We start from the raw sequence: 72089 nt of genomic DNA, 5'->3' as shown, positions 1-72089 counted from the left end.
CGTGTAAGTTTCATGTAACATTTAGATTAAATATAATCAAGTATCCCTTAAAAGGGTCGCTAATATTTTTCTGTAACAACTCTCATATCCATGAAGTGAATGACTTGATTAATTTATGCAAACTCTATAGGGGAAATCTAAATGATAATGGCCTAGAATCATAATAAATATTTTAGTATTTGCTAATATTGACAAATAATTAAAATAAATGTAAATGTAGGAGATTTCTCTTGATTAACAGTTCTTCCTTTGAAGCAGTGCTAGTAGTCAGTTTTTCCAATATTGAATCAAATTTATGTAACAGGACTTAAGTAAATTTATTTGATCCCCACTTAACGGATATTGTGAGGATCTCCTCAGCATTGTAATTTCACAAAAGTAAAAAATTAATGACACAACTGTAGATAGGGACTATTGTGTGTCACTGGTGTCTTTTAATATAAAAACAGGGTGTCAGGTAAACTAAATGCGAGAAATACCATAGTTGAATCAATGATGTAAATCATTTTTCAGTTGTGAAGCAGGCAGAATAATACTAACTCCAAATACCAACAAAATACAATACATAAAAACAACCACCACACTGCCTATACGTGTGACATACCAGCATTGAGTAATGCTTTCCTTATAATGTTCGATGTTCATGGTTTACCACAGAATGTTTCTTTGTGTGCCTTATTTTCTTAATGTTTATAACGCTGTGATGATGTTGTGTGAGCTTAGTGGAATGATAAAGAAGTATGATTCTGCTGTAACCCAGATGATATTTGATATATTGATAAATGACAATTTTGAATGTTAAGTGACATGGTGAACATATATAGAAAGATGAATTGTACTTGATTATATGTTCTGAACTATGACAAGTGGTCATGAATGAATATTTTTCAATGCAATGAGATCGACTACTTGGTGTGAATATTGTGTAGTATGCACTGATATCATGTGAAGGTTCCTAATTTATTTATGTTGAGTATATAGTTATTCAGCTGTTTAGTTGAAGTGTCCTATACCTAAGTCCTACTATCATTGTACCCTTGTCTCAGAATTCTGAAAAGATTAAAATTATCTGAAAAAATGTGTGGATGTCAGTGGTCAGTAAGGTGGTTTAGTAATGAAGAATGTCGGGATTATTAGAATTAATGCCATATTTTTGGAACTACTTTGTGAAAGATGACTTGAAGTAATGAATTTGAAATTGTCCATAGTTAATGGAAGACAAGTGGTTGTTATTCAGGTTGTGAACAATTAAAAGTTTTCAGGGAGTGATGGTGCATAAGATCTTGACATAAGCTATGTTTCCAGAAAAAAATGAAGTATGTGATGAGACATGGGTTGACAATCACGTTTGAGGTGAATGAAGTGACTATTTTGTTGTGGCTCTAATGAATACTGTGACAATGAGGTTATTTGAAGATAATTATCATTTATTAACAAGCTACTTGCAAAGAGGAGGTGGAAATATCACTATGGTGTGATTTTTGCGTTGATTTCTAGATTGGTAAGGTGTATCTGAGGTTTCAAGGTTTCTTATTGAATGGTGGTTGTTATTTTGTGATGTGTCGTTTTGTAATTGTTGGTTGAAACTGGACAGTATTCAGGAAGACAGCAGAGTACTTGGCCCAGTTCTTGGTATTAGGAAGATCGGAATAATGAAGTACTTTCTGGCTTCAGGAACACAGTAGCCTAGTTAAACTGATGATGATTTGTTCTGTTAGTACCTGTATGGTTTAGGACTGAGCCAGTAGTTATTTAAACATTTTTGCTGGTGCCAGTTCCATGGCAGCTTGGTGGTTATTTAAGAGAAGAATTCATAGAGAGTATAGTTAATTACAATGAGGAAACCCTGTTTTGTCAGTTAAGTTGTGAGAGGGCTCAGATTTAGTGTGCAACAGTAATTCTGGAAGGAAATTAGTTTCAATTTCTTTTGCCGAAGTGAATGCCAGTTTATAGATTCAGAGGTACTGATGAGAGATGAAGTGTAGCCACGACAGGAATAGTCAAACAAGAATTTCAAGAGATGAATATTAGTGAGGAAATGAAACTTGGACAAGTCAGTAATAGTGCTGACATCTTTCCTTTGTTCATCCACAATGGTTGGTGAGTGACCATATTCATTTTGATACAAGATAAGGAGTTACGTATCAAAAGCTGAAGTACTGTATTTTAAATTGAAAGTTTTAATGTGTGTCAGGGTTGAAATATAATTTGTGATAAATGAATAATGCTGTTGCACTGTATGTCTCTAAATAATCGTCTTTCTCTCCAAACAGAGGTACATAATGTAATGAATAGAAGTTGGTGAACCAGCATGCCAGTCTTTATGCATGCAGTTGCATGTGTCTTATGTGGCATTTTTTTAATGATGAATAGCAGTGTATGTTCGATTAATGATATTAAGACAATACTGTTTTTTATTTGGAGTGCTATGTATTTTCATACTCACAAACAGGGATTACTCCATCTGACAGTTTTGTCAACAACAACAGTAATTCTTCATAAGATTGCATTTTTTGACAACTATGATCATTCCCTTTAGGTCTTACAAAATTCTTCTTTCATAATTATTGTTAATGTAAGAATACCCTTGTGTATGCTGTGTATAAATGTAATGATTTTGAATGCAAGGGAAAAAATTATGGAAATAGGAATTGAAGGGATATTCATCATGTAGTTCGAGCAACGAGAGTAAGATAAAGTATGTAGCTAGATGTGCTGAGATGGTGTAAATAATGTAATGCGGTTTAGCCTGGTTAAAAGTTTTTGAGAGCAGGATATGATAGTAGCAAATGTTATCAATATTCCAAAGATAGAGTTAAAATTCTTGCCAGTTTAATAATGACTAAGCAGTGCACTTGATTTATTAGGTATGTAGTGTGTACACAGATTTGTTTGAAATTGTGGTAAGCTATGCCGGTTCATGTAAGAATCTCGAAACACGTTGAACATATTATCAGTTTATGTAGTTTAAGATGTGTACTATCATTTTTAAGAATAGTGGTCACTGGGAGAAAAATGATTCTTTTATAAATGATTAAGTTATTTCACATATTCATTTAGCTATATCATTTGACATGTTGTGAGAGGTCTTTGCATACACATTCAAAATCTTAAAAAGTTTTTTGGCATATTATATGTGCTCATTACATGTCCCCACTTCTCATTTGTGGATTATTAAGTGGATAATCAAGTCCTTCCCATGTTTGACACAGCTTGCCTCCATCATTTTGTTCAAAAGCACTGTTTATTGCGAGCTTGAAGTTCTGGTCAGTTTGTTGGTAGTAGAGGCAAAAACTCATACTTTCAAACAATCCCACGCAAAAATATCGTTCTGAAGTGTCAATGCACTATTACAGCAGACTGATATGAAAGCATTTCAAGCTAAATATATACTTTCTCCGCGCTTATCGCCATTTGGCCTAATGGCTCCCTGCAGTACTCCCAAAGCAGAAATTTAAAGTGCAGCTGCAACAATACTAAACTTGTTGAGTTTTTCTATATGAGTGTTGAGTTTTGTGACATGTCAGATAACCCTAGCACCACTAAGCTCAGATCTGACACATGGATGTCGAAGGGAGGGGGAAGGGGGAGCCAAAATTGCCCTCACATTTTTTTCACTTTTTAACACTTTTTTGTTTGTTTGTTGTTTTGATTATTTAATGAACTAGGAATTTCTTTACTATGTTTCAACACAGTTTCCATAGCTATCAGGAACATTACAACATATACAAATACAATAAATAAAGTAATGAATATGAGAAATATTATTATTATCATATTTCTATCATGAAACTTACACTTTCATAGGCATCGGACTTATATTAAGAAATCATAAAGGAACTTACAATAGCAAACCACAAATAAGAAAATAGAAAATCAAAGTCAGAAATTGCAATTGAGTTTTTCCTTGGTACTCACTCTCACTTTCAATTTCAAAATCTCTGCATATGACTGTTTTTGCAGAATGAGTGGAACACACATACTTGGAACACCTGCAACAAAGTACGGACGCTTTCATCATCTAGTCTTTTTCCTTTTTAGAGTTTTTACTCTTCAAACGGATGTGACATCTTCTTCTTGAATGAAACTCAATAGTCTGAACAGTTGCATTAATACTGGTCAGCATTTTCCCTAGAATACTGTCCATTTCAGAGATGATAGGCTTTTGTAAGCTCATGATATTCTTTGCTCTCTCTTCCACAGCTCTCCTAATGAGCTGTTGACCTATTCTAGCAGATACAGCCATCTTACATTATGCTTCTTCTTATTCCCTTTTGTGTTGTTTATCATGAAAATTGTTTCAGCAGAGAGACAGCGAGTATCTATCAAGGCAAAAAAGTGAGATAATGGCCACCTTCTTGTCCCTCATTTTACTGAATGATGTCACATCATTTGACCAATTTTGTCTGTGCTCCCTTTAGTTTCATTGTAGTAGATATTGATGTTTGTCTGTTGTTTCTCTGTCGACTCATCTACCTTTTTATCGTTGTGTTGTGTGGAAAGAAGTAGGGATTCTTACGAGCCTTCAGTTTGGAGATGTATGAAACCAAGGTAACTTACCTCTTTTTGGATCTGTGAAACTTACAGGAATGTAGTTATCGAGCCTGCATCTTCTTCAGCTGTTCTGGCATGTGTTTTCTGTTACTCTTCAATGTTCCCAGCAAAGTTAACTTGTCATTATTGTAAAGCTCCTCAGCAAGGTCTATAGATGTATAATAACAATCTATTGTTATATTTCTTCCACTTTGTGCCAGCATATTCACTAGGTGTCTAACAACTGTCTTTGCACTCCATTCCTCGGCAGGTCGTTCATCCTTACATGAATAGACCTCAAGTTTTAGAACTTATCAGGTGTGTGGATCTCATAGCAGCCTAATCAATATGCCATACTTACCAGGCTTGTATTTCATAAAGACCTTAAAGGGACATCTTCCTCGAAATAGGGAGAGCAGTTCATAGATCGTTAGATTTGCATTGGGTATGTATTATCTCACAAACATTTCGTCAGTTTTGTCGAAAACTTCACGAAGGGGGCAAAAATTACCCTGCTTTTGTCTTTCGGTTCTTGTTTCTTTATCATCAAATTTAATCAGGGACACAAGTTCTCCACATCGAATACGACTCATTGTAGCTATGTAGATATTCTTTCCCAGTACTTTCCCCCATGAGTCTTCAAGAGGCACTCTAGTGTTATTATTTGTGCCCATAAGTATCAAAATACCAATGAAGGCTTACATTTCTTCTATGGTTGTAAGTTTTATGTGCTTATAATAGCTTCTTGGTCTATATTGTCCCTGATAATCTTCATTATTTCTGGAGTTATAAACTTTTTGAAAGATTAAGACACACTAGAGGTCATGCCTTCATGAGTCAAACTTTCACCAAAATTAACTATATTCTGTACTGACCTGCATACTTGCCTTGGAGCCGAAATAATACATTCCCTACTGCATTTTGCTGTAAGAATGGCACTGAAAGCAGCTGCATGCTGTTCATCAGGTAACGAACTCCGTGAACTTGACTGATTATCAATTTCTGTGTCACTATCGTATGTCACAAGAGTATCATCTTCTTCTGGATCTCTTACATCACTTTCGCTTGCTTCGTTTATTATAGCTGACATCACTTCATCTGTGAGAAACCTCTGACAATGAATAGACATTTTATTAGAACTGCAAGTAATGTACAACTGCTCAAACAAAAAAGGAAATTTATTTCAAAACAACAATGGCAACACAATAAAATGGTACCAACAGTCAGAAACTCCATTTAATTCTGTCATATTGAGATATATTTTAATGAGAAAAGTTGTCTCACTGATGTCTAAGGAAAGTCAAAAGCTGCCTGCACTTAAATTAAATATAATAGGCAGATTCAAATAATTCATAAATATTATAAAATCATGACAGCACATACTCTAGGTATTTTCCTACAACGACCCAAATTCTTGCTTCCTCACTCCAACAAATATATATATTACACAAATAAAACAAATACTGTGGGCAGTTTTTGCCTGTCCCCCCCTTAGTGGTGCTAGGGTTAATGTAGCTTTGGTGAATTTCTGAAATCATCTGCGTCATCTATAATAACTTTGTATAACCGTTGGTTAGTAACTAAGTAAACTATATTTCTCAATGTATGAGAGTTATTCACTATGGGAGACAGTAATGGTTTGCTTAGAAATGTTTTATAATCAATTTCTTTATCAGTGGTTAAATACGTTTTATGTAAAAATTGTGTGATGAACGACTTACAATACATCTGAGAGGATGAGAACAAACCTAATTTGAACTGAAATGTGATCCCATACAGATAAAGGAACGTTATGGCAGATGTTTACTTAAACCTGATGAGTCCTAACAAATTTCAAATGCCAGCCAAACCAATGTTCGTTTGTGGTCAGTTCTACTATGCTTATTCACGTCATTCTACATATTACCTTTGTGTCCTTCATTTTAACCTTGTTAAATAATTACTGTCATGTTCCTTTGACATATTACATCAATAAACAATACTATTAAATAAGAGCTCTGAAGTCCATCCATGTGTTACAGTACTGTAAAAACAATTGTAGATGTTGTATGAAAAGTGTAAGTTCACATTGTCCATTAGGAAACTGTATGGACAAATAATATTTTGACATTGTGAAAAAGTATTTATACTTGTTTTAAATTTCACTGTAATATCCTTGTCTGTCATGTTTTACTACAGAACACAAATTCATTCAGTTTGAACACCAAAGCTTATTTTTAACTGTAAAGCAAATTTCTGTTTGTATAATATTTTACTACTGAATACGTGAGACATTCAAGAGGCCAGTCGGATTACTGGAGAGTCATGTTTCTGATCTCATTCACACTATAATGTTGTTAGTGAGATTTTGTGACAGCCAAATGCCCACACTTTACTTCACTGTATCTAATCAGCAGTACTTTGCATTAAAATACAAGATCATTTCAGTTGTTTGTGTAAAACTATATTGTGACCACAAATTTAGCTTTGTGATATGAGTAAGTAACGTATCTTTGAAAGTCGTTAGTGTTTTATTCACTTGTAAAGAAGCTGGGTAAATACATACTTAAGTAAATAAATATTACAACAGTTAAGAATATTTTTTACATGCTGTGTAGCATATTAGGAGTAGTAAATACTTGCATGATCGTTCGAGTCTGAATAGGTCACTTAATAATAGTGTTTTACATGTATCAGCTTATGCAATTTTTTCATAAGCTTATAATTATGCAGACCACATCATGGTCATATCTTCATTGTTAATAATGTTTATTCATTTGAATAATCCACTAAGTCCACATTTTTGACAAATTCGGTTTATTGTGATTTTTTGAAGTAAGAAGAGAGATGGATGTTTTGGTATTGAAAGAAACCATGTCCTGGCAGCGCTAGTGCCATTATCACAGCCATCAGGTTAGTTAGACTACGTCAAAAGGACCTCAGTTTGCATTAGTGCCTTTCAGTATGGAGTGTTCATTAGCTCCAGCAGCCTATGCAAAGGGCGCTGCTATGTTTCAGAGTCACAGCTTCGACATATTCCAAGAAGAAGAGAGGCTAACGATATTTATTGCTTTTTACTATTATGAAACGAAAAATGAATGGGATGTCCTCCTACAGAGACTGACTGAATGGCATACCATTAAAGGGCGAACCCCTAGGGCAGTTAAACAAAATGGGGAACGATCAAAAGTTGGACATGAATATGCCTATACCTATTTCGTAATTAGACATCAGGAATGCCTCTGGATATGTAGAGGTGCATTCATCAGTTTACTCTCAGTAACGCAGAATCGTGCCTTCAGGATTGCTAATCTCCAGGCGAAAGGCGAAAGATCAGTTGAAAAGAGAGGATTCAATATGAAGACAGATGCCATATCACGTGAAACCTGCACTGAAATTCGGGACCACATTGTCAGATTTCCTGTCAAATAATCGCATTATGTGGGTAAAGAAGTAAATTACTTGGATGCAAGGCTGAACCTTAAAAAAGGATACATGATTTTTGAATAACATCCTAATCTTGAACAATAATATACCTTTTATATTGATCATTTCAATAAGAACTGTGGCTGCTCTAAATAGATGTGTGCAGTATCTGCAGACAACATCAAGTCAAAATGAAGGCTCTGCTCTTATCACAAAATGTTATATTGACTGCAGCAATCGAACTAAGTACTCACAAGCGCTGATATCCCAAATTTTATTAGTCTATGAAATCATGCTCAAAGTCCTGCCAGCATAATGATGCAGTCTGTGTTGCCTTTGACTACATGCAAAATTTAACTCTGCCTCCAATGCCAGTCCAGCAAATATTGTACCTAACATAGCTATGAGCACATTTAATTGCTATACACTATCTCCAAGTCTATAGTTCCAAAGTATAAATGTCTCATGAGGTGCAGGGCAAAAAAGTGAGGAATAAGGTCTGCACATTAATGCTGGACTATCTCACTATTGAGATTGAACCTGGTTCAAAGAAACTTCACTTGTACTCAGATGTGTGTCCAGGCTAAAATATTTATTTGTTTCATGATCGATTTGGTTCAAGATTAGCGAGTCGATGAAATTATTAACCGCTTCCCTATTACAGGTCATTCCTTCCTGCCTTGCAAAAGGGTATTTGGCGTTTTCAAGAAAAACATATAACTGCTGCTACAGAATCTACACTCCAAAAGATTATCGTACAGTCATTGTTAATGCAGAAAGGGATGTTACATCAAAAATAGTGGAGGGAACTGCCTTCGTTGCTGTGGATGCATAGTGGCCTAAGCATTACAGGGAAACATCTCTAAGTGATGGATCAACAGGAAAGGACGTTCCTAGAAGCACAAAGGTGATGTTTACTCCAGTGTTGTTCTCCCAGTCCCAGTACTCTGCAGATCATCCTGGCAGTGTGGTTGCTCGTATCTTTATTAGGAGCATAGTCATCACACACTCCATATGTCTCAGCCTGGACCAAGATCTGGCCCTCTTATGAACCAGTTGAGGAAGTCCTATGAGGAGTGACGAGTAGCAATCAAATCAAAGAAACAGGAAGCTCTCAAGTGGGTTCATCGTTATTTCACGACCTCTGAGGCGAGTAAAGCTATCTCTGATGATGTACCAAAATGGCCATGTCAGGTAAAACGTATTACCTTCCTTTGCTAACGGTATGAATCGTTTTAATAATTGTTTTGTTGATCAATATTTGAGACTATTTTATCAGTAGAGGACTTGTGTAAGAATACTGCATAAGAAAATAACAATCCCGTGCTTTTTATGAAGAAAATAACACGTATTTCATTTAAGTTACCTTTTGTTTTCATGCTTGCATATGCATATATTCATTCAGAAATAAAGGAAATAAACCAAGAAGGTGAATGGTATTGCTCGATTACAGGTTTTGTATGTTCCATGTTGAAAGGAGCTAAGTCTTCTTACGAAATTTGTCTGTAAAAGCGTTAGTAACCAAAGAAACAATGACATTTTGGCTTTGTTATAACGGTGTGCTTGTGCACTTTACATGTACAAACAATTATGTCTCATGTTACATTACAAGTGCAGAAAAACAGTTTTTTGTGTTTACCTCAAAACTTTAAAAATTTGAATTAGTGCCTTTCAACAACAAGGAATTACTTATTAGAACAATGAATCTGAGGCAAATATTAGTTCTTTCTAAATTAGTAAGTAGGGCATATTTATACTGTAGTACTAAGTTTACACCAATTGATATTCATGTCCTGATGAATATGGATTTTACTTTTTTATTTTTTATCAAGACCATGCATCCCTGAGCGTTTCAATCCCTTAACAGACAATCTGATGTTAACCTGTCTCATGTTTTGGTGAATATATGTGTGATGGTCGAAGTACGTCAGTCAGTCAGCTTGAAAGGTTCCTTCTGTTTGGTTATGCATCGTTACCTTTTTGTATCTCTCTGCCTCTGTTTCCTTCTATCCATGCTAGAGCATGCCAGGCGTGTGTGTGGCCAAGTCGCCTCATTGACACGTGCTTGCCAACTTGATACATTGCTTGGAAGGATTGAATTTAAGGGGCCAGCCCAACGTTTAGTTAAATGATCTGCTGATTATTATGTTAATATTGCGTAACACATGACATGGGGGAGGGCTCAAACAACTAAGTGGGCAAGTCAGTAAACGCCACGCTCTATCATGATCTATAAGGACACCACTTTGTTGGTAACATAGCTCTCTACACAGGACTGGGGTTTGTAATGGTCATTAAATTCATGACATTGCCCTCGACACAGGACTGGGATTTGTAATGACCACTAAATCCATGACATCAATTTTATAGGACATTTATTGTCTAGATTCTCAGAAACTTTACAAACTTAATATGACATTCATTATCTATATTCCCCAAAACTTTACAAATTTATTAATTGCAGCAAACAAAGTCAAGTCAAATAACTTCAAACTTTGTCTCGCACATAAGGTGCTTAAACTAACAGGCATCTCGTTTCTACTTAAGCACTGGGAAAGAGGATATGACTACATTGCTGTCCTTTTGGTCCATCTGCTGGGATAGTGATCGAAATTTGCACCCAAGATTACTACTGGGACTGAATAACAAAAATTCTCTTTGGCGGAAAAACAGGGAACAAAACAGACACAAGCGTCTCTCATATTCCCAAACGAAAGCCAGTTCTTAAAAAATAAAACATCCTGTGAAATATTGCACACGCAAATAATCAATTAACAGCATATGTAAATATCCTCAACTTAACTAATTTCCAAGAACGAACTGGTAGCTCGCTGGTAGTGCAATTCGGAACCATGTGGGTGACTGAGACCAACAGCTAATTTTTTTGCACTCACCCCTCTGTTCGTTCTTGCTTTCCATATTATATAATCATTCACACGCTCAACCTATTCTTTATCAAAGTAATTAGGACGTGCTGCTTGCAAAGGGGGGTTAAAAAGGAACCCCGAACCAAATTTATGATGCGGCCTAGAAAAATTTTGCGTCACACGCTTAGAACCTTAAGTGTGTCACACACGCATCTCCTACAAGGTTTCACATGGAATCGTCATCCAAATTACCCATCAGTCGTTATGACCTCGTGTTAACTTGGTGGGGTGAGGCCCCAGATTACTTTAAAATTGATAAAAACGCTGCTTCTAAAAGTGAAAATATACAATTCTTTTTATAGAGCTATTGCTGCTCTCGTGTGCTGAAGGCACCATGTGATTACAGCACTATAAATGGATAACGCAAGCCCCCATGCTCGCCTCTGAAAAAGAAACCTCAACTGAAAGCTTTAATTGTAAAGGCAAAATTTCTCAAAAAATGAATGACTGGCCATAACGACACGCCAACTATTTCAGTCCTGAAAAAGAGCGGATTAGTAACAGTGTAAAACATAATACCTCAATCGACGTGAAATTGGCTGCAAATACGGAGATCGCCCTCAATTCCGTCCGCTCAGTTCAGCCACTACCCCAAGAGTGACTATCATGGCGGCTCTCCACGACTGTTCCCTTACATGGAGGGGAGGGGGCCTATTACCAACCCCAGACTCCCCCCTGGCAAACATGTGCATCATCTCTGTCTTTACTCCAGGCCTAGGTTGGCACTAACCGACCTATAGTGTGACCACATCTCTGCCTTGGCACTACAAGCAGACGAACTCTTAATACAAACACCAAACTTAATCAAGCCAATGCAGCGCAGGGGGATTAGGGAAAGGAAGTGCATTTATGTAATTATAAATTGAATTAAATATACGGGTTGTTTACGTCTTCACTCGAGATATTACACTATTTAAATTAAAAAAAATGTTGAAAGTATATCCAAGATAATGCAACAAAAAACTAATTGTAATGAGATGGAACAAACTTTTCCCTCTCAAGCTAGGAATATGTTCTGCTGATCACTCCACAGAAAGTCTTCCAAGTCTGGCCTCCCATTCGTGGGGAGTCTGATGAATGTTGTCTGTTAAAATTGTCAACCACCGATTTCTCATGTTTTATGCATCTGCGATCTTGCAGGCTGTGTTTGCTGTTCTAATCTGTGCCCAATGGTCGATATCCGTGGAATAAGTAGTCCTGGTTAACTGCGATGGCTGTTTAACGACGCTCTTTGAGATGAGTGTAGGCTCCACCTATAAGAATTTGAAGTGGCCATTGGGAGATGCATGACCTGTGGTTTTGATTGAGGTACAAGACTTCTAGATCCCTGCAGTTTTTGTTTGTGCTGTGAGGTGCATGTAAGGAGGAAGTTTTGCTAAGCTGATTTATATGTATGTCAAGAGAAAAGGACAGGCGTTGATGAAGACGATCTGGGTTTATATGTGACAACTTACAATGATAATCGCGACTAACGTTTCTCTGTGCATGAGCATTGGAATGTAAGGTAACATTTGCTACAAATTGCGAAGCGTCATCTTTATGCAGTGTATTTGATTCGTAACCAAGCAGAGGAAAATCCTTCTTCATTTATCTAATGATTCGTTGCATTTTCGTGGATTTCATGAGTACTTTTGTGACTGAATTCTTTGTCTTGCCACAGTACAGTCATCACATGGTTCTTCTAACATAAATTGCGTTCCTTCATTTCAAATCAGAAATACGAGATGCTTCTATACTTATTCACACAGCTCCCTACACTAATTTCAGAGTATATGTTTATGTACAACAGTTCTTTTCGAGAAACCATGAATCCACGGTCTAATAATCAGTACCATCAAGTTCTTTTCGAAAAATACTTAGAATTACATTCATGAGAAAATGACGCCAATCACACATGTTTAACCTGTAAGTTGGGACAAATTAAACATTTCCAAAGTCAAATGATGACATATTCTTTTGACAGGAAACTTAATCACTAGTACGTGAAATTCATTGAAATTTGACATTTTCTGGTTTCTACTCCATAATGTACTTTGTGCTTTCCTGAAGATTTTGGTGTATAACACATTAGAATCAGACATTTGTAAGACCTTCAGATAATATTTTGAATGTTACGTATGAGTCAAATTTCGAGGTTATGTATATACTGCCACATTTGAGCAGTCATACCTTGGGAACTACACAATCTAGAAGGCTGTGAATGGCTTTGTTTTGTGCCTACGGCTACGTCTCAGAAGTTTGGGTTACGAATAAACAAAGCAGCCCTTTGTTTCTGATACTAGTTCTCGTTAAAAGTAGTGTGATTATTGGCTATTTTTGTAGTAAGCTAACTTCTATTGCTTTTTATACGTAAATAAAATGACTAAGCGTAAAAGTAACATCAAGAAATGCAAATTTGCGTGTAACAGATATGTGAGACCTGCATTTTCTTCTGAAGTACTTGAAAACACCTATGAAAAGACATGTTATGCTTTGTGTCCACCTCCACCAAACACTTGGTGTAAATATAGGCAAGCTGACATTTCTGGCGCCCTGCATGAATTTACACATAAACATTCTCTTCTTTTGGCAGTAATGGACGCAATCGAACCTATTTACAGAGACTTGGCAGATCCTGAGCTACTAAAGAAGGGTTTAAATGGGAAGGCCCAGAATGTGACTGAGTCCTTCAATAACGTTGTGTGGTGTGGTGTGCCTAAAAATGTATTTTTGGCCTTATGATTCTAAAGGTAGCAGTGTCAGATACTGTAATAACTTTTAGTGGTGGGAACTACAAAAGACTTAAGGTTCTGGAGAAATTAGGGGTAACATGGGGACAGAACACAGCTAAAAGACTGCAGGAACTGGATAAGCTTCGTGTATGTGAAGCAGAGTTAGCTGCTCAGCAAATGACAAAAGAAGCAAGAAAGAAAAGGAGGAGGCAAGCACTGGGCTGTTTTGACACTGAAGAAGACAGACTATGGGCCATGGCAATTCTAGTGCATAAAAGACGCAGAAATGTAGGTCTGTATAAGAATTTGTAATAAAAAGTGTTTTAAATCTCAAAATCTCTTAATTACATTTATTGCAATAAATGACCCGTTTTCAAAAAAGTACTGATGGTAGAGACAAGAAATTTTCACAATATGCAAAGTGTGAGATTCAACACATATGTAACCAGAATAACTAAAATATCCTGAGTGGTTTTGTTTTTATGTTCATTTAATTACAAAATTCAGTCGAAAAATCTAGTATTTGAAAAAAAGATAACATGCCGCACAATATGAAGCCTTCAAATTGGCGTTTCTAACGGAGGTGCTTTCCAAGCAGAGAGCTGTAATTCAGTTTCCATTGGTGGAAACCACAGCGTCGGAGTTATTCACAGGTGATTGCAGAAAATCTACGGCGCATGTCAGTGAACAAAAGCACGATGAATCGTTGGGCGCAGGTTCTGTCATCATCGCAACACGCTCGCGCAAAGCTGACCGATCTCCCACGTACTAACCGACCGCACACATCTGTGACTCTAGCGATGTTGGAACTGGCGGAGACTCGTACTCAAGGTGCAAACCTACTTCTCCATGACAACATAAGGCCTTAGACAAGTCTGCGCAAACGAAGTAGCTCACAAAACGTCATTGGACTGTTCTTCCTCATGCACCGTATAGCCCTGATCTCGCCCATTCCGACTTCAATCTATGAAGGACACTCCTTGGGGCTGGCCGGAGTGGCCTTGCGGTTCTAGGCGCTACAGTCTGGAACCGCGTGGCCACTACGGTTGCAGCTACGAATCCTGCCTCGAGCATGGATGTGTGTGATGTCCTTAGGTTAGTTAGGTTTTGGTAGTTCTAAGTTCTAGGGGACTGATGACATCAGAAGTTAAGTCCCATAGTGCTCAGAGTCATTTGAACTATTTGAACACTCCTTGGGAAGCAATACGTGAATCATCGGAAGGCTGGTGATGGAGCAAGACGTTGACTCCGACGTTGACCATTGGAGTGGTACCATGCGGTGGACCGCCTAGTAAGATGTCGTATGGCCGTCGAATTGAACGGAGATTATGTTGAAAAATCGGATTTTTGTAGTCAAAAGAGTGAATAATAATAAGGTGTATCGGAATCATTAATAAAACCAACCTGCTTTGACAAAAACATTCGTTCAGTTACTTAGTGAACACTTCTGGTAAGTTTAAAGCTGTTCTCTGTAGAACAGAATGATATTTTCACGCTGCAGCGGAGTGGGTGCTGATATCAGCGCACACTCCGCTGTAGAGTGGAAATCTCATTCCGGAAACATCCCCCAGGCTGTGACTAAGCCATGTCTCCGCAAAATCCTTTCTTTCAGGACTGCTAGTTCTGCAAAGTTCGGAGGAGAGCTTCTGTAAAGTCTGGAAGGCAGGAGACGAGGTACTGCCAGAAGTAAAGTTGTGAGGACGGGGCGTCAGTCGTGCTGGGGTAGCCCTGATGGTAGAACACTTTCCCGCGAAAGACAAAGGTCTCGAGTTCGAGTCTCGGTCTGGCACACAGATTTAATCTGCCAGCAAGTTTCTGTTCTCTGTAAATAAAAAAAAAATTACAGAATCCATATTAGTTGTAGTGCAGCAACATTGCCTTTCAGTTGAAAGATTCCTTTACTCATAAAACAAAGATCAAAGTGGCTTCACAGCAGCATAATTCAAAATTTACAATGAATGACGAGACAAACACTCCAGCTTTCTCGGCACAGCGTTAGTAACACGTTAAATTTTCTTTAATAATTAGACAGCAACGAAGCCTAGAATGCGTTCGTGCGACAGAATGGCACCAAGCCGTGCGGTCCAGTGGAGTAGAGGGGACTCCGGGTGTGCCATTAGAAGCCGCCTAACAATGTCGGTACTGGTGCTGACAGTCACAAGTAAGTCTGTGTCGGTAAGTGCACGTAGCACCACGTGTGGGCAGCGAAAATGTTTTCCTCGTCATGACGTTGTCAGCAGCTACCGTTCTTCCCACTTTGTGGCCACCTGAGCAACCCTGCGTTAACTGCAAAAGCAGTATTCCTAAACAAGAAAGAACTGTTTAACTGATGTTTCCATGGGTGTCTGTTTGAGTCTAGGAAATGTGCTTTGCGTTTTGGGCAAATTATGAGTACTTGTAGAGCAAAACACTAGAATAATCTTAACGTTAAACGAGTTCAATGCGACGGCCTAATGCCAAGTTATTAGAGGACGTGGGTATATACCCGCATGGTACCACTGCACTGATCGACGTCGGAGCCACCTCCTCATTGCCCATATACTGCTCCCGCAGAGTTTGTCCTTCATTGGGCCAAACAAACGGAAGTCGGAAGGCGCGAGATTTAGGGTGTAAAGTGGAAGAAGAAGAACAGCCCAATGAAGTTCCGAGAGCGCCTACTCTAATAATTTGGCATTAGGGCGTCGCATTGAACTCGTTTAACGTTAAAATTATGGTGTTTTGCTCTACAACTACTCATAATTTGCCCAAAGCGCAAGGCACGTTTCCTGGTCTCAAAGAGCCACCCAGGGAAACATCAGTCAAACAGTTCTTTCTTGTTTGGGAATACTGTTTTTGCAGTTAACACATGTCTGCTCAGGTGGCAGCAAAGTGGGAAGAGTGGGAGCTGCTAACAACGTCATGACGAGAAAAAATTTTCGCTGGCCACACGTGATGCTACGTGCATGTACCGTCACAGACTTACTCGTGGCTGTCGACAATACTGCCGACATTGTTACGCGGCTTTTAATGACACGCCCGGAGTCCCCTTTACTACACTGGACGGCACGGCTTGGTGCCATTCTGTCGCACTAGGCTGCGGCTGAAAACCTGATCGCAGATATTCACAACCACTTGCAGAATGTGTACGGGGGCGAGAATACATATCACGAGATATACTAAGAATAGAATAAGATACTGTAAACTCTGCCTTTTCAAAAAGTAAAACTTACAGTTTTTGGCAACCATTCCCTGCCTCCATTACATAATATAAATTAAAATGTAACGTTGTCCTAAATTACGTCTGTCTTTTTTGCATTTTGGCTTCCAATATTAGCGTATATTTCCTGTTTTTGGGAACTGTACGTACTGCCTGTGTTCTTGTTTCATGTAAGAAGTGGCCGAGCGGTTCTAGGCGTTACAGTCTGGAACCGCGCGATCGCTACAATCGCAGGTTCGAATCCTGCCTCGGGCAAGGATGTGTGTGATGTGCTTAGAGCCATTTGAACCATTTTGAACCACTACCATGTGATAGGTTACTGTCATATGACAAATAATGTCCTGCTTATAAGCGACGAGAAATAAGGAACGCAGATCTATAAAAGGACGCTGATGAGGTTCCAACTAAAGCTCCATGCTGTATGTGGGCTTTATCTCCCAGAAATATAGTCAGTGGGTTACGATGGAAGGTACGGTAGTTCGGAGTGGTACATGTGCGATGCACAACGTCACAGTGTTGCCAGTTTCTCTGTTTCGTACATATGTTTTCAAAATAACTCCGGTCTTATTAACTGCGTTAATGAAGTGCAAACCTGAAACTTCCCGGCAGACTGAAACTGTGTGCCGGACCGAGACTCGAACTCGGGACAGACGAGGTACTTGCGGAATTAAAGCTGTGAGGACGGGGCGTGAGTCGTGCTTGGGTAGCTCAGTCGGTAGAGCACTTTCCCGTGTTAAGGCAAAGGTCCCGAGTTCGAGTCTCGGTCCGGCACACAGATTTAATCTGCCAGGAAATATTAGCACACACTCCGCTGTAGAGTGAAAATTTCATTCTAGAAACAACCCCCAGGCTGTGGATAAGCCATGTCTCCGCAATATCCTTTCTTTCAGGAGTGCTAGTTCTGCAAGGTTCGCAGGAGAGCTTCTGTAAAGTTTGGAAGGTAGGGGACGAGGTACTGGCGGAATTAAAGCTGTGAGGACGCGGCGTGAGTCGTGCTTGGGTAGCTCTGTCAGTAGAGCACTTGGCCGCGAAAGGCAAAGGTCCCGAGTTCGAGTCTCGGTCCGGCACACAGTTTTAATCTGCCAGGTAGTTTCATATCAGTGCACACTCCGCTGTAGAGTGAAAATTTCATTCTAAGTGCAAACCTGTGCCTATCCCCTCCCATCTGTACAGACCCCACTGCTTATACTTTGACCTGTTTACAGTTTCACCTGCCTATCCATCTCCTGCAAGTATATGTGACATTTAGAGGGCGTTTGGGTTTCTTATAGTTTAAGAATGAATACAGCAGTGATATTTTTACATTAGTTAACTACATCCATATTAAATTTAGCTCAGTTTTTGGACAATGATCAACATATTTTAAGAAATTTCTGAAGTGTACAATTTAATCACATGACTGCACGTCAAGAAATTATTAGCGGCAGTCATTGCATCAGTTGTTATCAGATCACAAAGAAGTGTTAAGAAACTAAAATGTATGCATGGGTAATTGGTAACGTCATCGTGTATGTGAAGTAGAATTACATCAGCGGAGAAATAATGTATGTAGATTAACGTGAAACTAAAACTCATATTTTTCTTGATAACGTATGGATACACCAACTGACCTGTATATTTAACCGAATGTAGTTAAAACTAAAAGTCAGTGTTATTATATATAAAAATAAATCTTGACAGCGAACAGAGCAGTCCCACTCCTAAAGCAACCTGATGTGCAGCTCGTTATAGATCAGTTACAGAATAAGCAGGGATTTTTCTCAGCCCTGCTTTGAAACACTACATAGATTACAACACACAACGAAGAGGACTGGACTGCATCTAGTGGATTACGAAGAAGAATCGATTCCACACTTTTTCTGTCTTCCGAAGTACATCAAAACAAGTTGCATATGTGTGCATATTGAGGAGAACAGGTAATATTAATGTTCGTATGTTAATTTTCTTTCTTCTCACTTCCAGCACTGTGGATGGCAACAGGCAGGAACTTAATACGATTCTATGAAATTACAAAACCGTCAAAGCTGCACGGATGTTTGTTTTCGTTTAAATGACGGCCAGTTTCGGACCTTAGTCCATTATCAAGTCATCCTGTCCGCCCCCGGTAGCTGAGTGGTTAGCGAGACAGACTGCCAATCCTACGGGCCCGAGTTCGATTCCCGGCTGGGTCGGAGATTTTCTTCGCTCAGGGACTGGGTGTTGTGTTGTCCTAATCACCATCATTTCATCCCCATCGACGCGCAAGTCGCCGAAGTGGCGTCAAATCGAAAGACTTGCACCAGGCGAACGGTCTACCCGACGGGAGGCCCTCGTCACACGACATTCATTCATTCACCAAGTCATCCTGATGAAGAAAGTGTATCGTGTTACTATTAAAATATAAAATACACAAGGTCAATCAAAGTACAAGTATGTTTGACAAGATGACTACATATATCATAATAGTAACCATAGAAACCATAATGAGTGTATGCTGGTCACATTGTTTGGTCGACTGGCTAAGTGCAATACTACTTCCATACAATAGTCCAATATTGCGTGCAGAAAATCGATGTTTAAGTAAGCTCGATCATTGTTACACTTACTGAGGAGGGGAGATGATGGGAGGGGGGGGGGGGGCGGGGGAGGACGCTGAAGGAAGTGGGAGCGAGGAGTTCATTTGATTTATTTTACAAGGTTACAATATAACGGCAACATACGACAAATCGCAATATCAATTTTAGTTTGATGTTAAACTACAGCCACAATATAAAAGACGCTTCTCCCAAAGAAGTCTTGCAAACACCTAAGCATCACGTCTCACAGCCCCACCAGTGGCAAGTAAGTATAACAGTAAATGAATGTAGCGTGCCTGATGATACTCAGTCCACATTACTTAATCACATAAGCTAAAATGTCTAAGACCACTTAAGCAAGAGCATCACCAAATGCATTATGTTTTTCATTTACAATAAAACACATTCCAGTGCATGTACTACCATACAAACCTAATTAGTAAACACATATTAGAACACATTTATTTCATTATCTACTGCATTATGTCAATACAACGTATAACACTGCGCTTACAGAGTCCACTCATATCGACCAGAATCGTCCCGCAAGCAGTATCCTACTAGTAATCTTACAACCAATGTCAACAATAAAATAAAATAGGTTAGACCACGTATTGAAAACAAAAAAAGAATGCCTCAGAGTCCGTTCGCAGTGAACACAACCCTCCTACCTGTAACACAACCTGCTGTGCAATGTAAACAATGAATGGGGTCGAGGGAATTATTGCCTTGTAAATGTATTCTAAAACTTTCACGAGTTAAAAATTAAAAGACTATCCCGAGAAAGCGGCGAGGAGAATGAATAAGAGCTGGTAAAATAGTAGAAGGGGTGGATGGAACTGTGGAAAGAACAAAAATGTAGGGGAGGGCCATGAGCTTGGGAGGAGGGAGAAGTAATGACTATTAACTAAAGCAATTTTACACTCTCTCTTTATTTTCATCTCTTTCCTAGATTTCATCCCGTATCTTCACGATATCTCATGGTAGTTTATGGATTTGGCAGTCGCCACCAGTTTGAACTGCCGTACGGAAGTCCAGGGTCCTGTCTCTGTTCTGCCTTACGCGGTTTCCACATTGTTATCACTGTACACCGATCCAAGAATCAAGGACGTACATCCGACTAGTGTGTTTCAATAGCAGAATGTGTTCGAAGAACTCAAAATATAATCAATGGCAATTTCCTTAGACTAGCTTCTACCCTGAAATTTGTCCTGTGCCAAGTTACCAGATTTGCCCATACAGCAGCCTCAATGAGAAGTGCTGATCGTTCGATCTTTCCGCTCATTTCTTGGCCACGTTCGGCACATGCAAGAAACGCAGTTTGTGACGCCACTAGCCGACGTTAATAGCAACCGAATCGCGCCTCTATCCTTCCACCCCCCTCCGCCACTCCCCCACTCCCCCTCTACCGCCACTCACCTCACTGACACAGGCCTCCTTACATTTTCTCCTGTAGTCACTCAGCACTCCAGCTGCTTCGCATCGCCGCCGCCGCTGCATGAGTTAATACGACTCATCATCCGAGGAAGCCCAGCGCTGACATCACGCGATGCGAACATCACGAGACCCTAACGTGCCACTGCATTATGAGGCTCGGCGCAGAAGATACGGAAGCGATCTTTAAAGGGAACATTCTCGGCTCCCTCTTAGAGGCAAGTAATCACGTAATAAGGCAGATTATGTTACTTCCACTTTGTCATAGTCTTTCTAATGTCATAATGTACCGAATGTTAAAAAAGTAAACAGTGCTTAATATACCGTCTCTCATTAGCATGGTCCTATTTCTTTATCATTGCCTTTCACCGACCTTCAGACACTTATTGGAATACCTGAGTTTAACACGGAGTGCAAGCAATCACGCACTCTCTTTAACGTTATGTTATCAGACACATTATTAAAGAAACAATCAGTGACAGAAAAGTCTAAGAAGTATGCAGAGATTAAATATCAGACCTTTTAATTTGTATGTCGTACTTACCTGCTGACTTAGAGAAAGCTTTTGACAGTGTTGATTGGAATACTCTCTTTCAAATTCTCAAGGTTGCAGGGCTAAAATACAGGGAGCGAAAGGCTATTTACAATTTGTACAGAAACCAGATGGCAGTTATAAGAGTCGAGGGACATGAAACGGAAGCAGTGGTTGGGAAGGGAGTGAGACAGGGTTGTAGCCTATCCCCAATGTTATTCAATCTGTATATTGAGCAAGCTGTAAAGGAAACAAAAGAAAAATTCGGAGTAGGTATTAAAATCCATGGAGAAGAAATTAAATATTTCAGGTTCGCCGATGACATTGTAATTCAGTCAGAGACAGCAAAGGACTTGGAAGAGCAGTTGAACGGAATGGACAGTGTCTTGAAAGGAGGGTATAAGATGAACATCAACAAAAGCAAAACGAGGATAATGGAATGTAGTCGAATTAAGACGGGTAATGCTGAGGGAATTAGATTAGGAAATGAGACACTTACAGTAGTAAAGGAGTTTTGCTATTTGGGGAGCAAAATAACTAATGATGGTCGAAGTAGAGAGGATATAAAATGTAGGCTGGCAATGGCAAGGAAAGCGTTTCTGAAGAAGGAAAATTTGTTGACATCGAGTATAGATTTAAATGTCAGGAAGTCGTTTCTGAAAGTATTTGTATGGAGTGTAGTCATGTATGGAAGTGAAACACGGACGATAAATAGTTAAGAAGAGAATAGATGCTTTCGAAATGTGGTGCTACAGAAGAATGTTGAAGATTAGATGGGTAGATCGCACAACTAATGAGGAGGTATTGAATAGAATTGGGGAGAAGAGGAACTTGTAGCACCACTTGACTAGAAGAAGGGATCGGTTGGTAGGACATATTCTGAGACATCGAGGGATCACCAATTTAGTATTGGAGGGCAGCGTGGACGGTAAAAATCGTATAGGGAGACCAAGAGATAAATACACCAAGCAGATTCAGAAGGATGTAGGCTGCAGTAGGCACTGGGAGATAAAGAAGCTTGTACAGGATAGAGTAGCATGGAGAGCTGCATCAAATCAGTCTCAGGACTGAAGACCACAACAAAAACAACACTTACCGACTGACATATCGAACCACGACAATGGAAAAGTAATTGCTATTAAATTGTAAAAAGGGGCATACTAAGCAGAATTCTGTAAGCTGGTCATTAGTCCTGAAAAGCGACGGCAGTCCGCCACCATAGCAAACTCCACGAATTCCTGTAACACGGTTGTAAAAATTTCCATCACGATTATTCAGATGCCAAAGGTAGGGTATAGTTACTCACAATGGTACCACGTACCATCCTGCTAGGTTCTGAAAGTTGCCTGTTCATTTTTAGACGATACATTTTGCTTATATTAAATCGTGACAGTTCTCTTCAGAATATTTTGCGTGTCTATGCAATACTCAGCCTCGAGCGATCGAAATAACCTCTTAGATCTATCTCTTTTCATGCCAACTGGAGCACGTGCGCATCTTTGGCACATCGATATTTCTTTTTGCCAGTGGGTAACTCCTTACGGGCTCGAAGCAATTAGGCCTTCCTTCTTTGAACGTGTTTCCTCCAATCTGCGTGCCGTGTTTCAAGTTAAGTTTTACTCGTATATATCGGCTTTGGAGGGCGATTGCCTTTTGTGTTTGTAATACCGAAAACAGAGAAAAAATATTTTCTGCACCATCCAAAATTTTTCGCCGTTTAATATCCATTGATAGACTTGTACTGTACTTTTAATTATGAATCTTCCCCCCCCCCACCCCCACCCCCCCACCCCTCGTAGCTAAGTTGAAAGCGCGACGGAATGTCATACCTAACGGCCCGGGTTCGATTCCCGGCAGGGTCGTGGATTTCCTCCTCTCAGGGACTGGGTGTTATATTGTCCTTATCATCACTTCATCCCCATCGACACGCAAGTCGCCGAAGTGGCGTCAACTCGAAAGACTTGCTCCAGGAGAACGGTCTACCCGACGGGAGGCCATAGCCTCACGGCATTTCCATTCTGAATCTGAAGCCTTTGTTACGGAAACTATTTTTAATACATAGTGGATGTAGTGCCGTATTTATTTGTGAATGTATATATTTGATTGTAATGTAAATATTGTAAACTGCTGTATAATAGCCAAGAGAACTTCATTTTAATGCATCGCCAGCGAAAACGAAGTCGCAGTAGCTGTGCCGTTGTTTATCTTTGCGTATGGAGAGTCTCTGTCGTGCTGCGAACAGAGAGGGGGCAGAGCAGCTTGAATCATGAAAGAGTGCGGAAGTGTTTGTTGGCGCGATGTGCAGCTAGAGGGTGAAGTTATTGAACTATATGAATTAAAAAATAGAATCGTCATAACTTCTAAACAGTCTGCGTTAGGACTCTCAAACTGCATGGTTGGCCGCGGGGCATGATGGGAATTAGTATGCTCACGCATGGTTTGGTTTGACGACGAAGCCCACGTTCATTTCGATGGGTTCGTCAATAAGCAAAATTGGTTCATTTGGGTGACTGAGAATCCGCATTTCTCGATCGAGAAGTCTCATCGCCCTCAACGGGTGACTGTGTGGTGTGCAATGTCCAGGCACGGAATAATCGGTGCGATATTCTTTGACGGTACGGTGACTACCGAACGATCCGTGAAGGTTTTGGAAGATGATTTCATCCCCGTTATCCAAAGTGATCCTGATTTCGACAAGTTGTGGTTCATGCAACACGGAGCTCGATCCCGCCGAAGCAGGAGAGTGTTTGATGTCCTGCAGGAGCACTTTGGGGACCGCATTCTGGCTCTGGGGAACCGAAAGATCATTGGCATGGGCCTCGATTGGCTGCCGTGTTCTTCGTATCTGAACACATGCAACTCCTTTTGTGGGGCTATATTAAAGAAAAGGTGTACAGAAATTACCCCAAAACCATCTGAACTGAAAACAGCCATTCAGGAGGTCATCAACAGCATCGATGTTCCGACACTTCAGCGGGTCATGCTGAGTTTCGCCTTCGTCTGGCCACATGAAGGCCAATGATGGCAGGCATGTCAAACATGTCATAACAGAAATCTGTGGCGACAATCACATGTCGAATAAAGTATGTGCACGCCGTTGTATTAACTAATTTATGTTTTGTTTCATACAGTTCAATAACTGCCACGCTGTATGATCGTGCCAATGCAGTCCCATCTAATTCATCAACCTGCGAATACTGAGAGCACGGTAGGAGTGGGCAGGCGGAAAAAGTTGCAGTTCTGTTTCCTGTCCCATACTTACCGGTAGCCGGCCAGAGTGGCCGAACGGTTCTAGGCGCTACAGTCTGGAAGCGCGCGGCAGCTACGGTCGCAGGTTCGAATCCTGCCTCGGGCATGGATGTGTGTGATGTCCTTAGTTAGGTTTAAGTAGTTCTAACTTCTAGGGGACTGATGACCTCAGGCCGGCCGAAGTGGCCGTGCGGTTAAAGGCGCTGCAGTCTGGAACCGCAAAGCCGCTACGGTCGCAGGTTCGAATCCTGCCTCGGGCATGGATGTTTGTGATGTCCTTAGGTTAGTTAGGTTTAACTAGTTCTAAGTTCTAGGGGACTAATGACCTCAGCAGTTGAGTCCCATAGTGCTCAGAGCCATTTGAACCATTTTTTTGATGACCTCAGATGTAACGTCCCATAGTTTTCAGAGCCATTTGAACCATTTTTAAACCCAGCTGTCTGCGTGTAGTGTAAAACTTGAAATAGTGCGGAAGTGTTACAAGTGTCTGCGTGTCGTGTAACTGAGGCGGGGTGCGGGGACCAGCCCGGTATTCACCTAGCGGGATGTGGAAAACCGCCTGAAAACCACATCCAGGCTGGCCGACACACCGTCCCATTTCGTTAATCCGCCGGGCCATATGATCTAGTCTTTTTTTTCTGTCTCAGAAACTGTTCATTCTTGTACTGCCTAACAGAGACTTAACTAATATGCAATTTAGAATGTTAACTTCACTTACTTAAGCTAACGTAAAATTTCACTGGCAAAGCTAATAACTAAAGATACAGCGCAAATTAAGAGTGCGCAATTTCATTTACTCTGTATCAAGCTTAGGTAGTGATTTCTTCTGGCTTCATGCGTACCTTATTGCTATGTTAAAAGTAAATCAGTTGCTCATAGTAAATTCAGTTCAATCTTTCAATAATTACAAGTAAATTACTTGCCTTATTGCAAGGTTTGCATTACATTACGATGAGATTAATGAAAGTAATTTTTTACGAAACAGAGTTTCAGTTACAGTCAGTCATTTACTTAACCAGCAATTTCATTTTTGTTTACTTTCCAAATTTAATAATTCAGACTAACTGCAGACTCACTGTTTTCTGATTAATTTATTTTCTCGTGAACTGATGTGTTCTGGAAAAGTGATACCGTTCTGTTGCCAGTGGTTATTTGTTTAGTTTCCTTGGCCATTAACTTTCTTAGGATTGTGGATATTCATTGTCCTAGTAGGCTCGGACCGTTTAGTTATCCCTTTTTGCTAATCAGTATTCCCTTTGTATTAAGTGCTACGTGGCACCCTTCCTCCCCCCCTCCCCCGCGCATCGCTGCTTTTCGTGAGCGATTGCACTATATTTCGACCCACCCATTTAAAAATTATCATCAATATTTAAATTAGATTTAGAATAGGTTCTTCCTTCAGAAGAATCTGTTGCACAAATTCCTCCTGCGAACCAGTATTATTTTCCTTCGATAACGATAGTTCTACTCACTGTAAAATTTTATCGGGCATACGTGATCACGGTCAATTGTATCGCAATCCAGTAGACCGATTAGGAAAGAGGAGGTTTCATGGCGTCGGTCATAGCTGGTTTGGATATCCTGCAGTGATGAGGATACGGGGTGAGACCACTTCAGTTACTTGCCATAGTGAACATTACACAAGTGGTCCGGTTGGTCCGGAAGTACATCTAAAGTTCACTGTAGTTTGGTTGCAGTTACTCACCACTCAGGTTTGCGGAAATATTCTTACTGTGTAGATATAAGATTAACTGCTGTGGAGCGCCTACCATGGAGGTGACTGTACACAGGAATAGAACTTTTTTCGCTGCGCATGCTCGGCACGGACTTGACGTTTGTGGTGGGTGTGCCTCAAATGGTTTGTCGTAACTGTAACATTTGTTCTTCCAGTTTTATCGTCCAGCAAGGGACTCGATTATTTGTTTTCCAAATACTGATGTTTTGTAAGACTGCTTTGCTTACAGCAGCGTTCATGTTCAAGAATGACTCTTCTGAAGAGGTGTTTAATTTCTATGGCGCAATTGGTTAGTGTTGCAAAACACTTCAAGAAACCTTTTTCTGTTTTGTGAATAATTAGGTAAAGATTCAGAACTGTGCATATGTAACATAATGGTGTCAATGAACGTTTTTCCAGTTTTGATTCCGTGTGTCAGTTTTGTTGGACTTAATAATGACGACAAGCAAAAAACTGCGTTCTACACGTGCTGTGGCAATTCCATGGGAGACAGTGGATATCATGCACCCTGTACTCACACTTCTACAACAGTGGTTGGTGGCGAGGAAGGAGACTACATCCCAGGCCATGCTGCTGGTGTCGGAGCAGCTAACAAGACAGACTAATTTTTGCGGAATATTTTCCCCTGACGTTCCCACCTTTCGACTGGAAGATAGAATTGTGGACTGCCATGTCGCCCGACTGGAAAGACGGTTCTGCGTCTACGAGTTGACAGGTGACACGTAGCGTCACACTTTCCTCCTGCCTCATGCGAAAAATGGTTCAAATTGCTTTGAGCACAATGGGATTTAACATCTGAGGTCATCAGCCCCCTAGATCTTAGAACTACTTAAACCTAACTTACCTAAGGACATGACACACATCCGTGCCCTAGGCAGGATTCGAACCTGCGGCCGTAGCAGCAGCGCGGTTCCGGACTAAAGCGCCTAGACCCGCTCGGCCACAGCGGTTCCAGACTGAAGCCTCATGGGAGCCATTCAGTGTTCCAGTTAGTGAAACAACTACAGCCTGAAGCAGAGACCTAAGCCCTCCTCTACGATACCCTCAATGCTACCTTCTCAGACTGTTTTGATTCGCAGACGCACGTCGCAGCCGCAAGGCGTAAGTTATTTAGCTACCAAAAGGTAGAATCTAAGTCGTACCTTGAGTGTATCACCGTGTTAGAGGGACTGCAAATTCACTTGTATCAATGCACACCGTCATTAGTCTTATGCTTTCTCGTTAATTTGAGACATGGTTTTAGTGAAATGTCTGAACGGAACAGTTCGACACGATCTGTTTTAACTCAAGGACCCGTCACTTTATGTGCGTCCCACACGTATGCAAAATCGCTCCGCTCTTTGGAGGCCCCGCAGGATCCCACCTTGGTGTTAGCGTCCAAGCCGATCGAGCCCCCTCGAGGACTCGAACGGCCATTCCAAGAAGCAGGATGGGGTGGGGTCCGACAGCAGCCACTCCCATAATGCACTCAGTGTATCATACAACACCCACGCCACCAACCGTCGCTTTCCGCTCGGGATATGTATGTCTGGCGGTAAAAGAGGACATAAAGCGGAGGTCTGCGCTCTTCACAGAAGAATCTGGATTATACTCAAGCCGAACAATTTGCGCAGGCCCAGGAACAGTCAGAGTTCGAGGACCCTAACGCGGTATATATCCAATCCACCGTCACCACGTACGCGAAGCGCACGATATTGGGCGCTGAAGTTGACGGGGTGACACTGGTTCAGTCCACAAAATCATTGACTGCAACACATACTAGAAATTGGGAGCACCACCCTTACTTCATTTTTCCAATCTGTTCAAGAGTTTCAGTTGTATTAGAATCTCGGTGAATCATTTTCCTTTTTTCCAAGGGCACGGCACGTGTGTTGGAAATTTCCGATCTTACGTGGACCGATGAGTTGTGACCTCCCCTTCTCTCTTTGCTCCGTTTCTTTCGCTGATCTTTTCTCTTCTTTCCTCCTTCTTCGTACCGCGGCTATATCTCAGGGATTTCAATGCAGAAATGTAGTGAGAAGGGGGCACATGTGGGTGGTGGATCACGATCTCATAGTGCTGTGAGGGAGCGTCAGTCGTAACTCTGACTTCAAAATCTACATCTACATCTACATCCATACTCCGCAAGCCACCTGACGTTGTGTGGCGGAGGGTACTTTGAGTACCTCTATCGGTTCTCCCTTCTGTTCCAGTTTGGTATTGTTCGTGGAAAGAAAGATTGACGGTCTGCCTCTGTGTGGGCTCTAATCTCTCTGATTTTATCCTCATGGTTTCGTCGCGAGATATACGTAGGAGAGAGCAATATACTGCTTGACTCCTCGGTGAAGGTGTGATCTCGAAACTTCAATAAAAGCCCACACCCAGCTACTGAGCGTCTCTCTTCCAGAGTCTTCCACGGGAGTTTATCTATCATGTCCGTAACGCTTTTGCGATTAATAAACGATCCTGTAACGAAGCGCGGTGCTCTCCGTTGGATCCTCTATATCTCTTCTATCACATTTTAACTCACTCCTAATGCCTACTCCCAGATAATTTATGGAATTAACTGCTCCCGGTTGCTGACCTGCTATATTGTAGCTAAATGATAAAGGATCTTTCTTTCTTTGTATTCGCAGCACATTACACTTGTCTACATTGAGATTCAATTGCCATTCTCTGCACCATGCGTCAATTCGTTGCAGATCCTCCTGCATTTCAGTACAATTTTCCATTGTTACAACCTCTCGATATACCACCGCAAAAAGCCTCAGTGAACTTCCGATGTTATCCACAAGGTCATTTATATATACTGTGAATAGCAACGGTCCTACGACACTCCCCTGCGGTACACCTGAAATCACTCTTTCTTCGGAAGACTTCTCTCCATTGAGAATGACATGCTGCGTTCTGTTATCTAGGAACTCTTCAATACAATCACACAATTGGTCTGATAGTTCATACGCTCTTACTTTGTTCATTAAACGACTGTGGGGAACCGTATAAAACGCCTTGCGGAATTCAGGAAACACTGCATCTACCTTGGATCCCGTGTCTATGGCCCTCTGAGTCTCGTGGACGAATAGGGGCAGCTGGGCTTCCCACGATCGTCTTTTTCGAAACTCATGCTGATTCCTACAGAGTAGATTTCTAGTCTCCAGAAAAGTCATACATAATACGTGTCAAACATCATGATGTTCCAAAATTCTACAACTGATCGACGTTAGAGATGTAGGTCTACAGTTCTGCACATCTATTCGACGTCCCTTCTTGAAAACGGGGATGGCCTGTGCCCTTTTCCAATCTTTTGGAACGCTACGCTTTTCTAGAGACCTAAGGTACACCGCTGCAAGAAGGGGGGCATGTTCCTTCACGTACTCTGTGTAAAATCGATTTGGTATCCCATCAGGTCCGGCGGTCTTTCCTCTTTTGAGTGATTTTAATTGTCTTTCTATCTCTCCGTCATCTATTTCGATATCTACCATTTTGTCATCTGTGCGACAGTCTTGAGAAGGAACTACATTCCAGTCTTCCTCTGTGAAACAGCTTTGGAAAAAGACATTTAGTATTTCGGCCGTTAGTCTGTCATCCTCTGTTTCAGTACCATTTTGGTCACAGAGTGTCTGGCCATTTTGGTTTGATCCACCTACCGCTTTGACATAAGACCAACATTTCTTAGGATTTTCTGCCAAGTCAGTACACAGATCTTTACTTTCGAATTCATTGAACGTCTCTCGCATAGCCCTCCTCCCACTACATTCCGCTTCGTCTAATTTTTGTTTGTCTGCAAGGCTTTGGCTATGTTTATGTTTGCTGTGAAGTTCCCTTTGCTTCCGTAGCAGTTTTCTAACTCGGTTGTTGTACCACGGTGGCTCTTTTCCATCTCTTACGATCTTTCTGGGCACATACTCATCTAATGCATATTGTACGATGGTTTTGAACTTTGTCCACTGATCCTCAACACTAACTGTACTTGAGACAAAACTTTTGTGTTGAGCGGTTAAGTACTCTGAAATCTGCTTTTTGTCACTTTTGCTAAACAGAAAAATCTTCCTACCTTTTTTAACATTTCTATTTACGGCTGAAATCATCGATGCAGTAGCCGCTTTATGATCGCTGTGGTGCGTGGTGCGTTGGCCGCAGATGGGAGTCGGATAGGGCTCGTTGAGTGTCTCGTAGATGCATGGCAATGGCAGTTGGCATATCCCATCATTTATGTTCCGCGGCTTTGACGCGATGTTCTGGACCGTTTCGTCAATCACTTGCTGCGGTCGGTGTGTTGCAGAAACATCGTTGTCGCAGTGTCGGGAAGAAGGTGTCAGACGAGGAAACTGCTGTGTGCAGTCGAGTGCTGAAGTACCAAGCATTACACAGCAAGGATTGCTCCATTCAGTATGGAGAAGGAAAACAATAAGTCACAAAAAGATGATGAATATTCAGACAGAAGTAAGGATCAGAAACAAGGTTAGCAGACAAAGAAGACAAAATGTTGACGTCCCTCCGTCTTCTCTTGCTTTATCACTGTCTCACCAACTGTAAACTTGGCCTCCCCTGGCTCTCCTTATCACACAAATCACCCTAATTGTTGTGTCTTAAGTGCTGTCGCTGGCATACTGAATTTGCAGTACCGTCCAATGGATGATCACCGTGACCACACCTCTCAGTACAATACGGAAATTTCCGATCTTGTGTGGACCGATGTGTGATTTGGGAACTGGAGGTTTTCCCACATCTTCTATGTCATGGCCATTTCCAGACCTGGCCACAATCAATTCAGTATATTCTTCTGACGCTTTACAGCATTCTCAAGCTTTCATGGTAGCAGTACCACAACAGCCCCACCTGCTTGTAAGGCCTGTTTCTCCAGAAAGATGGTTCAAATGGCTCTGAGCACTATGGGACTTAACATCTGAGGTCATCAGTCACCTAGAACTTAGAACTACTTAAACCTAACTAACCTAAGGACATCACACACATCCATGCCCGAGGCAGGATTCGAACCTGCGGCTGTAGCTTTCGCGCGGTTCCAGACTGAAGCGCCTAGAACCGCTCGGCCACACCGTCTGGCTTGGATGTTGTCCAATCTATTTCCTGTACAGTTCTCACCCTCTACAACTCCCTCTAGTACCATGGATGTTATTCCCTGACGTCTTAATATATGTTCTATCACTCTGTCCCTTTTACTTTGCCACATACATTCCTTTCCTCGCCGATTCTGCGCAGAACCTTCTCATTCCTTACCTTACCGTCCAACTACTTTTCAAAATTCTTCTGGAGCACCATATCGCAAATACTTCGATTCTTTTCCGTTCCTGTTCTCCCACAGTTCATGTTCCACTGTCTTGATGCTGTGCTTCATACGTACATTATAGTGAGGCCTATGTTTGATACTACTATACACCTCTTGGAGGGGTATGCTCTTTTTTTCAGTGCTAGTCTGCTTTTGATGTCCTCCTGGATCCATCATCACGAGCTATTTTGCTGCCTCGGTAACAGAATTCCCCAACATCGTCTACTTCCTGATATCGAATTCTGATGTAAAATTCTCGTTGTCCTCATTTCTGCTGTTTCTCGTCACTTTCTTTTTTTCACCTGTTTATTCTCAACCCAAATTTTGTACTCATTTGACTGTTCATTACATTCAGCGGATCCTGTAACTGTTCTTCACTTTCACTGAGGACAGAGATGTCATCAGCGAATCTTATGCTTGATATAATTTCACCATGAATTTTAATCCCACTCGTGAACCTTTTTTCGTTTCAGGCATTGGTTCTTAGACTTTTCATTCTTGGTCTTCCAGTTTTGTTGTTCCCTCTTCGTTCTTCTATATATTGTGTATTATCCGTCTTTCCTTATAGCTTACCCCCATTTCTCTCTGAATTTCGAACACTTTGCACCATTTGACAATGTAGAACGCTTTTCCCACAATGGCATATCCTATGAAAGTGTCTTTAATTTTCTTCAGTTTTGCTTCTATTATCAACCGCAACGTCAGAACCGTCTCTCTGGTGCCTTTACCTTTCCTAAAGTCAAACTGATCGTCAGCTATTAGATCCACAATTTTCCTTTTCATTATTCTGTATATTATTCTAGACAGAAATTTGAATGCATGAGATCTTGAAGGCTTTTGCTGTCTTCGGAATTTTTGCATGATGTTTTTCCGAATTCTACACACCAATTTGAATAGATAATATCCACTTTAAACGAGCGTGGTGCTGATTCAAAGCTGTCGTCTTCTCCTGTATTTTGGAAGGGTTGTTGCTTTGCTTTCATTCGTGTTCTGAGAACATACTCTTACGATTACGCTTGCGGGGTTCACTTTCGTAAGTAATAATCTCTGGAAGCATCTGGGTCTGTAATTCTATTGCTTGGTTTTTGTAACAATAAAAACAAATTAATGGGATCAGTTTCTAAATTTTTCTATCACAACCAAATTATATCAATGTTATTTCCTATTTGATAGTGTGGCACGTTGGCTTGCCGTCATATTGCTATTAATTGACGATGCGAATATTGTGATGCATCTGAGGCAATGTACTGAATTATGTCTGCAGTTGCACATCACTAACAATAAACAGCTTCTCTGTACAGGGAAATGGAAAGATAGGCTATCTGTTGGTGGTAAGAACGAGCGCTACTATATAACTTTGCTGCGGAGTGATCCGACATGTTATTGAAGCGCATTGTGCCGTACACGACAGTGAGTGGTTTACTAATGATATCATTAGATGGAAAATTTGTTCTTAACTTGTATGCTGAACTCAGTAGTCCAATTATTTTTCCAAGCCTAGACCCGGTGACTAAAAATGTGTCGAAATATCCTAACGTACTGTACTGGACGCTATAAACAAGAATGAAACATTTGTTCGGTTTTTGATCAATTTCTTAATGGATCATTAATTATTGCTCATTGTTAAATGGTATCTATGTAAAATCCACTTTTGGTATCACTTAGTTTATGTAAGTGATTGTGTATACGTCTTTTGTGGCGGCGTTCGTAGCGACAAACAATTCGCTGTAGAAACGGCTTACGAAGTCACCGCCACACTTTTAATAGCGGGCCGACCGGTCCGCTGGAACAGTGAACAGAAAGATGAAAACCCAAACACTCTGATTAAATAAAAGTCGGTACTTATCTTTATTGACGAAGATACAGAAACACAGTAGTGAACTCCGTGTCTACAGAAATCTGTCTAGTTCGAGTCGGAGCGGCTAGGTCAGCGTCGGCTGACGACAAACAACAACTCTGCTGCGATGAACACACAACTGACTAGCAAGTACACAATTCGGTGGCGAGTATACAACTGAGCGGCGAATACAGAACTGTCCTAGCGCTCGCGACTCCAGCGCTTAAGAAACCAGAAGCCAGCGGTGGCGCGCGCAGACTTGCGGCGATTTCCTGTCTCGCTGGCGCTGCTTATGCGGACGGCGTCCGGACTTTGATGCTGCCAACCTTTTGGCAGCGGGCTCGGGTGGCATTACTGGCTAGGATATAACAGCGTCTATCCCGGTAAACATTACAAGTCAGATACCGCTTCCAGTTTCATTCTGGAGCTTCAAAGTTCATACTTACTTCATGGCTTAAAAGTCCAGAGTTTATCTGTTCACTGCTAATGGAGCAGTCAGTTCCTACCATTACACAGTGTCAGGCTTAAATCCTTCACAGATACCGACAGATGTCAACAACCTTTATTGTACTTCCAGATCGCTTAATTTTCTAGCGTTACAAATGCAGTAACATTTGTTGTATAACCATGCATTAAATATTATCACCGAAAGAGGTAATTTGCCATTTTTGGCACAGATGCCACTTGATACGTCAAGTATTGTCTCTTTAATCACCAATCGCCACCAACCACACAAATCACGACCATGTGAACGAAAGCGTAACTTCCGTTCAGTGTAACGTTTTGTTACCTCTAGGATATAATGTAAAAGGTACCCCAAATACGTGTTGCGATAGCAAATACTGCCGCAGCTGGACAAGTAAAGAAGCTCAAATACACCTAGTGAGATCCTTATTTCGTCCTGTAGCCTGAAAACAATTCAGACAGCCCACCACAAGCTGCGCCTGGCTCTTCTTAGTCTACCGCTTACTACCGCCGCGTCGTCGCCTCCGGGAACAAGGCCCCCCAGGAGAGCAAGATACAGTAGTCACGTCAAATAGGCCCTCATTAAGGAACAGGAGAAACTGCTCGGTTATTTTCGATACACTGCATTTTTCGTTGTGTGGGTGCAGTGTCCTCTGTGATCGTATCAGTTACACAAATTGTTAGTTCTGTCATGGAGAGCAGGAAATGCCGGCTAATTGTCACATACATAATGCAGATGACATCTCATTCACGTTCCGTCCGATCATCCGTCCGTCCGTCTGCCCTGCTTGCTTCCACAGTTGTAGGAGAAAGAAATTTACCTATGTCTATATTTATATTACGCAAGCCCTCCTACAGTGCATGGTGGAAGGTGCCTGACACGAATTTAAGCAATGCAAAAAAAGAAAAAAGAGGCCAAGGTGTATTAGATTTGTCGAAAGAAAATAACAGTAAAAAGTTGCCTAGAAGTAGTGAAATCAGTACTGTTGTCAAAGATTTGCTGATCGAAGTAGTATAGAATATCGTCACAACAAAGTACATGCAGGAATTTAGTTACGTAGGCCTTGATGAGAAAGAAAATAATCCAAAAATGTCATTCAAACATAATTTTTTTCTCCATTACAGCACTTTTTTTCTAATGAGAAGATGCACACGTTTTAGTGTGACAGGAAGAGATTTTCTTTCCGTATGCATTTTTTTGGTAACTTTCCGATTAGTTACTAAATATTAATATAGGTGCCTACTCCAGGAGCAAGGGTCCTAGTCGGTCCCTTACTCCACAGAAACATCGTAGAGAGTGTCAAATACCACGGGTTATAGGTTAACGAGGACAGCGAACATAGTCGTCTATCGTAGATTTTAACAGAGCATAAATACTCAACTCGACAATTGTTAAGAAACAACTGACGGGTACTACGGAACAATTGCCACGGAACAGCCAATAGTGGCTACAGAGCCCTCGACAAATGACAGTAAAATGAAATGTAGAGGGCGAGCCGTGTTAAGTGCAAAGAAGTCTGTGCACGAATGATCTGTATGTATCCGACAGTTCATGTACGGGATTTGACGATGCTCGTTGTGGAACCGATCAGTGTGACATGCCGTGTGGTACAGTTACATGTCTACAAGACCTCATTTGAATGCTTACCATCGTGGACGAGCCAGTCAAAATGTCAGTACTGTAGCCACAGCAATGGGTATGTCCAAAAGCGTTATCACGCTATCAGGAAAGACCGCTGAAGTTGGAAATGCTATGCGAATTGCGGTGGTCGTAGACGGACCGCTACACCGCAAGAGGATCGATAGTGACGAAAAGGAACAGACATCTCATTCCTAGGCAGATCGATGCTGACCTTGCTACCACTACGGTACACGCCTCTCTCTGAAAACCATTTCGTGGCGATTAAATCAGAGTGGTTTGTATGCTGGGTAGCTTATTACATGCATCCCGCTTGAACCCCGCCGTCGTCGAGAAAGAGTTCGATGGTCCAGGGAGCATGTTGGTTGCAGTCAGCAACAGGGATTCACAGTGTTATTCTTCGACGAGTCCTACTTCACTGTGGCAAGTGATTCTGGCCACAGTGTGCGGAGAGAGGAGAACACATCACCCACCACATAATGTTTATAAACATTATCGGATTGGCCTAGGTGTTATGGCATGGGAAAGCATTATGCATAATTGCCGAACACTGCTGCTGCTGCGTATCTTTGCGCTAGGTGCCGTTACGGAACAGCGGTACTACCAAGAGATTATTCTGGACCATGTCTGTCTATTTAGAGGCACGGCAGGCCCCGAGCTCCTGTTTATCGACTACGATTCCCACCCATACAGGACCACTGCGGTATAGGACGTACTAGAAAGAGAAGATATTGAACGTATGTGACGGCCTGCCGACTCCCCGGTCTTAAGCCATGCATAGCATATCTGGGATCCTCTTGGTAGACGTGTTCCTCAACGAACAACCCCTCCCCAGACTGTGCAATTTGGTAGCCAACATGAATGTGCATTAGTACTCGAGGAGAGCAGTGGGACAATATCTCGCAAAGATTCCTGAACGGGATTGTAGCCAGCATGAATAACAGGTGAAAAATGTCCGATAACAATCTTCATGTTGGGAGTCTAACCTATGTCAAACTTGAAAGTAATTTGTATCCGTTATACTGGTCCCCATGTGATGAAATATGTACCGGTACCATTTTTCGTTATAAATATACCACTCCACTTCTATTAAATATATACTGTGTTCCATGCCGTCCATCATTGCCTGTGATTATTGTTGTCCAACAATGTGTCTGTTCCTTAGCAACAGTCAAGCTGTGTAAGTGATGCGCCCTTTTCGGCTGGGACTAGCTACCACATTCCATATAGGCAAACAATTTGTCTGCTGCCGGAGACGTGACGCTGATACCACGGAACTCCATCTGTGGTCTTGATAATGGGTAAAATTACGCGAGAAAGTGAGTCCATAAGTTGCTTCACTTGTGCCGTATCCTCCTGAAGCTTCTCAGTGCCGATTATAATCCACGGACGTATAAGTTTAGCGAATTTTCATTGAGATACACTCCTGGAAATGGAAAAAAGAACACATTGACACCGGTGTGTCAGACCCACCATACTTGCTCCGGACACTGCGAGAGGGCTGTACAAGCAATGATCACACGCACGGCACAGCGGACACACCAGGAACCGCGGTGTTGGCCGTCGAATGGCGCTAGCTGCGCAGCATTTGTGCACCGCCGCCGTCAGTGTCAGCCAGTTTGCCGTGGCATACGGAGCTCCATCGCAGTCTTTAACACTGGTAGCATGCCGCGACAGCGTGTACGTGAACCGTATGTGCAGTTGACGGACTTTGAGCGAGGGCGTATAGTGGGCATGCGGGAGGCCGGGTGGACGTACCGCCGAATTGCTCAACACGTGGGGCGCGAGGTCTCCACAGTACATCGATGTTGTCGCCAGTGGTCGGCGGAAGGTGCACGTGCCCGTCGACCTGGGACCGGACCGCAGCGACGCACGGATGCACGCCAAGACCGTAGGATCCTACGCAGTGCCGTAGGGGACCGCACCGCCACTTCCCAGCAAATTAGGGACACTGTTGCTCCTGGGGTATCGGCGGGGACCATTCGCAACCGTCTCCATGAAGCTGGGCTACGGTCCCGCACACCGTTAGGCCGTCTTCCGCTCACGCCCCAACATCGTGCAGCCCGCCTCCAGTGGTGTCGCGACAGGCGTGAATGGAGGGACGAATGGAGACGTGTCGTCTTCAGCGATGAGAGTCGCTTCTGCCTTGGTGCCAATGATGGTCGTATGCGTGATTGGCGCCGTGCAGGTGAGCGCCACAATCAGGACTGCATACGACCGAGGCACACAGGGCCAACACCCGGCATCATGGTGTGGGGAGCGATCTCCTACACTGGCCGTACACCACTGGTGATCGTCGAGGGGACACTGAATAGTGCACGGTACATCCAAACCGTCATCGAACCCACCGTTCTACCAATCCTAGACCGGCAAGGGAACTTGCTGTTCCAACAGGACAATGCACGTCCGCATGCATCCCGTGCCACCCAACGTGCTCTAGAAGGTGTAAGTCAACTACACTGGCCAGCAAGATCTCCGGATCTGTCCCCCATTGAGCATGTTTGGGACTGGATGAAGCGTCGTCTCACGCGGTCTGCACGTCCAGCACGAACGCTGGTCCAACTGAGGCGCCAGGTGGAAATGGCATGGCAAGCCGTTCCACAGGAGTACATCCAGCATCTCTACGACCGTCTCCATGGGAGAATAGCAGCCTGCATTGCTGCGAAAGGTGGATATACACTGTACTAGTGCCGACATTGTGCATGCTCTGTTGCCTGTGTCTATGTGCCTGTGGTTCTGTCAGTGTGATCATGTGATGTATCTGACCCCAGGAATGTGTCAATAAAGTTTCCCCTTCCTGGAACAATGAATTCACGGTGTTCTTATTTCAATTTCCAGGAGTGTATTTCATCCGCGGTTCCAAATAGCTCCATAAGTTTTGTGTAGGATTAAGATAGGGTGATGTAGCTGGTCACTCGATGTGTGCCAGGGTGGCTGTTCGTCAGAAAGGGTCGATTGCCTGTCGCCCTGCGAGGTGACTTTGTCAACTTGGAAAAGCGATGTACTTGACGGCTTGCATCATCTGATAAGAGGTAAAATGATCGCCGTGCACACATCTAGTCAGCTGAAGTCCAGTTTCTGTATTACGTATCCCACTCACGACGTTATTGCACACATTTCCCTTCACAGTGATCAGTCTTAAATAGATTGATAATGAACTGAATTCACTAACAACAACTTCCTATCAGGTTTGAAAGAAATTGTTATTGATAAGACATGACACTCAATTACGGTCCCTGTCACTATGGATTTTCCCACGACCAGTCTTCTTAAGGCGTTTAATGCCGCTGGGAATGGCAGACCAATGAACTCTTCATACTTCGGTGTGGCAATGGGCGCGTTCAAACACGACTGCTCGTTTGTGCCATCTGTCTCATTTCATATCGATTCATCGCGATGCATTGATATCATACACCTAATGTGCAGCCCACAACTCTTTTCTGTCACAATTTACGCCAGCAATGAAGGGTCACATGCCGTCATGGTATCACGTCCGTATCATCTACAGCGCCCCAAAGCGACTAATGTTCTCTTTTAACGGGCTGACAAAATTTCATATGTAAGCTTATAGAGGGTGTCCCAGATATAAAGCAACAAACTTAGAGGGATTGTAGGCGGAGTTTGAGGAAAATTGGGAATAGGAACCTCTGTCCGGAAACGTCATCCAACGACGCAACAGAGCCTGGACGACGTGGGCACTGGAGCCTGCCCCTAAACCTCACGTCGGCAACAAACATGGATTTCTACGCTGATGGACCGTAGACGGAATATCTCTCAATATTGTGTCTTATTCAGTTGAACGTGTGAGGGAAGCTACAAAAGGTGAAAAAGGAAATGTAGAGCTTCAATCTAGATATAGAGCGGATCAGTGAAGTGAAATGGAAAGAAGACTATGATTTCTTGTCAGACGAGTATAGGGTGATATCAACGGCAGCAGAAAATGGTATAACTGCAGCAGGACCCTTTATGGATAAGAACCTAGGACAGAGGATGAGTTACTGTGCAGAATTCAGTGACAGGGTTGTTCTCATCAGAATCGACAACGAACCAACGCCGACAACAGAAGTTCAAGCATACATGCTAGCGTCACAAACGGAGTATGGAATGTAACTTGGGATTAGGGGGTACACTTAGGATGGAAGGTCAAGGCCCCTGTGATGTCACTCCTTACACAACACCTAACAAATTCATTGTTTATTCAAAACAGGTAAGAGACAATCAACGTGGGCATCTGTAATAAAATATTACAGATATATTGCTTCTCAAGCAAGACAGCAAATAACTGCTACCAACAGACTTTAAGAGATGACCCACAGAGGTTTAAAATAAGTTACAGTCTGAAGCTGATTTAAAGAAATGGCACAAAATTTAAAAAAAAACTTACAATATAAAGCAGGTTTACGAAGAGCATCGGTCCGTTTAGAAAACCCAAAAACTCAACCAGCACAACACGTGACTAGAAATACAATTCATACTTAAAAAATTTAAAACCTCTTCTTTCTTTAAAAAAAAAAAAAAGAACAGTTCATGAAATAGGTTACGTTTATCAAACGGGCAGTGACGCCAGGCTGGCCTGGGCAAAGGTGACTTAAATGCTGGAACCAGCAGAGCAGACGTCCAAACAACACCTAAACACCGGGGTCCAACCAGGAGTCACTTCCCATTCAATGGCACGTCACAGCTTCTGTGCACTGAAGCGGGACGTGGCACCGCACCCCGACCCCAACTCGCAGAAACTGGAACTCAAGCAGACCGCAGGAGACACGGCAAATACCAGCCAAACATCAATCTATGTAAGTTAAGAAACTGATAAACAATAAAATACACAAACCAATTACTGTTGAGCGAGTGCATTCAATAAGTACACGTACATAAGGAAGTACATATAAATGACTGGCATTACCAAGTACAAGTTTTAGTAATAACAGAATAACTGGTTGCAATTTTTTTTTCTTTTACACCAACATACCAGGGACATCGCCTGATGGCAAAAACCCCAAATCACACGCACGCCTTCGTGCTAATCTGTCTTCTAATAGTCATCCAACCAGCGGATCTTAAGGCAAATAGTAACTGCTGGTCTGCATACAGTCACACAGACTCTGCCAGCTGCTCTTACTTCGACAACACGTACATTAGAAAAACAAATAACTCGCTGCAACGCAAATCGTTTGACGAAACGAAGGCACCAAAACCACTTACACTTACGATGGAGAGCGTTGTTCGAGATGGTCTCGAGGAATGTGTCTCTCCGAGAAAACAGGCCCCAAAGCAATGCGACGAATAGCGCCCGAAATTGACATCAGACAGGTCAACGACAAACTCGCGACCGTCTTGCAAGGTAGACCGGCCGCGCCACCGCTGGGCGAGACCGCGTGTTTGCTCCGTCGTCCCCTCAGGCACTCCTCGTAGCGAGACCGACGACCAGCTCGCCTACCGCAAATACCCCCCGCCAGATCTCAACAGGGGCAGAGATCGTAGTACAGCCGGGTAATCGGTAGTCGTTCCAGAGCTGGTGTGCCAGGAAAAGCGCACCACGGCTCATGGAAAACTTCGGTTTGCTACAGAATCGTTGAAAATACTCTCAGTTCGAATATAATAAAGTTTCCTGAGATCTAGAAACTTATGTTTACGTATCAGCACGATTTAGAAAGCATCGCTTATGCGAAACTCAGCTTGTCTCTTTCTCACATGATATAATGAAAACTATGGATGCAGCGCAACGGGCAGATTACATATTTCTCGGTTTCCGGAAAGAGTTTGACACGGTGCCCCATTGCAGGATGTTAAAGAAGGTCCGAGCATATGGAATAGGTTCACAGATGTGTGAATGCTCAAAGACTTCTTAAGCTATCGAACCAAGTATGTTGTCCTCAACGGAGAGTGTTTATCAAGACAGAGGTACCATCATGAGTGTCCCAGGGAAGTGTGATAGGATCGCTGTTAATCTCTATGTAACGCCGGAAATGCATATCCTCCTATTTTCATCTATTGTACTATTATTTTTTTTCCTTGTTTTGTTACCTCAAGCTATGGCATTTCTGTCTCTTTATATATTGTAGTTGTTTTACTGTTTGTATATATATATATATATATATATATATATATATATATATATATATATATATATATATGGACTTATGTCGATGTATAATTGGTTTGTGTCGTAAATATTGTTTGTATTTTACGCTGGGTCTTGCCTAGGGAAAACTGCTATCGAACGATTACATCGATAGGTCGTGTGAAGAATCAAAGTGTGTAGGATCTTTGGTAGTGTTAACTCTGCCGCGTGGAGCGCGGGCAGAGCAGTGAGAGTCTGGCGGGAGTAGCGAGTGGAGCAGGTGTTGTGTGACGCTCCCGCGAGTTGCCGCGCTTTCGGGGTTTGGCAGCATGTAATTGCGCTCGACTCGCGATGATAGTTTCTGACATGGTGTCGCGGACGGGAAGCATTAGCTGTCGCACATCAAGAGCCCGTTTCGCCTGGTGACCGTGTCGAGAAGAAGGCGCGCCAACATCCAGCTTCTGCAACAGCGACGGCCGACAATGAGTGACTGTCGCCACCTCCTCGATCGACGGCTTCAAACCTTCAATCAACCAACAAGGAAGACTAAAAGCACGTAAAGTTTCAGAACTGTATGGCAGACCTCAGCTTTTCAAATTGTTCCATTTGCCTCGCAAAATTACAGCAACTTAGCATGAACCTTTGTTGCTCATTGTCCCAATTGCATTGCCAAGCAGGGTCCCTTCCTTTTCCGAAATGAACCCGAGTGTCGTTGAAATTCAAACGCCAGCATTAAAATAATATAATTAGATTTCACCGCTTTAATTTCAAAGTTCAGTAGCTGGCTACAATATTTAGGTTACACGAGCACAAATTTAGAGTGCGAGTTTTGTTAGCATATTTTAGCTTACCTGTGACTGCAGCTCAGCTTGGTACGTACTAAATTTTACTATTGTTAATAGTTCAGAATCATTTAATTCAAGTTCAAAGTTAAATCTCTTGTTTCTAAATTGCGTAGAGTCAAGTTGCTTTTGAAATGATTGTTGAGGTAGTCCAAGACTAACCGTATTTTACTGGATTTCGATGTGCTTCAGAAAGAAAGCTCACTATTAACTTCAGTCACTAAATTAACTTTCGATTTTCCGGTTTTATTAATTCTTTTGCTAAATTAAGTCAGAGTGTAGCGAAATTTATTACTTCTGACAAACTTTCAGTTTTCACACTACACGTGTCAACCTTCAGTTGCCACGCTTCTAGTGTTAATTATATGAGTAATAACCTTTCTTTTTCAGTTACTATAGTAATTGTCCTTAGGACTGGCGACCGTGATTTCCCCCAAATCTCAAATATCTAATTACCGCTAGTTAATTGTTAACGTAACGGCCGCACATTTACTTTCTTTATTAACTTTACCCCTTTTCAAAATTAATTTCCACCAGTTTCATTTGCATTTTTCCTTTCATTTAGATGTAACCCTTTCCTCCCTCTTTACCGACAGATTAACTTCGGTGACGATTGCTTTTCCCAAATTTCCATTAGGTACACGCGGTTTAATTTTTCACTGTCATTAAGGTCGATAAGTGAGGGGGGAGGTTACACGTGGCGACCTGGTGACAGGACAATCTTCAAATTTGAGGTTGTTCTGGACACGAATTTTGCATTGTGCAAATCTCGTAACAAAGTACTGGTTACGAAATGGTCGATACGTCAGCGAGAATATTTGTGTGAGGAATCCTAATTAGAGTTGAGATTTTGCATTTATATTGAAAATTATTAAAATGAGTGAAGGCAATAATTACCAAAATTTGGTAGACTTAGATACGGAACAATCGGTCGAACAGTGGGAAACGCGCACAGCGGTACCCATTGTTCCGGGGCAGGCGGCTAGCATGAAAGATGCGACCGCCGAAACGCAACAAAGAGCAGAAATGGAATTCCAGACTTTAGAAAATGTTTCGGAATCGGAAGTGAAAATCAAATCTGTATCCCTTGATAACGAATACGGGGGGACAATGAAAGAGGAAGCCGCTACGGAAGTAAAACCGGTGGTTTCCGGGAATTTAACTGATTTATTGAATGTTTTGATTAACGAAATCAAGAGTCAATCGGCAGAAATTAAAGATAAGGCTGCCAAGCAAGAAGCTCAGGCTGCCGAGCAAGCAGCTCAAGCTGCCAAGCAAGTAGCTCTGTCTGAAAAAATTGAACGAATGCTAGACAATCAGAACAAAGCTATTAATGTTGTTAACAACAATGTTGAAGTTGTTAACACAAAAGTTGATAAAATCAAAGACGATATTGTCGTGATTAATACCGAAATCGGTATCCTTAAACAGGAAATGATAGGCGTTCAGGCGGAAATTGCGAGCATAAATACTCGTTTTGATTCCGAAATTAGCAGAATCGAAAAAAGTGTAGGAGACGCAGTTGCTCCGATCATCGAGAATAAGGTGACGGAACAAATTCAATTAGTGAGAAAAGAGGATCAACAGAAGGTGGAAACTTTAAAGGCTTTAGTATCCGAAGTAGATACCAAAGTGACGAAGCAGGCTAACACCTGCGAAGAGAAAAAGAGGGAAGTGGAAACGCTTGCGACAACCACTTGCCAAGTGATTACGAGGGTGTCGGAATTAGAAAGGAAACTTGATGAAAAACAGAGCTATGTGCCAATCTGTGCACATAGTTCGGAGTTGTTGACGAAAGAGGAGCGGTTCGACCCCTTGAAAAAAGGCGGTATACACCCGACGGATTTCATTAAAAATTGTGAAAGAGTTTTACCCAGATCATGGACTAATGAGAGAAAAATTAATGCGGTTATTGATGTGTTGGCTGGTGATGCCAAGCGTTGGGGCCTAAATCTCAACATTACGAACCTGACTTTTGACGAGTTTAAAAATTTGTTTCTGGCTGAATACTGGTCAGAGCAAAAACAGCAAAGTGTCTGGCGCGAATTTGTCGTATCGAGGCCTTTCGATGCGAATTCGTGCGGCTCGATGAAGGAGTTTTGTGAGGGCTGGATCCGCAAGTTGGAATATTTGCGTGATCGCCGCTCGGAATCCGAAATAGTCTGGGAACTCTACAAGAAGCTTCCAGATGATACAAAACGATACGTAGGAACCAATCACAGGACAATCAATGATTTCCTGGGAAGAGTTGAGGACGAGGACAATTGGCGCAATAATCGCGACAGTGGTAGAGGCCGTGGTAACAACAACGGGTACCACAGCAACCACACCAACGATAACCATGGGAATAATGCATACCGCAACCATGGCAGCAATAACAATAATGGTTCGGACCGTAATAACAATCGGTACAATGCAAATAATAACCGGAATGACGGAAACCAGTATCATACTAGCGTGATACGGGCTGCGCAGAATAGTAATAACACCAGAGGGTGTGACCAGCCGCCTCAGCAGTATCCGGGGAGCGTATCTGCTGGGACGAGACAGGGAAACCATTAGCCGCGCCGGTGAGGGGCCGACCGGGCGTGGAGAAATTTTGGCGGCCCAATAACAGGAGAAAACCCAGGTGTCGTCGTTATGAAAATTCCGTATGGAATAATCAACGGCGGGAGAGTGTGCCAGTGTTAGGAGAAAGGAGTGCACCCACAAGTAGTAGATCAGCTGTAGACACGGCAGTAGGAAGTACATTCACTGTCAGTGAGAACAATTTAAGTAGTGTTCCGGAAATCGATTATAAAGTGGCAGCTGTAATACCCACAGCGGAACTGGAGATTGAGTTTAAGAATGATTCGCAAGTGTTGAAAGAAGATCAGATGTCGGATAAAACGTCCGCCATCGAGCGAGGAGATGCAGAGAGGGATGAGGTCTGGTTAAGGCAGTTCGGTCGCTTATACGACGAACTAAGAGATTATAGGGGCCTGTACGGGAGAAGTGTTGTTTATGGGGAGCGCGGGCAGGATTTGCCGCGTCTCGTCCCGCAGGAAGATAGTGATTGTGAAGTGATAGAAAGTTCTGGCCCTAACCGGCAGACTTTACTAGAAATAGTTGATGTTAATGGGGAACACGAGCAAGATGCGTCGTGTTTCGTCCCGCAGGAGTTGAATGTTGAAGTAGTAACGGAAAGTTCTGGCCCTAACCGGCAGACTTTACCGAAAGTTGTAATGGTAGAAGTAGCCGACCCATCCGACGCGAACATCCAGTTTAAACGTTGCGAGAGTATTAAGGAGAAAGATTACGAAAATTTTAGTGATAGCCGGACACGATTGGTAGAAAAGCACATAGATTACAGCGTGTATGAGGTTAGAGCTGACATTATACAGTCAGACGATAGCAGTGTGGGTTGCGCAGATCCAGAGGAAGTAATTTCAGATGCTACTGGGCACATTCCTCCAGGTACATTGGCAGATGAGATCAATCTGACCAAAGTGGAATCAACGAAGGTGACAATTAGTGAATTGATAGCAATGCAACACTCACTAGTTGACGAGTTACAGGAAAAGGTTTCGGTATTGGAGGCGAAGCTACAGACTAAGCCTCAGGACAGACGTGTTGAAATTAAAACTGTATGTGAACAGAGGCTGAAAAAGCCGCCAGATAAACCGGATTTAGGATCAAAGTCGGATGGTTTTTTCTGGAATGACCTGGATATAGACGAGGATTTACTGTGGGAAAATAAAGAAACAGTCGAGGACAAGTGTAGACAGATAGTAGTGTCTGTTAATATGCACGACCTACAACTAAACGTGTTGATTGACACCGGTGCAGAATTGAGTGCTGTATCTGGGAAAATATTTGAGTTACTGAAAGATAGACCTGGCATCGTAGTTATGCCAGTAACAGGAGTGAAAATTATCGGTACTACTGGGAAGGCCAGTAAACCGGTCACAAAACAGATTTTTGTCCACTTCGAGATATGTGGGGCACGATTTGAACAAGAGTTTGTCGTCGTGCCAGACTTAACTACGGAAGTAATTATCGGGTTAGATTGGCTATTAAAGTACCGTGCAGTGATTAACTGCGAAAGCAAAACTTTGACATGTATGTCACTAGATAAAACAATGGTAGTTGGTTTTGACGAGGCAGGAGACGGTGTGCATAGGCAATACCAGCCTATACACATTGTTAACTGGCCGGATGACCTTGACGTAGGAATGAGTTTAAACTGCCGTAACATGAGGAATTTCGGCATTGACAAAAGTGTAGAAAGTGAATTGGAAGAGATAATCAAATTCCCTCCACGGATTAACATTAGTATTGGTGTGAAAAAAGATCGTTTGCGAGAAGTAATGAAGCTAAAAGCCGATGCTCGCATACGTCGTCATGACGCTAAAGCGCGTTTTGCTAAGTTTGCAGTCGGAGACTTAGTACTTGTAAAAGCTCATGAGAAATCGAGCGAGATAGACCATGAAATATCTAAATTTAAGTTTGTTTATAATGGACCATATAAAGTCATTGGTATACCTCACACAAATGCTTATTGCTTAGAGTATCCAAGCTCTGGAAAGCTATTAGGTATACGAAACATTGTAGACCTGAAATTGTACCAACCAAGGATTGATTAGTACCACAGATAGGGTAATTTGTACAGTATGTAGATATAGAGTGTAAGATTTAAGGATGTGCCATGTGGCGATGCTTTTGACTGACCAAGGTCATTAAAGAAGTTGTAATTAATAAGTAATTAATTTTGATTAATCAATTTAATTTTAATCAATTTAATCATGATCTAATCAACTGAAAAATCCAAGCTGCTAGTTTAAGTTTTCAGCTGAGTCACAGTAGATTAAGGAATGTAAATATGATTTTGTAAATAGCTGTAAGATTCCATGAATATGTGTTCTACTAGTCATTGCCGATGTACTTAGACGCTGTTTTAAGTTTCAGGCTAGTACATGGGTGTGATGATGGACAGTGTTGAGTTATCCACTGTGATAGTGTTAATGGACTCCTTGAGATTACCCGGGAGTGAGTTTTTCCGAAAGAATTCAGTGAAACGGACGTTCTGGAAATGCCGTTACACAGGCGAGTGAGATCAAGCGTGCCGCACAGGCGGGCGCAACAATACTGGCGAGGCCGTGCCGCTGTCGGCTCTTGTGCCGCTGTCGGCATTCTTTGTACTTGCGGGTACGAAAGGCGGAATAGTTTTTCTTCCCGGATAGTTGATGTGAAAGAATTCTGCTGTCAATATTTATGTTTTTTTCGATCTACTGAATATTATTTTCTTGTTTAGCGTTAAGTAGATTCTCGTGTCGAGAATATTAATTGTTGTTGTTGTTGTGGTCTTCAGTCCTGAGACTGGTCTGATGCAGCTCTCCATGCTACTCTATCCTGTGCAAGCTTTTTCATCTCCCAGTACCTACTGCAACCTACATCCTTCTGAATCTGCTTAGTGTATTCATCTCTTGGTCTCCCTCTACGATTTTTACCCTCCACGCTGCCCTCCAATACTAAATTGGTGATCCCTTGATGCCTCAGAACATGTCCTACCAACCGATCCCTTCTTCTGGTCAAGTTGTGCCACAAACTTCTCTTCTCCCCAATCCTATTCAATACTTCCTCATTAGTTATGTGATCTACCCATCTAATCTTCAGCATTCTTCTGTAGCACCACATTTCGAAAGCTTCTATTGTCTTCTTGTCCAAACTATTTATCGTCCATGTTTCACTTCCATACATGGCTACACTCCATACGAATACTTTCAGAAATGACTTCCTGACACTTAAATCTATACTGGATGTTAACAAATTTCTCTTCTTCAGAAACGCTTTCCTTGCCATTGCCAGCCTACATTTTATATCCTCTCTACTTCGACCATCATCAGTTATTTTGCTCCCCAAATAGCAAAACTCCTTTACTACTTTAAGTGCCTCATTTCCTAATCTAATTCCCTCAGCATCACCCGACTTAATTAGACTACATTCCATTATCCTTGTTTTGCTTTTGTTGATGTTCATCTTATATCCTCCTTTCAAGACACTGTCCATTCCATTCAACTGCTCTTCCAAGTCCTTTGCTGTCTCTGACAGAATTACAATGTCATCGGCGAACCTCAAAGTTTTTATTTCTTCTCCATGAATTTTAATACCTACTCCGAATTTTTCTTTTGTTTCCTTTACTGCTTGCTCAATATACAGATTGAACAACATCGGGGAGAGGCTACAACCCTGTCTTACTCCCTTCCCAACCACTGCTTCCCTTTCATGTCCCTCGACTCTTATAACTGCCATCTGGTTTCTGTACAAGTTGTAAATAGCCTTTCGCTCCCTGTATTTTACCCCTGCCACCTTTAGAATTTGAAAGAGAGTATTCCAGTCAACATTGTCAAAAGCTTTTTCTAAGTCTACAAATGCTAGAAACGTAGGTTTGCCTTTCCTTAATCTTTCTTCTAAGATAAGTCGTAAGGTCAGTATTGCCTCACGTGTTCCAGTGTTTCTACGGAATCCAAACTGATCTTCCCCGAGGTTGGCTTCTACTAGTTTTTCCATTCGTCTGTAAAGAATTCGTGTTAGTATTTTGCAACTGTGACTTATTAAGCTGATAGTTCGGTAATTTTCACATCTGTCAACACCTGCTTTCTTTGGGATTGGAATTATTATATTCTTCTTGAAGTCTGAGGGTATTTCACCTGTTTCATACATCTTGCTCACCAGATGGTAGAGTTTTGTCAGGACTGGCTCTCCCACGGCCGTCAGTAGTTCCAATGGAATATTGTCTACTCCGGGGGCCTTGTTTCGACTCAGGGCTTTCAGTGCTCTGTCAAACTCTTCACGCAGTATCATATCTCCCTTTTCATCTTCATCTACATCCTCTTCCATTTCCATAATATTGTCCTCAAGTACATCGCCCTTGTATAGACCCTCTATATACTCCTTCCACCTTTCTGCTTTCCCTACTTTGCTTAGAACTGGGTTTCCATCTTAGGTCTTGATATTCATACAAGTCGTTCTCTTATCTCCAAAGGTCTCTTTAATTTTCCTGTAGGCGGTATCTATCTTACCCCTAGTGAGATAGGCCTCTACATCCTTACATTTGTCCTCTAGCCATCCCTGCTTAGCCATTTTGCACTTCCTGTCGATCTCATTTTTGAGACGTTTGTATTCCTTTTTGCCTGTTTCACTTACTGCATTTTTATATTTTCTCCTTTCATCAATTAAATTCAATATTTCTTCTGTTACCCAAGGATTTCTACTAGCCCTCGTCTTTTTACCTACTTGATCCTCTGCTGCCTTCACTACTTCATCCCTCAAAGCTACCCATTCTTCTTCTACTGTATTTATTTCCCCCATTCCTGTCAATTGCTCCCTTATGCTCTCCCTGAATCTCTGTACAACCTCTGGTTCTTTTAGTTTATCCAGGTCCCATCTCCTTAAATTCCCACCTTTTTGCAGTTTCTTCAGTTTTAATCTACAGGTCATAACCAATAGATTGTGGTCAGAGTCCACATCTGCCCCTGGAAATGTCTTACAGTTTAAAACCTGGTTCCTAAATCTCTGTCTTACCATTATATAATCTATCTGATACCTTTTAGTATCGCCAGGGTTCTTCCACGTATACAACCTTCTTTCATGATTCTTAAACCAAGTGTTAGTTATGATTATGTTGTGCTCTGTGCAAAATTCGACCAGGCGGCTTCCTCTTTCATTTCTGTCCCCCAATCCATATTCACCTACTATGTTTCCTTCTCTCCCTTTTCCTACACTCGAATTCCAGTCACCCATGACTATTAAATTTGCGTCTCCCTTCACAATCTGAATAATTTCTTTTATTTCATCATACATTTCTTCAATTTCTTCATCATCTGCAGAGCTAGTTGGCATATAAACTTGTACTACTGTAGTAGGCGTGGGCTTCGTATCTATCTTGGCCACAATAATGCGTTCACTATGCTGTTTGTAGTAGCTTACCCGCATTCCTATTTTCCTATTCATTATTAAACCTACTCCTGCATTACCCCTATTTGATTTTGTGTTTATAACCCTGTAGTCACCTGACCAGAAGTCTTGTTCCTCCTGCCACCGAACTTCACTAATTCCCACTATATCTAACTTCAACCTATCCATTTCCCTTTTTAAATTTTCTAACCGACCTGCCCGATTAAGGGATCTGACATTCCACGCTCCGATCCGTAGAACGCCAGTTTTCTTTCTCCTGATAACGACATCCTCCTGAGTAGTCCCCGCCCGGAGATCCGAATGGGGGACTATTTTGCCTCCGGAATATTTTACCCAAGAGGACGCCATCATCATGTAATCATACAGTAAAGCTGCATGCCCTCGGGAAAAATTACGGCTGTAGTTTCCCCTTGCTTTCAGCCGTTCGCAGTACCAGCACAGCAAGGCCGTTTTGGTTATTGTTACAAGGCCAGATCAGTCAATCATCCAGACTGTTGCCCTTGCAACTACTGAAAAGGCTGCTGCCCCTCTTCAGGAACCACACGTTTGTCTGGCCTCTCAACAGATACCCCTCCGTTGTGGTTGCACCTACGGTACGGCTATCTGTATCGCTGAGGCACGCAAGCCTCCCCACCAACGGCAAGGTCCATGGTTCATGGGGGGGGAATATTAATTATGAAAAGGTTATATAAAATGTGTAGTCTACTTAATTATCTATTTGCGTATTTTGATCTACCTGTTTTTATGACCATGCAATCTAATAAATTTTGCAAATAGTATTCCATTTCTCATAGTGTTACGAATTTTGATGATTTTGGAATAGCTAAACCATTTTCTATATTTTCTATGAATTTTAATATGTTGTTAACCTGTTTTATTTTGTGCAAGGTGACAGAGTGGAATAAGATTAGGAGTGTCTCCACTCAATTATTATGGTCTAAAAATTGATTTATGGTTAATTAGACGAATGCTAAATTTTGTTGATGTTTTGAGCATATGCATTTCCGCTGTTTTTTTTTTTTTTTTTTTTGGGACATTTTCTGAGTCTGTTTACGTTACACGAACATCCTCAGACAATGTGGGGCACGTGTAACGCCGGAAATGCATATCCTCCTATTTTCATCTATTGTACTATTATTTTTTTTCCTTGTTTTGTTACCTCAAGCTATGGCATTTCTGTCTCTTTATATATTGTAGTTGTTTTACTGTTTGTATATATATATATATATATATATATATATATATATATATTTATGAACTTATGTCGATGTATAATTGGTTTGTGTCGTAAATATTATTTGTATTTTACGCTGGGTCTTGCCTAGGGAAAACTGCTATCGAACGATTACATCGATAGGTCGTGTGAAGAATCAAAGTGTGTAGGATCTTTGGTAGTGTTAACTCTGCCGCGTGGAGCGCGGGCAGAGCAGTGAGAGTCTGGCGGGAGTAGCGAGTGGAGCAGGTGTTGTGTGACGCTCCCGCGAGTTGCCGCGCTTTCGGGGTTTGGCAGCATGTAATTGCGCTCGACTCGCGATGATAGTTTCTGACATGGTGTCGCGGACGGGAAGCATTAGCTGGCGCACATCAAGAGCCCATTTCGCCTGGTGACCGTGTCGAGAAGAAGGCGCGCCAACATCCAGCTTCTGCAACAGCGACGGCCGACAATGAGTGACTGTCGCCACCTCCTCGATCGACGGCTTCAAACCTTCAATCAACCAACAAGGAAGACTAAAAGCACGTAAAGTTTCAGAACTGTATGGCAGACCTCAGCTTTTCAAATTGTTCCATTTGCCTCGCAAAATTACAGCAACTTAGCATGAACCTTTGTTGCTCATTGTCCCAATTGCATTGCCAAGCAGGGTCCCTTCCTTTTCCGAAATGAACCCGAGTGTCGTTGAAATTCAAACGCCAGCATTAAAATAATATAATTAGATTTCACCGCTTTAATTTCAAAGTTCAGTAGCTGGCTACAATATTTAGGTTACACGAGCACAAATTTAGAGTGCGAGTTTTGTTAGCATATTTTAGCTTACCTGTGACTGCAGCTCAGCTTGGTACGTACTAAATTTTACTATTGTTAATAGTTCAGAATCATTTAATTCAAGTTCAAAGTTAAATCTCTTGTTTCTAAATTGCGTAGAGTCAAGTTGCTTTTGAAATGATTGTTGAGGTAGTCCAAGACTAACCGTATTTTACTGGATTTCGATGTGCTTCAGAAAGAAAGCTCACTATTAACTTCAGTCACTAAATTAACTTTCGATTTTCCGGTTTTATTAATTCTTTTGCTAAATTAAGTCAGAGTGTAGCGAAATTTATTACTTCTGACAAACTTTCAGTTTTCACACTACACGTGTCAACCTTCAGTTGCCACGCTTCTAGTGTTAATTATATGAGTAATAACCTTTCTTTTTCAGTTACTATAGTAATTGTCCTTAGGACTGGCGACCGTGATTTCCCCCAAATCTCAAATATCTAATTACCGCTAGTTAATTGTTAACGTAACGGCCGCACATTTACTTTCTTTATTAACTTTACCCCTTTTCAAAATTAATTTCCACCAGTTTCATTTGCATTTTTCCTTTCATTTAGATGTAACCCTTTCCTCCCTCTTTACCGACAGATTAACTTCGGTGACGATTGCTTTTCCCAAATTTCCATTAGGTACACGCGGTTTAATTTTTCACTGTCATTAAGGTCGATAAGTGAGCTGGGAGGTTACATCTATACATAAATTATTTGGCGGACAGGATAGGTAACAGTCTGCAGTTGTTTGCTGATGTTGCTGTGGTGTGCAGTAAGGTGTCGAAGTTGAGTGACTGTAGGAGGATACGAGAAGTAGACGAAATTTCTAGTTGGTGTGATGAATGGCAGCTAACTCTAAATGCAGATAAATTTAAGTTAATACAGATGAGTAGGAAAAACAAACCGGTAATATTCGGATACATCATTAGTAGTGCTTGACACAGTCATGTCGTTTAAATATTTTGGCGTAACGCTGCAGAGTGATATGAAATGGACCGAGCACGTGAGGTCTGTGGTTGGGAAGGGGGTGGTCGACTTCAGTTCACTGGAAGAATTCTACGAAATTGTGATTCATACGTCATGAGTCCTGCTATAGTGTTTGGGCTCCACATCATGTCAGATTCAAGGAAGACATACTGTACGTTGAAAATGCTTAGCTTACGTAAAATTGTACTCCAGCTTTTGCGAGCCAAAGTTCATTTAAATAATTAATTTTAATATTTATACACTCTGAAAGTAAAATCTGCTGTTCGTCAAGTTTATTCACTCTTTTATTATGACTGATTGTATTAAGCCATTTGCGCTAAGTGCAGCGATAATATTTCTGTCTAAACTCTCAAGGATATATTTTTCAACAAAATTTTTACATTTTCCCTTTTGTTTTCTTATTTATACTTGCTGGCAGAAATGTTCGGGAATTGGCACAGTCTTGAATAAACACCTTTTTAGCTTTATATCTACTTTAGGCTCAGTGACACTAATAAATTCTTTACCTGCATGGTTGTTTGATTCGTCTGGTTCGGAACTGAGTGTTTGTAGCTGTCTGACTGGCTGGCTGGAGGGGAGCTGGTTGCTCCTGCTGGACTGGCTGCTGGCGGTGGGTTGGTTTCTGCTGCCCCTTTTCTTTACGACCAGGGTAGTAGGATTCCTTCACCTCATCAACTCCATGGTCTCCAGTTTTGGTATTAAGTTTACTGTTAATCTCATTTTTATGGCCTTTATTAGATTGATCCTTCTATTCAGAATTCAATTTCACTAACGATAGCAATGTCACCGGAGAAATTTATCTTTCATATCCTTTCACTTTGAATTTTAATCCCTCTCTTGACCGATTCCGTCATTTCCGTTATTGCTTCTTCTGTGTATGGATTACATATTAGTTCTTGGTCTTACAGTATTCTTATTTCCTTTTGTCTTATGTACATATTATGTATACTGGTTGTTCCCTGTAACTTCCGTATATTTTGCACCACTTAACATTAGTGAATGCTTTTTCTTGGTGGAGAAACCCAGTTTAGCATATTATGATTTTTCTTGAGTCTTGCTTACGTTATCAGGTACAGCGTCAATAACCATCGCAAACATGAGTAATTATATCGACAAACGACCGTGTTTTATGATACAGTACATTGATGCTGAACAAACAGTGATACTATGTTAAAGTACGTTCGTACAGAATTTACTTTCAAAATGATTCCCAGATACGTTAACATAATTAAGAAATGAATACCCACACAGTGACGCACTGAACGGAGTGCATGAGTGTTCATCGGTGTCATTTATGTGCGGCTGATTGATTCCCGTTTCGGCCAACCTCGTGGCTAATATAAAAGGGGTGTTCAGTTCCAAAAAGTGAGCGACCTCTGCCCACTAAATTCATTACAGGTTTCACCGAGAATTTATTGCATGGGAGCCACCCACACAACATGAAATCTCTGACGTTGTTCACAAAGCGTAAGCAGAGAATGACGATATCTGTGTGTTATTCAGTTCTGACAAGATCAAAATTAAATGAAACAGGATCCATGTTACTAATAACAGCGAATGCTTTCCAGGTTAATTGATTCCAGTAGTGTTACATGTTTTGTTGTTTAACTCATCAAGAACAGCAAGCGACCTATCTCGATTAATGATGTACGGAACCAGGTAAATACAGAACCACGCAATATTGATGTGCGATAGTTTGTCAAAGGCAGCAGTGCGTTTACATTCATGAATGTAGCGTTGTCTGGAAATATCAAGGGGAAACTTGATTAATGGAGGCTCCAGTTGTTGAAATATTTTAGCCAGAAAGTTTCCCTGTAAGTAAGTAACGATGTAGACGACATGAAATATTGATGGCTGTCACGCTAAAACAAAAACATAGCCTTTGGCTATGAGACACAGAAACATAGAAATCTCCAACACGTAGGAATGTGATATCTCAACATTTAGCGCTGATATTTTATTACAGTAATCTCACCAGGACTAAAATGAAATAGTTATCTTATGAGTTTCTTGTTTTTCTGTGTTACATAATTTTAATCTGTCCTGTGTAGATATTAACATCTTATTTTTTTTCAGGAAAGAAATTTCTGTCGACACATTTCATTTGGTAGAAGTTCTTTTGCCAGAACCACAGAGATTTTATTATGCCGGATCTTCAACCACATTTTAAAATCCAACTTGACGCACAATCACTGAACTGTCATCATTGTGTAACGGTGCTGTCTGATGTCACAAAGGTAACTCAGCCATCAGAACAGCTCGAGACGCGGGAGTCCGTGATCATCAGGAATCAGCGAGTTGAGTGCTACAATGCCGAGCATGACTGTTGGGCTGTCGGGCAAGAAGCAGCCGTCTGAAACTGCTAAGCATGTGAGCTACTTCTGGCCGGACATAATTCTACGGCTGTCATTCAAGCAACGCTGCCATCTGCTATTAGATTCCAAGGCTGATTATGGGGAACCCTTTGGTGACAAAAAAATGGAAGTTTAAACAATGTAAAATGACCTTGCACTTAGTCTTCCCGCCACAGCTGTTGCTATGTTTTCGACTTACATACTCCTTCGGACATTGTACTGTATTTCCGTAATCTGTGGCCCATGATAGGAATACTGTTTTCATTAATATTTTTTAATAAATTCACACGCGCCTGACAGGAATTTTGGTCTGCGTGTTTTTTGTCGTATTCTCATTTGTTCAAACTTTTAATTTCATAACTTTATCTTTCTCCTTAACATATACCACCATGTTAGTTTTAATATATGTGAAACAAAAAATTGTTAGCAAGTGAACCTATTTTCGGTTTGCCACAACTAACCACTCCCTGTCCCCTTGCAAGTATACTTACTTCTATTCCACTCTCATTATCTATCTATAAATTTTTCTGTGTGTTCTTTGTAACTACTTTTTAAATTCCTCTGAAACATTTTTGTAAAAAAAATGTTAATTTTTGGTAAGAACAGAAACATTGTTCAAAACATGTTCAAAAGTGTGTGAAATCTTATAGGACTTAACTGCTGAGGTCATCAGTCCCTAAGCTTACACACTACTAAACCTAAAGTACGCTGAGGACAAACATACACACCCTTGCCCGAGGGAGGTCTCGAACCTCCGCCGGGACCAGCCGCACAGTCCATAACTGCAGCGCCCCAGACCGCTCGGCTAATCCCGCGGAGCAGATACATTTTTATGACAAGTAAAAAAGTGCACAGCAATCCGTAGCTAAAGACGTTTATTGCACATCTAGATTTTCGTCACTGTGTATCTATCTTTAGTACAGTAAATGTTAGATAAAATATTACAACCGTCTGTATTAGATCGATGCATAAGTCTATAGCGTTTCCGTTTTGCGTATCGTTATTCCAGTTGCTATGGCTTCACTTATTGATCGTACGTTTTTTTTTATTTGTAGTTCACGGTTATTGTTTGAGTTAAGAAATTATCATTTTGTTATTTGCAGGTATAAGTTGAACTGTGAACGCTACAAAATGGAATGGCAATTGGAGAAATCGGAACATTTCCGACATATTCTCATGTTTGAGTTCATTAGAGGAATGACAGACGTGGAGGCAACTACAAACATTTGTGCCATGTATGAGGATAATACCACTGGACAGAAAACTGCAAAAAAACAATTTTCATGTTTTAAGCAGGATTAAAAAAATGGATCTGAGCACTATGGGACTTAACTTCTGAGGTCATCAGTCCCCAAGAACTTGAGACTACTTAAACCTAACTAACGTAAGGACACCACACACATTCATGCACGAGGCAGGATTCGAGCATGCGTCCGTAGCGATCGCGCGGTTCCAGACTGTAGCGCCAAGAACCTCTCGGCCACTCCGGTCGGCTTAAGCAGGATCATTTTGACATTAGTTACTCTCCACGTTGAGGCAGAATTTCGCGGCTTGATAAAGAACGTTTAAACATATTAATCCACAATGATCTACGGAAATGTAATCAAGAACTGGAAACTGTTATGAACTGTGACCATTCAATCATCGTCTGACATTTTTATGTAAGGGGGAGGTTCAAAAATCAGTTGATCAGTTGTAAGGCTATCACATGCTAAAAGCCAAAATCACAAAAATTATCGGGTGACCATATGTTGTGTGGTACTTAAGATAAGTAAATAAATTAGTGAAACCAAAGTGAAGTAGAAATTAGAAAATAAATGAAAAACTTGGTTTAGTTTAGAGAGTTACATGCTGGTAAACAGCGGGCAGAGCAGAAGAGACAATGACCGTGAAGTCAGCAAGTTCCACATACGCAGACGCTATCGATTCAGCCGTAAGGGCATCGCCCGACCGGCTCACGTGTTTCTCAGTTGTCATATGTGAGCAAAGGCCCTCGCCTACATTCCAAGAGCCAATGACTGACGTTAAGAAGATTCTTCGAGAAGCTTTTCGACGTGACAGAAGAGGCAATGACAGTGAAGTCGTTCACCTCCAGTAAACTGAAGTGAATAAATACGCAAGACGCAGTGGGCCCGACAGACGAAGGAAGAAAAGAGAAGAGTAGCAGTAGTTTTCAATCGGTTTCGGTGCTGAAGACCGTCATGCAAGAAGAGACTACATCATACACAGACGCACCAAGTCCGCCGCTGTAATGGAATAGCAAGCAGCAGCCTCGGCGCCAGAAGACAGAAGTTTAAAGGTATTTGAAGTCTGATTTTTATGTACCCGGGTGACTCGTGAGGACGGGAAGGTGATGGCCTCACATCAGCAGTCACCTGTGAGCTGGGATGAAGATCTGACAGCCGAAGACTGGCAAGCGGGAGTCCGTTGTTCGAGTCCGGGACACTGGCCATCCCCCGCCGCGCCGCTCCCCTGGCCGACGCACAAGACACACGGCCGCTTAGAGACGAGAAACACTGGGACGCCACATCCAAGGTATCACCGACCGATGCCCGACTTCGCTCTCCCAGCCAGAACAGTCCAGTAAGAAAACCATTGTACAAAGCTTCAATGAAAGTTATCTTATGTAAAAATGCTGTTTCATTCTACCTCATACCCGAGCCAAGGAAGAACCCACCCTGCCCACATGTTGTTAAGAGAGACAATTAATTTATTTAGTATTTTCACCCTGACATAATGCTTTAGAATTAAATACCCATTGCAGTAATGCTCATCCTGACAATTGACTAGCATCAAAAGAGAAAACCCAGTTACATTTAGTGCAAAAGTGTTACACATATAAGCATCACTGCTTGTTCATCACCAATTGGTTCGTGAACGACACCAATCACCAATTGGTTCGTGAACGACGCCATAACCGATGACGTCTTTATGCTAACATAAATAAAAGAAAGTAATTTATGAACCCAAACAAAGCAGCAGCTTCCCGTACAAAGATCCGCTCGTATCCACAAAAAACTATTTTATGCATATCGTGGAACAGCGACGGTGTGGTGTACTATGAACTGCTTCCCCAAGATGTAACCATCACTGCTGACATATGTTTGTGTAAACCTGAGACGTCTTGCGAACGCAGTCCAAGAACAACAACCATGTAGACTGCGTGAAGTGATGGTACTCCACGATAACTGCTCGCGTTCTGCTGGACAGACAGAGAACACTATACAAGAGTTGGATTAGGAAGTCATTGTGCATCCAGCATAGTCACATGGTCTTGTGCCGTTATCTTTTTCGCTCTCTATCGAACAACCTTCAAGAGACTCCCTATATGGTTGAAAATGGCTCCGAACATGACGAGTTCTTCGCCTCTAAACCACGTGATTTCTACCGTCGAGGAATCAAAAAGTTATCTCAGCCTTGATAGACTGTCGTAAATAGCGAAGGAGGATATATTATTGATGACTAAAGTCTCCGTTATATTTATCTGTCGTGTTTATTAAACGCATGGAGAAACGCTACGAACTTATACATGAACCCAATATATGCACATAGTACGAACTGGACTATTCATGCCAGAGGTTAAGTTTCCATATGGAATGAAACCTTATAACGTTATTACTCGTGTAATTATTATCTACTACTGTAGAAATAAGGGTAGGTCAAAATGGTATGCAGTGAATAATTAAAAATTATAAAACAATAAAAGTAAAAAGGTAGCTCACGTCTGTTACTCTACTAAATAATTAATAAATATGGATGTTTATCCTATTGCGAGGACAATGGACTTCAGCCGAGGATATATGTGAGAAAAAGTACAACCACAGCTGTATCTTCAGAATTTCTTTATTTTCTCAAACGACTAGTTTCGGCGTTCGTTACCTCCATCCTCAGGCCCTACCACTGCCAAAATAGTATTAGATTTCGATGGCTCATTTATTGTGGATTCCTTGTTAATAGTACATCAGGGACAGCTTTCCAAAACAGCTTCTATTCCACACCGTGTGGCCCTTGTTACTAGTGCACGTGGGCTAGCTTTCCTCAAGAGTCTCTACTCGACACCGTGTTGTCTCCAATACAATCACATGTACCTAACGTTAGGTGTACTGGTAATAAGGAAACCACAATAGATGCGCCATGGAAATCTAATACTCTTTTGGCAGTGGTGGGGTTTGAGGACGGCGGTAATGTTCCACCGAAACTAGTAGTGTGAGACAATAAAGACATTCTCAAGAATGGTACTAGAATATTATTTCTTTTTGAGCTGCAAATTCCTTAACCTTTACTACAAAGGGAGGGGAAGGACTTGACCCATACAGCGACCATTTCATTTCAACATATTTCCTTGCGTCATAGATGAATCATTAAGAGAATGACAATCATAAAACAGATAATAATTTCTTTAAGAAACGCCACTCAGGCAAACTTTACATACTTCTTGTTATAAAACCACAAATAAATTAATCTATTTGAAAACATTTAAAAACCCGCCACTCAGGCCAATTTTACAAACTGCCTGTTATATAAAACCACAAGCGAATTAATCTCTTTCCAAAAATTTAAAAATAAATCTCCACTCGGGCCAAGTAAATTATTTACAAGAAACTTTACATCAAATAACCAGGCAACCAATTATGGAAAAGCAACCCCCCCCCCCCCCCCGCGGCCGAGACCTTACCAAACAACTTAACAAGGTTATAGACAGTCTGATCAGTAATAACCCAATTATTTCCCCATCGATATTGACATATGCCACTAAGGCTGAACTGCACCGCAATTTTAAGAAACGGTTTCAGTTAAGACAAATTTTTCTAGAAATCCCTCAAAATTCTTGAGACAAATATTTAAAACATTTAAGAGGGGCAACCTTGCAGAGCCACCTAAAGTTTTAGAAAACTGCCGCTTGTACAATAGCTGAGGCCCGAGATTGTGAGTCCGCCACTTGGCCACGAACGGTGGATGCTACTGAGCACTTATCTTCGAATTTAGATGTGGATTCCGTTTGTACTTCCACCCCGTTCAGAACACCTAAATCGGAACCAAACACCACACGCGAGCTCAGGCGAAGTCCACCGCCCGTACGTCCGCTAGTAATTTAAGAGCGGAGGCTCTGCACTTCGGTGGCCCACTGCTTCCCATCTCTGAAACATAAATCAGAAGCGACAACAGGGAACCAAACAACCCTTCCTACACCTTAAAACTCAAACTTATACAGAAGATTACTTCGATAAAATTGACAATTATAAAACTGATTTCATTCCTTTAAGCAGAACCACGTACACGAATGGTGGAAACGGAACTGGCTCATTAAAACCCAAGCATCACATGGAGCCCCTTATGTGGACCTGTAAAGTACCACACGGCAATCTTTAGACACGGAATATTTATCGTTCGGTAAGGCTGCGTACACGTATCAATGTTTTAGACACTTGCCAGCTGAAGTAAGAACAATGCTTTTAAGGAGCGAAGCACACACTTAATAAGAGGCATGAAATATCACATCACAGTCCTTGCAAACACTTTGCTGCCTCAAGAGTAATCATCACTATATTTCATCGCTAATACGCGCACTTCCACGTGCCGTGCCCATCGTTTTTCCCCCTCTTCCACTAGGTACTCTCCGCTATATCCTGAGCCGGCCCAGGTTCCAAAGACAAACTTCTGCCAGAGGGAATCGATAGTGCCTAAGCCAAAGATATCCCTGGCGCCAGTCCCGCCACGGGTCAGGTACTGTTTCTCAGTAACTGCATGTAGTGGATGGATAGTAAAGCTTCTGAATAATAATAAGATGCAAATTAACCATCATATGACACAATTTTTCGCAATCTCCACTAAGTGCAGGTAATAATTACAGTTGATACAGAGGTGAAATGTAAGGCAGGAAAAGAAAAGCGATAAAACTTCAGGAGTAACATTAATGTGGCAAACAAATCATCCTAGAAGATTTTTCAGTAGATGGGCAAGACATATTTACAGCTTTTCCCTTCAACGTCATGTTGTTCACTACCACACCTAATGTAAATGCCAGAAAATTAGGTAGGCAACCATTGAAGAGAACAAAGTTACGTTCACTGTGCTTCACGATGCTGTTTTTCCTAAAGGACACTCGGTAATGGAGAACATTGCGTTAGCACAAAAAAGCTAAAGCATATCTACTGATATTATATTGAATGAATGTTTTCGATTTTCTAGCAGAGTTGAAGATTCAGATTTGTAAACAGCAAAGAGTGATTTCTCTTGTTGGTTTTGGGTTCTATGTAGCTGCTGGCTCGCTCCTTGTAGTCGAAGCTGAGACAGTACACTTCATGAGAACTGTCACCCTACGTAACATCTGACGCATTTAAGTATTTCTTTCAGTTCGGTCGCCGTAGTTGATTCTCTTCAAGTAGAAGTCCTGGCGATCAGTGCCTATGAAATCCCGTTTGTGGCCGGGGAAAGATTTGACTTCTTCGCGTTCTGTAGCTGTTGTCGGAGCAAAGAAGATAACCTCTACTCATATAACGAGAAACCACTTCCTCTACTTCCCTTTTACAAACATATATTTCCTTAATCAGGTGTACAAATGATCAGTGTGACTCCCAAACTTGAGTAGAACATACTTTGGTATCACATACGCTTCGAAGACACAAAATGACAAACAAGATCACAATGTTTTTCATTTGTTACAAAACCATTTAGCCTTTCGTTTTCTTTCTTGTAGAGTGTGGTTGCGCTTTGACGGTCAAGCCACCTCCAAGCCTCGACTGCTTACATTTTGAATAAAATTCATCAGTGATGGCGGTCGGAGACTTCCGCCATAAGAAGTCACAGCCAGTCTGCCAACAGCCTTGTAAAAATGGGCTGAGGAGCGGACAGAGTTTCAGGGCACTCTCTTGCCCTTGTGGTGCCGAACTACCCCTAAAATGTGGAAGAATGAGCAACGCAGATAGATGCAGAAGGAAGTGGAAAGCACTGCCTGAAAGACACACGACGTATATCCACAAGACATGTGGCCTGTAACTGAAAAGGTGTCATGATTATCTCTCCATTGGTAGTTGATGCTTGGAGACACAACATTGATGCAACAGTCTAGGAAACTGGTTCATAGATGTTGCACACTGATGAGATCGTGTATACGACTGAAGTAAACATCTTCAGCGTCAGTTACAGCCTGAAGATGTGTCCTGAATCACCGAAACTGGTAGCTATACAATAAATAACATTGGCAACATTAGCAAGAGATTACCGACTGGTCCCGTATTCGGATCTCTTGTAGGGGCTGCCAAGAGGAAGGTGACCATGCGAAAAATGTCGAATAATGAACGAAAACATAACTTTCTATGAGTCGTGGCGTGGAATGTCAGAAGTTTTAACGTAGTAGGGAAGCTACAAAATCTCCCAAAAGCTAAATCCAAAGACTCAATTTAGATTTTTTATGGGCCAGGTAAGTGGAATGGAAAGAAGACAAGGATTTCTAGTCAGATGAGTATAGGGTAATATCAACAGCAGCAGAAAATCTTATAAGCGGAGTAGGATCCGTTATGAGTAGGAAGGTAAGTCAAAGAGTGAGTTACTGTGAGCAGATCAGTGATAAGGTCGCTCTCATCAGAAAAGACAACAAACAAATAACGATGACAATAGTTCTGGTATAAATACCGATTTCGCAGCAGAAGAGATGGTTCATAAGGATGCTGAATCAGTAATTCAGTTCGTAAAGGGAGAAGAAAATCGAATAGTCATGGGTAATTTGAACGCGGTGGTAGGGAAAGGACTAGAAGAAGGTGATAGTGGGGAATATGGTCTTCTAGTAGGAATGAGAGAGGAGGAGACTGCCTGAGTCCTGCAATAAATTTCACATTGCAAAAGCTTAAGAGGAGGAGGTATACTAGGAAAAGGACGGTAGGTGCAAGAAGATGTCAGAGTGTATCATGGTCAGGCAGAGATTCGGAAATAAGAGATTGGATTTTAAGGCGTACTCATGGGCAGATACAGACTCAGATCACAATTTGGTAATAATGAAGAGTAGGCCTGAGTTTAGGAGACTAGTCAGAAAGAATAAATGCACAAAGAAGTTATGTACGGAAGTACTAAGGAACGAAGAGGTGCGGATGAATTTCTCTGAGATTACAGATAATGAATAGTTCAAAAGACAGTTCAGTTCAAGAGGAATGAATATTGGTGAACATTGGAAAGGGAAATCACAGAAGTTGCAGGGAAAAACTTAGCTACACGGAAGGAAACTGCAAAGAAACCATGGATAATAGAAGGAACACTTCAACAGATAGACGAAAGAAGAAAGTAGGAAAATGTTGAGGGAAGTTCAGGAATACAGAGCTACAAGCCACTTAGGAACGAAATAAAAAGGAATTGCGGGAAAGCTAAGGTGAAATGGCTACATAAAAAGTGAAGAAACTGAGAAAAGAACTGACACAGCATACAGAAAAGGCAAAACAACCTTTGGTGAAGTTAAACGCAAGGCCGGCAACGTTAGCAGTGCAGTGGTAATTCCACAGTTAAATGCAGAGGAGAGAGAGAAGAAACAGGAGTCGATAAGGAAGAGACAGGGGTTCCAGTATTAGGATCAGAGTTTAGGAGAGCATTAGAAGACTTAAAATCAAATAACGCAGAAGGGGTGGTTTAGATTCCTTTAGAATTTCGAAAGCCATTGTGGGATGTAACATGAAAACAATTATTCACATTGGTTTGCAGAATGTATGAGACTAGCGATATACCATCAAACTTCGGAAACACGTCTTCCAGGCAGTTGCTGAGCCTTCAAGGAGCGAGAAGTTCGAGAACTGCCGTACAATCATGTTAACAGCTCAATCATCCAAGCTCCTGACAAGAATTATACATACAGAAGAAGGAAATGAAAATTGAGGACTGTTAGATGGCACTGTGTTAGCTTTTAGGGAAAGTAAAGGCACCAGAGGGGTAGTTCTGTCGTTACGGTTGATAACAGAAGCCAGACTGAGGAAGAATCAAGACGCGTTCAAAGTATTTGTCGTTCGACACTACACAATGATGCAAGATGTTCGAAATCCTCGGAAAAATATGGTGAAGCTATAGGGAAAGACGGGAACCAATATGTCAGAACCAAGAGAGAACAGTAAGAGTGGAAGACCAAGAACGAAGCGCATGGTTTGAAAAGAGAGTAACACATGGAAGTAGTCTTACGCCGCTGCTATCAATCTATACCTCGAGGAAGCAATGACGGAAATAACAGATAGGTACAAGAGTGGGATTAACATTCAAGGTGAAAGGAAGTCACAATGCACTTCTTTGTTTCCATTGCTTTTATTATTGTCTTATTAATATTAGATCGAAGTTGCTTTCAAAAAAGACAGATGAGGTTCATAGATTTAGAAATTCTGTTGAATACATAATCTGTAGAAGTCGTTTACAAATTGTTATATCAGTTCACTCTTGCCAACTGACAAGTTCCCACCTTTCATATTTACAATTTTCAGTACTTAGTCTCTTTCCTTAACCAGTTCCTAAATTCCTGTAATCTTGCGATTTTGGATGAGATGCGTTATATATATCGAAGGCAGACCCATAATTGCTTCGTAGAGTGGTGAGGGCTTAGTTGCTCAATTAACAGAGTATCGTAGAATTTAATAAGCATGAAATCGACAAGTGGCAGAATTCGGCTTGAAATACGGGTACGCATTTTATGAAAATTCAATTTCATTTAAGTCCTTCGCGTTGCTATCAAAGCGCTTCCGTACAAAGCTAATTTCTGCTCTTTTCCTGGCGTGACATGTTGATCGCAGATCTTGTGTGAGAGGATTTTCCGATTACCGAATGAGCGCAAATGCAAAAGCGTCTCTCGCTCCGTCTCTCTCTCTCTTTTCTCTCTAGCGCCCTCTTATTCTCTCTCTCACACACACACGCACATACTCTTTCGGCCTCCCGACGCCGTTGAGCCGATAAGAGCAGGCCGTCCTGTCTATTGTACATAATAAGTCCCTGATTGATGGCCGCTTTACTCTGTCGGGCTTCTTCTGTATCTCTGACAGTTTTAATATGGGCTGGATTATCCGTCGATGAAATCCAATTCATCTTCGACATAAAGGGCGGCCTTTGCAGGCTACACTCTCCATCACCGGCAAGGGCGGGTCGGTGTACTGATCTCTCAGTGTATAACGCCGCATCCCGGCTACCTGCAGACTCCGGCGTCCAATTTCATTTTGATGTACTGCGCACATCGATCAAAGGCGAGTTTCCCCGTGCGTGAGCTTGATGGCCGAGTAAACTAATTTAATGAAGCGATGGGAAATTCCTACAATTCCGTTGACACTGTCGGAATGCTAACGTTTGTACTATTGCTATTCTCAAAATGTGTTACTGCAACTTAATGAATAGAGCTACGTCGGAACTTTTACCTTTTGTAATATCTTAGAAAGATTAAAGAAACAAAATAAAATTGCTCTCGAGAGTAGAGAAGCAGTAACGAAGCTTAAATGAGTTCTACTGGTAACTTTCACGTATCCAGTGCACCTTCATAATCAGCATCATTCACTAAATCCGAAGCTTTATTGACGCAGGTAGGATAGGCTGGAGCAGAGGTGCGCACTTAACACTTTTCTGTTTTTCCCTTCTGCTTTTCTATTTATACGACAATGAAAATCGTATCCACTACAGCTAGGATCGTGCTATACACGCTACCATAATTTCATGATTAGATGTACGTATTAAAGTTATACTTACCAAAAGTCCCAAATGAGGAAAATGGATCTTTTCCCCAGCCTTGGGGTAACCAACCTGTTGATGTTGTTGTTGTTGTGGTCTTCAGTCCTGAGACTGGTTTGATGCAGCTCTCCATGCTACTCTATCCTGTGCAAGCTTCTTCATCTCCCAGTACCTACTGCAACCTACATCCTTCTGAATCTGCTTAGTGTATTCATCTCTTGGTCTCCCCCTATGATTTTTACCCTCCACGCTGCCCTCCAATACTAAATTGGTGATCCCTTGATGCCTCAGATCATGTCCTACCAACCGATCCCTTCTTCTGGCCAAGTTGTGCCACAAACTTCTCTTCTCCCCAATCCTATTCAATACTTCCTCATTAGTTATGTGATCTACCCATCTAATCTTCAGCATTCTTCTGTAGCACCACATTTCAAAAGCTTCTATTCTCTTCTTGTCCAAACTATTTACCGTACATGTTTCACTTCCATACATGGCTACACTCCATACAAATACTTTCAGAAATAACTTCCTGACACTTAAATCTATACTCGATGTTAACAAATTTCTCTTCTTCAGAAACGCTTTCCTTGCCATTGCCAGTCTACATTTTATATCCTCTCTACTTCGTCCATCATCAGTTATTTTGCTCCCCAAATAGCAAAACTCCTTTACTACTTTAAGTGTCTCATTTCCTAATCTAATACCCTCAGCATCACCCGACTTAACTCAACTACATTCCATTATCCTCGTTTTGCTTTTGTTGATGTTCATCTTATATCCTCCCTTCAAGAAACCATCCATTCCGTTCAACTGCTCTTCCAAGTCCTTTGCTGTCTCTGCCAGAATTACAATGTCATCGGCGAACCTCAAAGTTTTTATTTCTTCTCCATGGATTTTAATACCTACTCCAAATTTTTCTTTTGTTTCCTTTACTGCTTGCTCAATATAGAGATTGAATAACATCGGGGAGAGGCTACAACCCTGTCTTACTCCCTTCCCAACCACTGCTTCCCTTTCATGTCCCTTAACTCTTATAACTGCCATCTGGTTTCTGTACAAGTTGTAAATAGCCTTTCGCTCCCTGTATTTTACCCCTGCCACCTTTAGAATTTGAAGAGAGTATTCCAGTCAAACCTGTTGATACGGGGCATAATTCCACGCAAAAAGAAATTATTATAATTATAACAAATGTAAATTGAAGTATTTGTTAAGTTTTGCCAACATTAACTTGTGTAATGTCTTACTATATAAAAATCATCACAATCATCATCATGATCATCATCATCATTGTCTCCATCATCGTGATGCTGTTAAACATCAAAGCATGATACTAACAAATAACTAATTGAAATACAAAAGATTCTATCAAATTATTATTACTTTACCTTCTCTCGCCACACTTTTCTGCAGTTTTCACGATATGCTGTGTATTCCTATTTCGCCTTCATTATGTACTCCATGCGGCGCAGGTTATATTCACATTGGAAAGTTTCAAATTGGTGAAAAAAGTTTAGTTTGTGTCTCCTGAAACTAACTTTCTGCTGTTTCCTCAAACATAAATTATGACAAGCGATGAATGAGCGAGCCCAGTCTTCCCGTACTACTAGGGTTTCTTTAGTGAAAGCATTCTTTACGCCATTACTTTCGTCAGACTCATAAGCAAAATGTCTTAAGTGTTTACACGTAAGGTGATGGGACATAGAATCGATATTGATATAGGGTTTCTTGTGTCACAGAAAATGTCCTCTTAAGACACTCCAATTATGACACTCGATAGCCCGATTTAATTGTTTTTCGGCGCTGGTGAACTTTCCTATTCTGTGCCCTCCACCATAAATCATCGTCATAGAAGATTAACTATTAGCTTCTTAGCCACCTCTAACGTATTACATAACAACTGTGTGGAAGACGTTTCTCAGTCGTAGATTCAGTAATATGAAGTGTAACTAGTCTTATTAACACTGCGTCAGTCGAGTTGAAATAATAAACGATAGACTGGGATTCACTGAAAACTTCAAATAAACCTATGCGTTCAGTTTTAAAACAGAAGGAAGAAAAGACAAACGTTCCGTAGCAAAGGGCCGCCTACTGACATTTGCCGCAGCTAGTTCGTAGGATTTTTGCTCTGTGACGCTAATTTCTGAATTTCTGCTATCAGCTGCCATTTATCGCAACATGATAAACAAACAACTAATCTTAAAACGTGAGTTAGGTTGTTCGCTTACATGTGTGGTACTGGTAATTCTTTGGAATTTTGTTATAGCAGAAAGACAGCAATCAATTACATGGTAAATGCCGGCCGCGGTGGCCGTGCGGTTCTAGGCGCTCCAGTCCGCAGCCGCGCTGCTGCTACGGTCGCAGGTTCGAATCCTGCCTCGGGCACCGGTGTGTGCGATGTCCTTAGGTTAGTTAGGTTTAAGTAGTTCTAAGTTCTAGGGAACTGATGACCACAGCAGTTGAGTCCCGTAGTGCTCAGAGCCATTATAACCATTTTGAACGTGGTAAATACTTACAACTAAAGTCCCAAGAAACTAATTCTCGTCATATCTTGAAAGCTTCAAAGCGCAAACTACTAACACAATACATCTGACTTTTCCATCATGAAAGATCTGAGCTGAAGACGTCTGACTGTCACACTATGTTCACATGTAGAAAAAACACTAGATTTGGTTCTTTGCCCCGTTCTCACCTGTGCCTCAACCTATCTATCCCTTTACGTCTCGAGACATCCGTTGTGTTCGGTTGCATCTCGATACATGTCACACTTGCCTGTGAAAAAGGCCTGTGTCGGCCTCTCGATTTTCTACCAAGCAATTTTCCTTCTAGGATGTTTCTGGGACTTATTTTGCGCCATTACGAGTTTAATTAAAAATTTTAATCAGTAATAACAAAGACCCTCTACTGTAATATATACTGACCTTATGAATCAACTGTTGACGTAGAAAGCCATCGTCGGCCTCCCATGCCGGCCGAAGTGGCCGCTCGGTTCTGGCGCTGCAGTCTGGAACCGTGAGACCGCTACGGTCGCAGGTTCGAACCCTGCCTCGGGCATGGATGTGTGTGAGGTCCTTAGGTTAGCTAGGTTTAACTAGTTCTAAGTTCTAGGGGACTAATGACCTCAGCAGTTGAGTCCCATAGTGCTCAGAGCCAATTGAACCATTCGGTCTCCCATGAAAGACGGAAAGAAAGCCATCGATAAAACATAAGGAAAACAGAATGTGTGAAATATGTTTAAGAACTATCCAACTGGAAGTTGTATTTGGCATTCAGGGTGTGGCAAATAAAAGTGGCCCGGGAAACAGAGTTCCAGCGAAAGGGAATAAAATACTATTCAGACTATAGCAGATGTTGAAAGCGATTACCATTCATCTATTGGCAATTCTGGGTCCTGGATAACAAGCTGCTGAAGGTGGATTGCAGCTGGATTGCTGAAATTGCTTAGTCTCGTCCGAAATGTTCTGCTGGAGTTCTGGGAAGACTGTGAGGGTGCGCCTTAGACTGGAGGGCTCCCCACGCAAAGTAATCGCACACTAAAGGATCAGACTAACCTCTTCTAACAACTTTATCACGAGTGAAGACTGTGTAAACGTGCTCCAAGGAAGCGGTATGGCTCATGCGGTGTGCGCATCATGGTGTGTTGTCATATGAATCATTCGCGTCCAATCATATCCACTCGTCCAGGAAACCTTTATTTGTCTCACCATGTAGTAGAAAACATGAAAACAAATACTCGAATGACATTCACTGTTGTTATAAAAATAAGGTTTACAAATTTGGAATGTGAAGCCGCATAGTAACATAATTATAGTCATGTTTGCATGTTCTGTACAAACACAGAAGTATCAGAAAATAATTATTGTTTGACATTATCTTCTCCACTCATACATCTGCAGAATTTCGTATTTGAACTACCAGTACGAAATTTTGAAGTTATAGACAAAAAATATGTGGTTTCCATTGGCCTTCATTTAGAGATAATCCATATCTAATAAGGTATTACGTCTTAAGAATAAATATTATAAACGTAAATGAGCTTTGTGCGGCTCGCGTTCTTGCCGTTAGTAACTTGGCGTCTAGTACGAGGGCAGTTCAATAAGTAATGCAACACATTTTTTTTCTCGGCCAATTTTGGTTGAAAAAACCGGAAATTTCTTGTGGAATATTTTCAAACATTCTCGCTTCGTCTCGTATAGTTTCATTGACTTCCGACACGTGGCAGCGCTGTACGGAGCTGTTAAAATGGCGTCTGTAACGGATGTGCGTTGCAAACAACGGGCAGTGATCGAGTTTCTTTTGGCGGAAAACCAGGGCATCTCAGATATTCATAGGCGCTTGCAGAATGTCTACGGTGATCTGGCAGTGGACAAAAGCACGGTGAGTCGTTGGGCAAAGCGTGTGTCATCATCGCCGCAAGGTCAAGCAAGACTCTCTGATCTCCTGCGTGCGGGCCGGCCGTGCACAGCTGTGACTCCTGCAATGGCGGAGCGTGCGAACACACTCGTTCGAGATGATCGACGGATCACCATCAAACAACTCAGTGCTCAATTTGACATCTCTGTTGGTAGTGCTGTCACAATTGTTCACCAGTTGGGATATTCAAAGGTTTGTTCCCGCTGTGTCCCTCGTTGTCTAACCGAACACCATAAAGAGCAAAGGAGAACCATCTGTGCGGAATTGCTTGCTCGTCATGTGGCTGAGGGTGACAATTTCTTGTCAAAGATTGTTACAGGCGATGAAACATGGGTTCATCACTTCGAACCTGAAACAAAACGGCAATCAATGGAGTGGCGCCACACCCACTCCCCTACCAACAAAAAGTTTAAAGCCATACCCTCAGCCGGTAAAGTCATGGTTACAGTCTTCTGGGACGCTGAAGGGGTTATTCTGTTCGATGTCCTTCCCCATGGTCAAACGATCAACTCTGAAGTGTGTTGTGCTACTCTTCAGAAATTGAAGAAACGACTTCAGCATGTTCGTAGGCACAAAAGTCTGAACGAACTTCTCCTTCTTCATGACAACGCAAGACCTCACACAAGTCTTCGCACCCGAGAGGAGCTCACAAAACTTCAGTGGACTGTTCTTCCTCATGCACCCTACAGCCCCGATCTCGCACCGTCGGATTTCCATATGTTTGGCCCAATGAAGGACGCAATCGGTGGGAGGCACTACGCGGATGATGAAGAAGTTATTGATGCAGTACGACGTTGGCTCTGACATCGACCAGTGGAATGGTACCGTGCAGGCATACAGGCCCTCATTTCAAGGTGGCGTAAGGCCGTAGCATTGAATGGAGATTACGTTGAAAAATAGTGTTGTGTAGCTAAAAGATTGGGGAATAACCTGGTGTATTTCAATGCTGAATAAAACAACCCCTGTTTCAGAAAAAAAAGTGTTGCATTACTTATTGAACTGCCCTCGTAATAGCTGTAGTGGCGTCTCGTTTCCTTCTTGTGTTATGGCGCCACTGAAGTTGCTAGTATTGTTTGTCCGCGAATGGCAGCAGCAGCAGTTAACGATAGCCAGTACTGTGGTACTATCTTTGGTGCGACTGCTTGTATTACCAGGTCGTCGTGTGTGTCAGGCAGTTGAGCTTCGGTCGGAGCAGCGAGGAGGTCTGCAGCGGGAGAACAGGCCGGGACCGCCGGCGGCGTGCAGGCACTGTCGGATCGAGGGGCTGTAGCCGACGACCGAACCCAGGACGTTTGAAGTTCA

Source organism: Schistocerca americana, chromosome 8 (genome assembly GCF_021461395.2).
Source record: "Schistocerca americana isolate TAMUIC-IGC-003095 chromosome 8, iqSchAmer2.1, whole genome shotgun sequence".
NCBI lineage: Eukaryota > Metazoa > Arthropoda > Insecta > Orthoptera > Acrididae > Schistocerca > Schistocerca americana.
Note: the sequence above shows the minus strand (reverse complement) of the source record.